The 58,913-nt window shown below is 36.9% G+C and overlaps 2 protein-coding genes across 4 annotated transcripts; both read left to right on the top strand.

The window, feature by feature from the left end:
* Positions 1-6,582: 6,582 nt before the first annotated feature.
* Positions 6,583-20,550, top strand: TMEM71 (transmembrane protein 71). 3 transcript variants are annotated; one of them, XM_062570637.1, is made up of 11 exons: positions 6,583-6,749; positions 8,365-8,446; positions 9,941-9,998; positions 11,097-11,309; positions 11,780-11,949; positions 12,422-12,601; positions 13,115-13,190; positions 13,526-13,575; positions 13,758-13,824; positions 15,293-15,319; positions 15,968-15,980. In XM_062570637.1, the coding sequence occupies exons 2-10, from the start codon at positions 8,407-8,409 to the stop codon at positions 15,297-15,299; spliced, it is 861 nt and encodes a 286-aa protein (XP_062426621.1). In that variant the 5' UTR covers positions 6,583-6,749; positions 8,365-8,406; the 3' UTR covers positions 15,300-15,319; positions 15,968-15,980. The 3 variants fall into 3 exon arrangements, with proteins under 3 accessions (XP_062426621.1, XP_062426619.1, XP_062426618.1); XM_062570635.1 differs by lacking the exon at positions 15,968-15,980 and adding an exon at positions 15,818-15,896; XM_062570634.1 differs by lacking the exon at positions 15,293-15,319 and having other exon boundaries at positions 15,818-20,550.
* On the top strand, positions 18,053-58,686 carry DNAAF11 (dynein axonemal assembly factor 11). The gene is made up of 12 exons (XM_062570633.1): positions 18,053-18,064; positions 26,342-26,509; positions 31,619-31,696; positions 33,806-33,978; positions 35,918-36,117; positions 37,178-37,357; positions 38,300-38,377; positions 41,081-41,146; positions 42,785-42,854; positions 43,787-43,882; positions 49,824-49,909; positions 58,503-58,686. The coding sequence occupies exons 1-12, from the start codon at positions 18,055-18,057 to the stop codon at positions 58,684-58,686; spliced, it is 1,389 nt and encodes a 462-aa protein (XP_062426617.1). The 5' UTR covers positions 18,053-18,054.
* The last annotated feature ends 227 nt before the right edge of the window (positions 58,687-58,913 follow it).

Genomic DNA, 58,913 nt, shown 5'->3' with positions numbered 1-58,913 from the left:
CATTTTTTGTTAAAATACCCACCTGGATATGGAAAAAGTGACCCTGTTGATCTCTCCAGGACCCGGAGGTCCAAATGCTTACACCCTTTTAGACGTGAGAACATTGCAAAGCAGAGAGATGTTGGAAGATAGATTTCATTCGTTATGCACCTCACAAAATGTTATGTTTAATCCTGTCGCAAAGCACATGTCTTTAGCATTGTGATTATTATACAGACCATAAATTGGAAACCAAACGGCACAGGAAATTTTATCTTGCCAGTCAGTGACTCACAGAAACTTGGAGGGGGAAGAGAGGAGTTCGTGATCAGCTGAACATGAGCTCATGGTGTGCTGTTGATGCTAAAAAGGCTAATGCAGTCTTTGCAAAGCACATGCACATGGACATACTGAGCTGGAGTACAGAGGTGACACTATGGCCGTACTTGGCATCAGTGCACTGTTATGAGAGAAACTTATAGTTCAGAAAGACCATCCGAAATCAGACAGGTTCAGAAAAGGTCTAGGAGAATGATGTAACAGCTAGGAAAACAGTGCTACGATAAGAGACCCAGACATCTGTTGGTTTATTTTGCCATTTCTTTTATTTGCAGCTGCTGAGATTAGTCCGTAAAAGAACAATTTTAACTGTCAGATACTGAGGCCACAGGGTGACAGTGAGCTAAATAAAACTTCGTCTTTGTTTTTACCCTTTATTGTAGCAGGGAAAATTTGAAGTGACTGCTGATGCTTGTATTTAAATGGTGCCTGCATGCCTACAGTGATTGCCTAGCAAACATTATGCAGCAGCACCTTTGCCCCTTTCTATCCATTTGTGTAGGAAGCTTAGTCATAGCCTGGCTTTATTCCTTCGTCATCTGTCATTTTCCTGCCACCTCCTATGTCCACTTTGATACCTTGTCTGGCAGCTCTTCAGTTACTGTGTCCTTCTCTTTGATTTCTCTGTCCTTCTCTTTCATCTCAGAAGCTCCCTCCTCTCTAGAAATCCCCCCCCCCATTTTGTGAAGTTTTCTACTATCTCAACAAAGACTTCCTCTCTTTTTCTTCTGAAGCCCTAAATTTTCCAGATGCTGGGAAATATCCCAAGGTGGCTGAGTTTGGGATTTTTTTCTGACCTTGTATGGGAAAAGAGAGTAACTAACAGTTATTGCCAGGGAAACTAAAGAAAATAGTAACCTAGAAGGTTTGGGACAACAACGCCAGTCTTTTCCAGTTTTGAAAGACTCTGAAGCTGGGAATTCTTTACCCAATTACAGTCTGGTTCTTTGCAGAATGCTGTTAATTCAAGAAATGATTTCTCCCAGAGAGCTGGCTGTTTGCTGCACAGGCATTGCAGCCGCAGCAGTGTATTTCACTGAACATTAGGTGACATGAAGAGTCATAGCTTGGCTCTATGCTAGCATACAGTATATAATAGCATACTAGCATGCTAGTATATAGCATTTAATACTAACACTATTATAAAGTTGAAGTAAGGTAGGATGAGGATGCTAGAAATGAGACCTACTGAGGCCAGGTTAGTAATGAAATCTGTGTTTTTACAGGTATGTCTAACCTGTGAAAACATCCCAAATACATGTAATCACATGGCTGGAAGGGAGCTGCTGCTTATTCTGGATGATGGCAGCTTTGCTCTGCTGTGTTAGTGCCCATCTAAGCTAAGCCCTCCTGTATATCCATTTGCTATCTGTTGTGGGCATACTCAACATTCACTATGCTATGAATATTCTTTTGCAAAGAATGTTGGACCTCCTGAAATTTAATTGTGTTTATGCCTTGGAAACCACTGTGAAATGTGTTGCTTACGTCTGCCTTACATATTGTAGCCATATGTTTTAGGCGGTGTTTTGGTTTTGGGGAGTTTTCTGTAGCTTGGAATACATAAGTAAATATTTTACTGAGTTTTTTTAAGGCCTTGATGAGAAAAGTACTGAAACAAAAACTGGTAATACCTGTTCTGATTGTACGTTGATTTCCTGGATTTTTTCCCTGCAAGACTGTAATTCAGCATATACTTTATGGTGGATCAACAGAGCACTTGATTCACAAACACATCCCACTGGTTAGTTTTTCAGTATTTCCCTTTTTTGAGAGCTGAGCTCAAAGTGAATAGGGGAATGGGACAGAAGGAATATCCTGGCAATAAAATGACTGTATTGAGTCACCATTTTGAACTCTTAGCAGCAGTATGTTTAGCTCACTTATGAGGATATCAAGAAGTATTATAAGAGGAGATTGAAAAACAGTTCCTGACAGACAGGTCACTGCAAAACATGCATGCTATTAAGTAGAGCTTTGCTACCTGCAGTCAGATTGCCGTTACGAACGTATAGAGGGGAACTGCATCTGGGAGTGAGGGAAAGCAAAACTCTAGAACTCCTATTTGTCCAAGCTGATGGAATCCAGCATTGAGAATAAAAATAAATCATACATGTAAAAAATACAAGTACTGGCAGACAATACAGCTCCCTTTTAAAACTAGTGTGATGCTTTCCTGTCTCCTTTGTGGTCCTGTAAAAGCCAAAGCGTGCACGGGGCGGAAGGGTGGTTGTCAACACAGAGATTAGCCCTGAGTGGCCAACCCTGCCCCTAAAATGTCTGCAAAGTGTCAGGCATATGTTTATGGGAGGAGTCAGTGGTTTCTTGATCGGGTTCTGTGCTGGCATCCCGTAGACAGGTTCCTGGAAGGCTGTCGTAGTTCTTCTTTCTGTCCTCAATTCCTTGCTAGGCCACATTTAAATCCTTGATCATTATGCAGTATTGGATAGCATCCAAGCTGTAAGTGCACAGTTTAGTGCAGTGTATCATGATTCTCCACTGGGTACCAAGGCTGACTGTGCCTTTTCCTGTCCCTAGCAGTTGATCTAATCCAGGACATCAGCATGAGTTCAGCTGGAAACATGACAAGTGAGCATGGCACAGGCATAGCAGAAAGTAAGAAATGCAACGAGTGCCAGAAAGGCTTGTGGACCTGCTGTGCAAGCTTAACAAAGTAGACTCTGCTTAAATACTGGCACAGAGGCAGAAAGTGACTCAGTCACTGTCAATCTACAGCAGTTATTTACATACAGAGAGTCTGACTGATGAGGGTGCTGTGTAAACTCACATGGAAGAATAGCATTTTGAAGAACCTTGTTAGAGTACCACTGCTAGCTGCTGTCTTCATTGATGCATTCAGTAGTGTGATTTATTGTAGAAATGACTGTGACCATCAGTGCTTTACCAACCAGTGTTGTCTCGTGAACCAGCGTACCAAAATCTTGCCAACTCTACATTGCCAGTATAGGTAAAAGGGTACTTTAGAATTACACGATGGCCAGAAGTCTTTACTGCACATCAGTACAAGAGCCTCCTCTGTCGGTCCATGTAGAACACATCACAGAACTGGCACAAAAATCAGCCAGTGTCTGAAATACAATACATCACTACCTCCAGTGGAACATTTATTTTCATTTGGGGACTTACAAAGTAGCAAGAAAACTTTTTAACAATAATTCAGGTTTTATCTGTCCACATGGAGTACCTAGTGGGTGCGCTAGAGATGTGCATGACCTGTTCATGCACAGTCTGTTCAGTTTTCAGGCACCAAGATGATGCTGCTATCCAGGTGGTGTGTCCAGTATTGCCTGAAGTGACATAGAAAACATGCTATGTAGGCAATTGAGTCTTAGTGTCTCCTGAATGCTTAGGTTGTTGATCATGTGCTGGATTTGTACCCTGTCCAAGGGACAGTGGTCGATCTCTCCATACTGTCCCACCAGATTTACTCCCTATCCTTTTCCTCCCAGTCTAGACATCCTGAGACTCTGCATGTACACTTGCTGCGGTCTTGATGACCTGCAAGTCTAGGTGCCAACACATGCCATTCATGTAGCCCTTTCCCCAGTACCCCCCTTTGTATTCATTCCCCATTCAGACCAACGATCAATGGATCAGTGTTTCTATTGCATTTTTCTACAATAAGATTTAACTAGAACACAGTTTGGCCAATAGGAAAATACTTACCACCGGCTCTCTCTTGGCCATTTCTAACACTTCAGAGTGTGAATTCATGAAATTTTGGAATACTTAATTAAACTAAGGCAGATAATACAACAAAGATGTTTTTTGTTGTTTGTTCCTCCTTCACTTGTTCCTGTTCACTGATGGTTAGTCTTCTTCACACGTCTTCTTGTTAGGAAGTTTACAAAGAGGGTCCACGATTTCTATTTGGGACTTAGACTTCTGCTTTGACAGATGGATTTGGAGTAACAGCATTTTCTTTTGTGTTCTTTGTTTGCTAAGATAGTTTTCAAAGGAGCTGCAGATTCTAATCGAAGCCCTTCTTTTCCCTAAGTATGCTTTCCTATTGCTCTTGTATATTGATGTGACATTGCACAAAATTTCTCTCAATTTTTTCCCACATCTAAATCAAGTTTATATACCTACCAGATTTCCTTCTGAAACCATATCAAAGAGCGAGGAGATGTGGCACAGACTGGCTATGGCTTTGCACAGATACGTATTATTATATATTGCAGGCCTGACTGATTTAGATCCTTTCTAAACAGCTTTTTTCCCATCTGTGCTAGTGTAACATGGCATTGTTGCAGGTAAGCTATTTTTCAGATTGAAGTAGAGTGCATGGGCCAGAAAGCTCAGAACTAATTCTAAGGTCTACAGGTTTATGCACTGTACTCTACCATGAAGAGAAGAGACAAGAGAAGCTTCCATATAAAAGAGTAAAAAGATATGTGGTAGTTTGTATTTCAGTTTCTCATTTCCTTCCTTTTGTGGGCTGAGCATGTTATGCATGTATCAGACATACAACTCCTGCACAGCCAGATTGCTGTTAGATATAATTTCCTAGAATTTGTAATCTTAAGGCAGAAGTGAGGCCTGGGGTGGAGCAGGCACTTTGAAGTGATGACTGAACACCAGCTGTATTTAAATCTTTGTCTATGTATAAATAGTGAAGTAGAACCTACCTGTAAAACTCTGCTATACCGGAAGCTCCATACAAAAATATCAACCATCTTCACATAATATCTGCTAAGGGAATGTAATTTCTTACACAGAAGATTTTGTGCATTTACCAATACACAAAGCTTATGCATCAACAATGATTGGAGCAGTGGTCTTCATATATGAATATTAGCTAGATAAAGTATGTTTCAACTATATAGTCAACCAAAGTTGACTATAGTCAAAGGCCAAAATACTTCCACACACACACAAAAAAAAAGAGCTTTATATAATATACATACATACATACATATATATATATATGTATATAAAGCTTTATATAATAGCCAGAGCTTCTATCTATTATGTAGAATATATTCTATAATACTATAGAGTAAGTGACCTAGTTTTAAATACCATTGGGAATGTATGTCCATTGTCTTTGTTTTGCTGTGCAGAGAAAGGGTAGCCTGGGAAGTCTTAAGACAGAGCTTATGCATCCATGGAAATACTGTTGACTACATTTCCTTGCTGGTATGCGAACATTTCATTCCACTAAATGAGAAGAAGGGATGTTAAAAATGGACATAGCCCTCTGTTTCCATTTTTGAGCAAAAGGACTTTAAATTGTTCGTTTTAGATTGACTCCCATACAGGAACTCTTTTGCAATTTCCTAATTGCCTAATGTCAATTTTTATTTCCTTTTCTGTTAGTGAGAATTTTACATTTATTTGTTATTAGTGGAGGTATTTTTCCTTTCTCCGAAAAGAAAGTTGTCATTATATCACACATTTATCTCTATATGCTGTTAGATTTATTTGCTGTTTTTCAGTGATACATCTAGACATCAAGAGAGGCACCTACTAGCTTATTTGATCAATTTGTCTGAAGATGAAGTATCACTTCTATTGTGTAGCTTCTATTGTGTACACTTCTATGTGTACAGTCAAATCATGTTGATGCTGGGACATCTTATTCAGACCATATAAAACTGGCTTTATTTAAGGTATTAAGTGTATTGAAGGTACGATTAATTGATACATTACACGGTGAGAAACATATGCAATTGAACAATGAATATGATTACAAATGACCTATTTTTTCTCCTTCTGAAGAACTTTATGTTAATTTTATCTTTATTATGATATATATTTGCAATAGTTTTTCGTTTTTTTTGAACCATGAAACTTAATGAATTCTGAACTCTCACCAAATGCTGCTTCTGCGTAATAGTGTTTTTGCAAATTATCTTGTCACTGCATGGATTTTTTGGTAGTTGGATGATTTTGCTACATCAAAGCTTTTCAGTCTTAAAAGTAAACTCATGCACTATTTTAGCTAGTATATGGACTGATTTGGATATTTCACTTTAAAGTATTCTGAGCGAGATGAAAAAGCGAAGCTGAAACAAAAATCTGTGTCACCTTCCTTTATGAGAAAAGGTACAGTCTTTGGTCTCCGTATCATAACTATAATGAATTGCTATTTATAGTTTTTGCGTTCTTCAAAACAATCTGCAACAGAGTTCATTGGACTAATCTTGCTCTTCAGTTTGCTCTTCAAAATGAATGCTTCTGATATGAGGCTACTTAACAGGAAGCATGACCTCATTCTGCCTCTATGCTTCTGATTGCACAGTCTGTTTTCAAAGGGAAACAAGGGACTTCATAGACCTGCCTTTCCGAAGACCCAGTGCTGTTCTGTTCCAGGAAGCTGCAGAAAGAGCACCCTGCACTTACATCCCAGAATTGTTGATGAGAAACTTTTTTGCACACGTTTGTTGATAGGGAAATGGATTTTCCAGGTTTGGAAGATTTTACACGTATTTATGTTTTAATACAGTGGTCAGCTAAGGAGGAACTAAGCTTTGGATTGATTTGCATTCTGCTGTCCAGGAAGCTTTGCATTTTTGTGAATGTTATTATCGCTACCTGCAGGGAGGGAAGACTAGAATACTCTTCAGAAAAGGAGTAATATATATGAAAAAATAAAAATGTTTCATGTAGACACTTATGTTTGGAAGGTATAAGAGAATGAAACTGGTTGCCTAGGCTTCTACTATTTTAAGTCAGCACTATATTTTGGTAGATAATACTGTAAATATTTACAACGTAAACATGCACATGAGATTATTGGCCACCAATTGGGGGCATCATTGGCTTAAAGATTAATTTGATATTAGAGAGAAAGGTGATTAAAATAGACTATTTTGTGCAGTGACTTTATGTTATGAGACTGAATTTTCTGGGTTTTCAAGTGTTCTGAAATTTCAGAATATGGAGTATTTTGCCTTAAGTTTTGATTTGACTTCTTGACATAAAATATTGCTGCATTTGTCTTAGATTTACTGTTAGTGAAATTTTTAAAGGCATTGGCTTTCTGTTGTGCCTTAGTTCAAAGGTTCTGTACTGATGTTCATTTTGTGGGTTGCGAATATAATTCTATTGCTTAACTGTACAGTGGTGGTTGAGATACTTTGTTTTGGCTTACTTATATTGTTACTGTATCTTCTCGCACTATTAATAGCTCAGAAATGTAACCAAATATTAAATTAAAGCAGAGAATTTTGCAGCATTGTCTGCAACATGATATTTACTTGCTTCCTCCAGTGTTCATGTTAATCTAATTATGATTTTCAAGAATCCTATTCACTAATGTACACACCAAAAATTTTGACAATATAGGACAGAGAAACAACCCATTGAACTGCCTGTTAAGTACATGACTGTTTATAGAAGCTTGACATTAGCATTACTTAAAGCAGTTTAAAAGCAATTCTGTGTAAGCTTATGTCAGAGAAAAATGTTGCACTGCAAAATACAACTACTCATAAACTGTTCTTCAAGAGAGAAACTCATCACCTCCCACTGGTATATTTACATATGTATGAGATCTCTCACTTTGTATCATAAACATGTATTCTTTTTTACCTTAAGTTTTACCTCACTGGAGGGCAGCAGATAAACACAAGTCCTGCAAAGACATTCTTCACTTGCAAATTTGTGACAATTCAAATTAGCAATGGAAATATTGTGGTTTGTTCTGTCACTTTGTTGCATGTATGTCAATACTTTCTAATGAAAGCAGTATCCATGTGTGAGCTATTTTCAAAAGTTACTCCTTTTCAATGGTTGCTCCTTTGTATTATCATAACTAAGAAATTTGAATGCAGTATAATTGTTATGGGTTTCAGCAGCTGGGAAGAAGTTTTACCCTCAGATTATTAAACAATTGTAATTAATTTAATTGATGCCGAAGCTCTTTCATTTTCAGACACATTCGCCCTGGAATCAGTATGGGTTTTACGTAAAGGAGAATATTCAGTGGACTATGGTATAACTAGAAATGTGAATTATAGATCCTGATAGAAACCAAACAAAATAAAGTAGACCTGTCTTTCTTTTTGAACTGTTTTACAGATACTCTGTAATCCCAGGGTGTATGAAACACTCCTTTTCAAGATGCATGGGATATCACATGTTGTGTCAACACCAGCAGCAAGTAAATTTATGCACATTTATTTAGGCTTTTGATGAAATCTGATGTAGTGAGGACTTGAGATGATTGACAAAATTTGAGATTTTTCCGCCTTTAGTTTATACCCAAATCTACTAACCACCTGTTGAGTTCTTGCTGTATTTTCTTTTAGAGTTCAGATGAATTTCTTTTATGGGTATAATATTTTTGCATCATTTAAAATCATAACTGTGTACATGATTTTACCTAAAATAAGAAGAATTCTTTCAGGAGCTAGTTGTATGCGTAACATCAGTCTACAACATGTCAGTCTTTGAAGTACATACAGCACTCTCTCACTTTTTCTACTTTTTGCTGTGTGAGATTTTTACTAGTGTTGTTTGATCTCATTACACCTCCATCATGAGTTTTCTTCTCTCCAGACTGTTTTTGCTAGTGCTTCCCTTTGGAAGCACTCACGTATCTCACAGCAAAGTGAAATACTTTTCCAAAATGCAGGAGAAACAGTATGTATGGAAGTAGGTAATAAGAGTGATCTGCAAAAAATACCCCGGAGAGTTTTACCTCCCTTCTTTGGCAACCTTGCCTGATCCCTAAACTGAGCCTGCCTATCCAGGCTATGACTGACAACTCCACTCCAAAGGAGGGTAAACAAGATCACTGAAGTGCAAACACTGATCTTTGTCTCTTTTCTTTGTCTCAGATTTTGATTAAATACTAGAAAAAAAAAAAAAAAAAAACGTAGACCAATCTCCTCTCATAGGTGAATTAATCCTTATTAATTCATTTACTAACAGTGTTGTAAGCATAATAATCAAAAGATACAGGAAAGGTAAGGTAATATAGAGAAAGATCGTATCTTTTATCATTCAGTATAAATACAGATATAGGCGGACAACTATTGCTTGCATTTCTTAAGACTGATTCTGTCAGATGCTGAACGTCTGCAGCACTTGACAGACTTGAATTTTGGTAATCCAGACAAATCCTGTTTCTCTGTTCTCGTGCCACGATATTATTGTCAAATCTTTACCGCTGTCCCTTCTCCCTATGCTTGTTGGGCCATGTCTGCAAATATCATCTGAAGAACATACTATAATGATAGTTGCAGCCCTTCCATTCCACCATATTACTCTTGCCAATGCATGTACTATTTCCAGCATGAACCAGATTTCTGGGAAAGTATCATTAAAATTACTGTAACTGTTACATGCCTGTGTCCCTAACTATTTTTGCCAAGGTAGTATGCTCTGCAGAGTACAAGTATTTGGTCATGGTTAGCTCTGATTCTGTGTTGTCCTTGTTGAGCTGCTATTAAACAATTTACTGTAAATGCTATATCTTTCATCTATTCTTTCCTCCTCCTTTTTTTTCCTTTAATCTCTCCCTTCCTTTCCTTTTTTAACTTTCTTTATACTTGTTATTTGCTTAAGGTATCTGTAAGTGAAGACCTGTCAACTGTTTGAGCTGTCAAGAGAAATGTAACAGCTTCTTGTTATTTGGCCTTTGCCTCTGCAGGTTCAAGGGTTTTTGATGGAGAACAAAGACTCAGCGCCTCAAAACATAGTTTTCCACGGTAGGGAGTAAGATTAGACTTAATTAATCTTATTTTTATTTTGTTGGAGATTTCATAAAGTCCCTTCTGGGTCACTTAGGACTACTGTAGTGCTGATAGTAATTTAATTACTGCTTTAAATGGAAGCTCAGAAGTACTGCAGTGGAGCTTCAGAAGCGCTGGCTTTGCAATTATGAGGTTTTGTAGTATCTCTATTCCACTTTCCTTCTTCTTCACTGAAAGTGTGGTATGCCTCTCTGACGTGCCGTATGGGGTACTGAAACCTGCTACTGAAACCTGTTTCAACCACTGAGTCAGTCCAGTGGCTTCCTGACTTCTATGGATGTCACTGTGTGCCCACTTGGAAATCAGAGTTAAGGAGAAAAAACTCAACATAAGTGCCTATCCAAGTTAAATAAAATTCCCATTGCAGAAAAAGTCTACAGTGTTTCAGATTCTTTCACCTCTGTCACTACTTACATCTATTTTAAATACCACATAATATATTTTTATGGGCTATGTTTGATTTCAAAATTAATTGCATTTCAGTGATGGATGTAGTTGTCACTGCATGTAGACTTTATCCCATATAGTTATAGCTGCATAGTTTCTAGGAGCTGTGAGAATTAAAAGTCATGTACCTTTAACTCTTCATTGTGTATAGCAAGAGGATAAAGAGCACATCAATCCTGCCTTGATTCAGAGGCACTCAGGTTTACACCATGCACAATGACTCAGAGGAGCACAAAACTGGAATAGCTTTGGTGACTCCATGGATGTGGAGGTCTGGCAGTACTCCTGTATGCAGCAGTACTGCCACAGCAGCACTCCATGTATTTCTCAGTTCAGGCTGGCTCCATGCATTCATGCAAAGCTCCACTTGGTATGAAGCCCTACTCCTATCTGGGAAATGTGAGGTACATGCACTCTAGTTGACTGAGAACCTCCTTAGGTCTAGAAGTAATAGCATTATCCATATATATTTTTTTTTAATTTATGTTAATACCAGCCACCAGTAATTGCGAGTTGATGGTATATGTAATTTATTATTACTAAATTGTGGTTTTGCTCTATCTAGATATTTGCTAAATTAGAAGGTTTTATGTCTCTCTTATTCAGTTGTGCTTGTGCCTTTCTGGATGATGAGAGTGGCGACGAGTGGTGTTCCATAAATCCTTTGACAGGCTCCCCTTTCACGTATCGCCGAAGCCCTCGGCTGCTTTCTAATGGTTATTACATTTTGACAGAAGACAGTTTTCTGTTTGATGAAGAAGGCAACATAACACTGACACCGTCACAAACAAGTGTTACATATAAGGAAAATTTAGTTCGGTAAGTGAACTATACACAGATTTTATTCAATGTTGGGAAGTGGCTCCACATCTCTAGACTCATCTAGAGATTCCTGTGTGGTTGCCCACATTTTATTTGGCATAAAATAATTTCTTAATTTTTCCTTTATTTATTTATTAGTTTTTCTTAACAGGAACATCTCAATTAATTTAGTTTAAATAGCACAGTGATTAAAGTCATTTGAATTTTGGCCATGTTACTGTTAAGAACATAGTTGCTGTTCTAGTTGGAGTTGTGTTTAATAGCTAGAAATAAGAGCTACAGCTCATTTTCCCAGTAAGGTGTTATGATGATAAGGTATAAGAAAAAAGGTGTGAAAGACAGGTTTGATCCTAGAAGCTTTAATCAGGAAAAATCTCAGATTTAATTTCTGCACACATTAGAGGTCTGTTTCCTGCTCAGTAAGACTGATTAACTCTGTCCCTTGATAATGTTTCTTTTCTTCCTAGCGTATTCAGGCGGAGGAAGAAAATCCGTCGCTCTCTTGCCAGCTTGTTCAATCTCAATGCCTCTAATTCATTGCTCAACACCACTGTCCTCAGCAATATGGATTCTTCCCATGGAGATGATTCTTGGACTGATGGATGCAGTAAAGTACAAGTCAGTCAGGGTGATATTGGTAAGTTCTGGCCAAGTACAAAGTAATTTAGCTAAAACATTATATTGTGTATTTAGTGGGAAGTGGGTATCTGTTTCTATAATTTTTGTATGGGATGTCTGCTCAGCTGTGAAGGTAAAGGGGTATGTGAAGGACAGAATTTTAATTGGTGAATTGAGCTAGTGGCATTCATGCCCAATGGGAATTTTTAGACTGAATTTGAATGCAAAGTCACCACCAGTGAGATTTATCCCAGTGTGATTAATAACTGGCACTTGCTATTTCTACCTGGCCATTTTTATAACTTCATCGTGTTACATTTTATCCAGTTTTGTATTTATTTTGCATGTTTTCTCCTGGGTATATTGAACCTGCCTATTCTCTACCCCAACAATTTGGAAACCTCCCTATGATTGAGTAATTTTTTTTTCTTAGCACAAATTGTCAAAGCCCTTCTTTTGTGCGTGCTAAGTTACATATGCACTTTTTGTAGGTGATTCAGATTTTTCTTCTGAATGTAATGGTCATGTATCACAAAGGCAAGCTCCATCAGCTAACGGAGCCTCTCTCACCAAAGACAAGGAGTTAATTCAGTCTGAGAAACCATTCTCTGCTGCACTATCTTGCCCCCAGTTTATGATAGATGACAGTGAAGATACCTTGAGCAGCACAGGTACGTTAAGTTCTTATCCTGATATGTATTCATACAGAGCATTCATGCAGAGCAGAATGTATTTCAAGAAATACAAATTTTAAATAACAGCTTAAAAATAATAAAATCTTAAAATGGATATTCATTTGTTTACTCCACTCCACTCACATTTTTTCCTCTCCGATTTTCAGTAATAAAATGGAAAAACAAAAAAGCAGAATAAGGAGTAAAATGGAGGAAAGGGCATGGGGACAAAACCTAAAAAAAATGCAGTTATTCAGAAAGGCTTATCTTATGAGAGCATTGGAGGGTATGGTCTTTCTGTGATCATAGTGGAAAAGGACTCCCAAGATTCACTGAGAGTATGAAAATTAGGTTTTCACTTTGAATAACCATAGGTGAATTTCTCTTAAAGTGAAGCTGAGCCTGGTCTCACAGGCTGAAGGTAATGTCTTGCAAGTACTTCCTGTTACATGTTTACTTTCGTGAAAATTCATGAGAATTATTTTCTTTATCTGCTTCTTTTTATTTTAGAATCTCGTACAGTGCGAAATATCCTCTCTCAAATGGCTGTACTGATCGTGTGTTTAATCATTTCAGTATGTGCAAGGTAATTTTTATTTCTTTTTTTATTGCTATTTATGTTAACACTTACTCCATTTCACCTGGTGAATAAAGCATAAATTAATGGTCACATTTGCAAAGCTAGATACGTCTTATTGTAAAAATATATTTGCACTTGGGAGTCCATGCAAACAAAGGCAAAAGATATTTAGTTCTAGGAGTTTATCCTCAATAGCCTAGATATTTTAAAGTTTCAAATTCCAGTTCAGGTGGTTCATCTGCAAGAAACATCTCTCCTCTTTCTACTCAGTCTTCACCTATATCAATCAAATATACATCCATTTCATTTTCTAAATTTTATGGGTATTGTTTTGTTCTCAGATATTTTCTCGGAGGATTGTCTATGACTTTGTTGCTGATAATATTGATTTGTAAGTATGGACTTTCTTTATACTTAACACAATACTTTACCAAGACACATCTGAGGATCAAACTCTGTCCTTAGATATATATCTACAGCTCTTACTGATGCTGCTAAGAGCAAAATGTGGGCATAGGGGAAAGAATGCATTTTCTTCAATCAGTTACAGATTTTTGCATTTAAACTTCACAGTTCTGTCAGAAGATACTGCTGTGTCGTCTTTCATCAGTCTTGTCACATCTTTCAAAACTAAGTTTGGGTAAGTAGCACTAATGTCATGCAATGGCTAGAGGAATTTTATGTTAAAAAGAGCAGGGAGAGATTCTTTCTGCTGTTTTCATATCATAAAATAAAAGGCGTGGTCTGAAGTTACTGATAAAGGATTTAGCTTTTCCTCTTACTTACTGGTATTTGTATAAATTTCCTGCTCATGTTGAAAAGCTACCTTTTTATAATTTGCAATAGCAGATATCTATTAGCAAAAAAGAAAGATAAGCCTAATTGCCATAAAATAGACAAGCAAAGGTAGACCAGGGCTAGTATCTTATTTTGAATCAAGAGGTATGCGTTTGAGCCTTGCGTGGTCTGTTCTCAGGCCACTAAGCTGTGCCTTTTTTGTTGGACTGGAAAAATCAGAAGCAGTAAAAGTTGCTAGCCCCATCTCCAAGGACATCTCCAGGCCACATTCAGGGACTACAGAACTGATATGACTTGGCCCAACTAACCCAACACACTATTAGTTTTAGGGCAGAGCTTTGGCCTTGGCTTATACTGTAGTCTGGTAAATGTCACAGAAAGTAATATTACATCAGTCTGAGTTGAACAAAGGTGATGATGTTGCTGCTCCAGCTGCTTTATTTCAAAGCTTTCCTTAGGAACTACAGCTTCTAAAGCCTTCTAGAGAAAAATACTTACACAGTAATGAAGTCTGAAGTGTATCTCTAGAGCAGCTCGTATATAGACCTCTGTGCTGCAAGCATGTATGTAGGTGTTGGATTTATGAATTGTCATTCCTTTGACTTTCTACTCAGCATAAAACTCTTCTGAGTGTGTAAACATTTAAAATTTTGAAGAGACTAAATCCATTTGGGGTTATCTGATTTTTTGTGTTGTGAAAGAGAAGCTCAAAAGGACATGGCTAATGTTTCTGAAACTGAGTCAGGGTTCAAGAGTTTGATGTATCCTGAGGGCAACAGGTCAAATCTGGCAGACTTCTTAAAATTTAAATTCAGTATTTTGGAAGTTAGAAATGACAAAGCAAAAGCTGGAAAGCCATATTGCAACGAGTCTCAGATTTTCAATATTCAGGGGTCTTATCATTAAACACTACACCTTAAATACTCAAGGATAGTATGTTTCACTTTGTTGCTATGTCATTAATCCCAGTAAAATCAATGGCACCAAGTTTGGATGGTGTTGCTAGCATATTGCAAACTCAGGCTCCAAAGTAAAGCTTTCTGATTTCCTCAATAGCTTTGTCTTCAGTCATAAATGAAGCAGTTGTTCACCAAAGGAAAACAAATACACTGTGAGAGGTTTTTGTCACTGGTGTACAGAGGCCACTTCTTTTGTTCTTGTCACAGGTGAGAAGTCACCTGCTCAAACAAGTAGTCGTAGAGTGTAAATGCATCTGGCAAACAAGACTCTACAGTTACAGATACACTGATTATAGCACAGTGTGGTCTTAATCAGAACATATAAAAATATATGCTATGGTTTTTTTCCAGGAAATAATTGGAAAGAAAGAATAATTGGTAAGTATATGTTTAAGTTGAGAAAGCTGAAGGATTTCATGCACTGTAGGGATTGTAGGATTTCATACATTGTAGTTTCACAACTCTCTATTGGGAAATAGAGCTCAAGCATGCCAGAAAGGTTCCTTGGAACTTCTATTTAAAAAAGTTTAGCTAGGGGACTCTTGCAAGCTTCCACTGTGAATTATTCCACTTTGCTGTCTAAAACTCCTCTTTGATTTCATTTGGATGAAATATTTTTTATTGTTTGATGACAGTTGCTAAAGAATGCAAGCTGTTAAACAACCACTACACTTTAGCCTAGAGAAAGCATGTTTTCAGTAACAGGTAAAGCAAGTCCTATTCTTTCAAAGTTTAAACAGAAAAGTAGGGCTAGGTGCTGAGCTGCTCTGATTTGGTACCACTCCACTGAATGAGTGAAGCAGCAACAACATGTATCAGTCCAGAGTACCTGGAAAACATTTGTAGATTCTTCTCTTTGCTATTTTTTTTCTTCAGTCAAGACTCACCTTCAGTCTCCAATCTCTGCTTATCAATCATTCTAAGCCTTGGAGCAGCTCAGGACCATAAAGCAAGACTGCTATTTCTTTGTAATGGAACTGGCCATCCCATTCCTGGCTCCCCTATTTCTCTTTTTACTTTGAAAAGATAAGAAGAAAAAAAAAATGGAGTCATGCACAGATTGGTATCCCTCATAATACGGATAAAACAGCTTTGTTCTTCAGTTCCCTGGATGAGTGCAGTTCAACTTCTGAGATGTAAAGGCAGCTGCATAGCTGCAGATGCAACCTGGAAATCCTTTGAGTTAGCCTGTAAGAAGAGGATGTTCATCCTGAGAACAAAGCATTTTAGAACTGTGTGCAGGCATTTGATCACTTCTCAGACTTACTAAAGCCTGTGATGAAAAATACATCTTACTCATCCAGTGTGCCAGACGGTGTTGCACCAGATGTGGCACTTCCTAAAGTCAGTGAGACTGTTTATATAAGGACAGCAGCACCAGAGCTGACTTGGATTTGGAAAGCCTGTATCAGTTTTAACCAAAGTAGGTATTACAGAATGGAATGCAGAACTCAGGATTGTGGCCTAGCAGGAACAAACTAAAATACAAGCTGGCACAGGATACTGTAAGACAGGACAGAGATTGTGGACAATTAGATCCCAAGCATTTCAAAATAAGCGTGTCTCTTGCCTTTTGTAGGCAGCTTAAAGGCAGAGTAGTTATTTCTGTATATTGCTATACCAGTTCACTAACGATTTTCATTTTTCCTTCTCCTCAAATATATTTTCCTCAGCTCTTCAACAACAAACTACTGTATACCAACTTATGGCCACCATTATATATGTTCCTGTGGGGAAAAAAAATAGAATTGTCAGTGTTCTTCCTTAAAAATACAATTATTTTTAGCTTTATTTGGGTCCCTGTCAAAGTATGGATGAGGCCATTCTTCTTGGTGACTGCAAGCAGTCATGCAAAGCAGTCCCTGTAGCCTCAGTCCATTGCATCAATAAGGTGCTATGTAGGAATGGGGTCCTACAAGCACTTTGATAGCAAACTGATGTTAAAAATTTTTGGCAATCCCAGCACAGGGCTATAAAGATGATCAGAGGGCTGGAGCACCTGCCCTGTGAGGAACGGCTGTGAGAGCTGGGCCTCTTCAGCCTGAAGAAGAGAAGCCTGAGGGGGGATCTTATCAATGTGTACAAGTACCTGAAGGGAGGGTGTCAAGGGGACGGGGACAAACTCTTTTCAGTTGTCCCGTGTGACAGGACAAGAGGCAATAGGCAGAAATGGAAGCACAGGAAGTTCCGCCTGACCGTGAGGGGGAATTTCTTCCCTGTGAGAGTGACGGAGCCCTGGCACAGGTTGCCCAGAGAGGTTGTGGAGTCTCCTTCTCTGGAGATCTTCAAGGCCCACATGGATGCAACCCTGCCTACCGTGCTCTAGGTGACCCTGCTTGAGCAGGGGGTAGGACTAGATGATCCCCAGAGGTCCCTTCCAACCTTACTGATTCTATGATTAATTCATCTTTTGATAAATAGCTGATATTTTCAAATACCTTCTGTATTATTTTTTTTGTAACAACATGCTATCAAAGGTAACGGATTTGGATAGAGTTGGAGCACATGTGGTAACATATTTCAGAAGCTTTACCGTATCATGTCTGTCATTGCCTTTTGGCCTTTATGCCAAACCTTTTGTAAAGAGAATAAAGGGTAAAAGAAACATAAGAAAAAGTAAAAGTTAATAGTGCCAAATTAATGCCAGGCCAGATTATTAGAGACCAGGGAGGCACTCTTCAGAAAACCAGGGAATGGGAGGTAGAAAAGCAATGATGAACCAATATTATCTGGATTCAGGTAAAAAAAGAGACCTGCAGCTATTAACTTCAGAAACACTGAGCCCTATTTTTTATCTTGGGTCTTTGCTACTGTGGAGACAAAATTAAACATAAATCCTGTGGGTAATCAAAAACAACTATCTTGTGACTCCAAGCTTTTATCATCTGCTTCTTAAAATATCTCCTTATATGCCAGTTTAGCTAGGACAGCATGGATTTCATCTTTCCATGCATCAAAATGATGATAATGTGTGAGTATGCTATTGCCTACCAAATCATTTTATAACTAATGCTATTTCTACTTGACCTGTGCTGTGCTAAAAGCGATGTTTGTACAGCCCCAGCTGGTAAATCAGATACGAAATATTGCCTGTGCAAGGGCCTAGTCTGCAGATGGGGTACAGTCAGACAGACTGACATAATGACAGGGACTTCAAGCTTCTGCAACGAATGCACACAAACTATAGGTTTTCATAGGAGAAGGAATCTAGAACAATAAAACTCTGCTGTCTGTGCATGTCTAACTCAGGCTCAAGCAGGTTATATATGTATTTCTAGGACCAGAAATCCCAAAAGTAAGAGAGTGAAGAAAAGAGTGCTTCCAATTAATTTAAAAAGCGTGTTTCTCTTTCGAACGGTAAATATAAGCCGGTTATATTTTGAAGCATCAAGAACTCAAGCAGGGTAATTTCACCCCAGTCACCAGTTTTGAATAGTAGCTTACTTTTGCCTAGTGCATTAAGCTGATCTCATATGAAGACAGGCCTTTCATTGTAACGTCTCCATATTTTATAGTTTCAATAAATAACAACAGTAACATGTCTTTTGTCATAAAACTTATGTAATTATAATAGTAGTTATAATATTCATACTCGTATTTACTTATAGTTACTACATTTGGGTAATTTTGTCAGTATTAAATATTTCTACTGCTTTGTTTACTAACTGTAGAATCCACTGAAAGTATGTATTTGTGTGATACTTATAAACACTTTGTGTTACCTACTTTATTGCCAGTTATGATAGGTCTTTTGCTAAATTCATTTTTTAAACTAAAGGAGTATAAAGATCATTAAAATAATTTCCTGGAAGAATAATTTGGAAATTGAAATCCCATAATGAGAGAAAAGTCTAAAACTACAATTATACTGCAGTCTCCTTTCAAAGTAAACTAATTAGTGCAGGTACATATCAAGTAAAGTAAAGGATGATTCAGCTTGCCAAAAATTTAATCTAAAATGAAGTGTTGTAATCTGTCTTTGAAAAAATATAAGTTGGAAATTAGAAGTATTCTAATCAGGAGAGGGGGGAAGTTCTGTGATAGCTTTGCAGTTGGGGTTGAATGGGTAAAAATGCCTAACTGGCTTTAAGATGCCAGAATATGCTCAGATCTGCCCTTAATTGATACTATTAATATATAATTAATTCATTAAGAAATCAGATTGGTTGGCTTTGACAATTCCCTTTCATATATTCCAGTGGACATAAAAGCAAAACTTGTATTGTTCTTCTGAAAAGGAGCACAATAATATGTTATATTCAGTCCTGTTGGATGAAAAATTGAACCCAATATCTGTCTGATGAAAAATCAAAGGCAACATTTTCAAACCTAAGTATTTAAATCCAGACTTTCAGAGGTAATCAATATATGCAGCTTCTGTTAACTGGAGAATAAAGCCTAGGATAATTTTAAACAGTAATTCTAGCAAAGAAAACCATTTATTGATTGTTGATTAACTGACGCATCTAGAAACAGAGGGATTTTTATATTTCCGTCCTCAGTGTTTAAACTCTGACCCAATTTTAATATTGCACCTGAGTTTAAAAAAGAATTAAAGAAGAATTTCAAGATAAAGAATTGTAACTCCCTAAACATTATCTCAATACCATTCATTACCATTATTTTTTATCGTTAGACTTTGTCTTACACTCTCCTATTTCTTGCTGAGTTCAGCTGAATTTCAGGGCCATTCTTGAGTATATATCATGTAGTACTTAACAGTGTAAATGTTCACATTAAATGAACAGAGGCAAGCACAATGTCTGATAATATTTATGGCATCCTGTAGCCTATAACGTTTCTAGTGTGTGAGCAAGTCTGTTTTGTATTTATCCTGAAAGCATTACACATAGAAAATCAAACTGTGGACTAAGATTTACTTTTTGAGTTAAATGTTATGGTATAAACAGCTCTGGTACAGAAAATAGCTATGGCCATTTAGCCCAGTTTTGTAGAATTTACTCCTTGGTGTACTTTTTGTGAATTAGCTGGAGTGTTTTGTAAATATGTTTCTATATTTTTGTACAGTTTGTCTTGCTGCTTTTTTCTTATTATCCTTAGCATTTACATAGCCATAAAGATGTTGTTCTTACTGTAGAGTGTTGTTAATAATGAATGCAATTATTAGGAATTGCATATATTCCAATAAATATGTTATTTGTCAGCTTATGTCCTGACCTGTAGGTTGTGTACTCCTTGGGAAAAGAGTTGTTGGTACATTGATATGAATGGGAAAGTTTAATTTTGCTATGGTTACTGAGTTCTACCACTGTAGAATATAGTGATAATAATAATAATATTTTAATTAAAAATTAATAGACATAGGGGCAGAATCTGAGTCGGTGTGAATCAGTTGGTTTTCATCAGCTAAGAATCTGACCTTAGCAACCAGCTAAGAATCTTTTAGCAACAAAGATTTGTCTGTGATTATCAAATACTATGGAGTGTGATCTTACCTGAGGATACCCTGATGCTGTGAGCATGTATTCAAAATACTTCTGATGCACTGTAATAATAATACTATAAAGCTTACTTTGTCATGAAATGGACTGATATTTTATATTGCACTGTTTTATTAATTTAACAAATAAACTTTCAATTTATTAAAATGGCAAAGTGAATTTATTTTGGGAGAGCATGCCAGATGGAACCATTTTTTCTTTTCCCTCAACTCCATTCTCCTACATTATTGCTGTCATGTACACTGCCATGTATTTGAAAATAAATGAATTCTGAAGTCTTCTGAGAAGTTGTGCAATATAGTATCTGCAAATTTTCTTTATGTGTATTGCACTGATGTCCTACAGGCTGAACACTGTTGTATTAGGTGTATAGTAAAAGATAATCCTCATGCTGAAGAGAATATAGTCTTAATAAGGACAGGAAACCAGTGCTATTATCCTATTTTAGCATATAGCATTGGCCCATGTATGTCAGGCGACACAGTAGCCAGCAAGCCAATGCTGTGTCCATTTACGCGGTCCTGGTAGGTTATATGGTAACAAGCTCATCCCCATCCCTACAAAGGAGCACAGCAGGGGTGTCCCTAAAACCCACCCAGAGCCATGAGCGCCGGCCACCCAGGGCTGTCCCAGGAGTGCGTCAGCCCCTGGACCGGGGACACCGCCGGTGAGTCACGGCGGCGGCTCCCCGTCACCTCGCAGACCGAGGGGTACTGCTGAGGGGTTCGGGGCGCATCGTGGGATGCTAAGGAACAGCGTTTGGGGACTGCACAAACTTGTTATGGGATGCTCAGGGTATGGACCAAACATGGAGAGAGGCAGGAACCGAGGTGGCTTGGGGAGAAACAAGCACGAGAAAAGAAAGGGATGAAGGGATAAGGGGCCCCGTGGATGTACCCAGGCTGCCGGGCTGGGCCTTGCCTGGCCGTCCCCTGCGCCTCGTCAGCACCGTCTGTCCTGTCCTCTCACTAAACTCCATTTCCAGCTATTTTCCTGGGCGAGGGACTGTTCTGCGTGCACAGGTGTGCGGGGAGGTCTGAGGGCCGGCAGCCGGAGCGGGATCCCGGGTCATGGGGCTCGTGGGCCTGGGTGCCAGAGCCCGGGCGAGCGAGGGTACGCATGGCAGCGTGCCATTGCCACTGATTAGCAAGCCGGAGCAGCCGGCGAGTAGGGGGAAGTGGCCTGGGAGCCAGGTCTGTGCACGCGTCTCTGAGGGGACTTTGTAATTTAATGCACGGTTGATTTTATTTTACTTTCTTCAGTGCTATCATATAGAATCCCTGCTAAAGGCTGGAAAAATGTACTTTTATATAAGGAAATAATTTAAGTATTTCTGTGTAATACAGCGTCGACACAGCATTTGAAATATGGGGGATAGCAAGAACAAGATTTTTTTCTCCTACTTTTTGAAATTGATTACCTTAAATACAAGCTATTATCTCAAATAAAAAATTAATAGTGTTGGTAAAACATGCAGCTGTAACAGTATTCATCCCAAAGGGCCTGCAATTTTTATAAAGTAAATTAATAGGAAGAGGAAGCATTTGCAGTGTTATCATTTTTTTTTTTTCTGTGGTTCTTGGGCCACAAGGTGGTGCCATCTAACCAACTGTGTAAACATGTTTGTCCTTCATGTGAACTTGCCACTTATGTGGTCGAATAGGCAAGGATAAATTAGGAATTTAAACTATGAGTGTATAAACTACTGCCTACTCCTTTATGTCTCATTATCTCCACAAAACTCTCCAGCTTTAAACCAGTGACACCTCCTGTCTCTTATCTGCAAAATGGCAATAAAATTAGAAAGTTGCAGAGTGACCAGGGGGACATTCATGTATTGCATTAGAGGCACATGATTTACTAAATGAATTCAAACATTTTTTTAAAAAATCCTACCTTATTTAAACCTACGTGTGAATTTACTCCAGTAGAAGATGAGCTTGAGGTTTGACCTTCAGACTAAGAAGACCTATGCTTAGCTAACTTAAGTCTGAAAAAGACTTTATCATTGTATGCTCAAACAGTATTTTTGAATACTTTTATCTGTGTTCAGCTGGACTGGTGATCACCAGATAAGGGTTAGATGAAAAAACTGTAAAGCTCGTTAGTGATGTCTTTAAATGTTTAGTCCCAAATACTACCCAATGTCCCATCTCCCATCCAGCTTCTTTCAGGTTTAGGGTGTCACAACTTTACCAGTCGGGAACTAGTTTAATCAAGTATGTGAAGCCATGATACTTCGTTATATCGTCTGCAAAATAGCAACCGTTGGACATGACAATTTATGAGCTGCCAACTAACAGCGGTAGTAACAGCTGGCGCTCTTATTCTGTAGCTTTACTAGGTAAATGTAGAGTTACACTGCGGTAAATCAGGCAGGTGAGAGCCGCCGGCAGACGGTAGGGAGGTGTAGTAACCACGCGCCCGGCAGGACATATGCCCGTTTGCCCTGATCCGCGGAGCAAGGCCCGTCCGTGGTGAGAGCCCTTCGGAGGCGAGGACGCGCGCGGCGGCAGGAGGCCGGCTCAGCGAGCCCGTGTGGTTCTGTACGACCTAAAAACGCGCGCTTTTGGCCCAAAATATGACAGGCAGAGTAGGCGGTAAGTCAGCAGGAGGAGCACGAGGAAAGTGTGTTACAGACGGGCCAGAGGAGGAGATGCTTCACGTGTGGTGGAGCCAAATGAAAGGGTCCGAAGCAGGGCAACGTGGTGGGACCCCCGCTCACTCCGGAATTATAAAATAAGCCGGTTTTCTCCCTGCGCAGGCGAGAGGAAGAGCCCCGGCGGGGAGGATGGGGGAACCTCTCCCCTCGCCGCCACAGAGATGGTGAAGGGGGGGGGGAGGGGAATCTTCCCGCCCGCCCTCCCGCCGCGTTGCCATGGCAGCGCGGCGCGTCCCGTAATGGCGGCGGCGGCGGCGCGGCGCTGAAGCGGCCATGGTGCGCAGTGAGTGTCGCGGGCAGCCGCCGCCGCCCCTCCTTCCTTCCCGCCTGCGCCCCTGCCCCGGGGACGGACCCCTTGGTGGTGGTGGTGGGGGGGGGTCCCTTGCCAAGGGAGCCGCTTCAGGGGACCGTTGGGTTGGGCCTGGAGCTGCGAGTGTCGTCCCAGCCCTCCATTCAATTATAAATATCCAGCACTCTGTGGAAATTCGTTATTCTTATCATTATTATTATCATTATTGTTGTTATTATTAGGGAGACATAGCTGAAGCAGATGTTTCATCAGTAACACAAGAAAAATTCAAAAAAACACAAATGCAAATACTATATATATATATATATATATATATATATATATATATATATATAAAGCCCTTGAGTGAAGTTAAAATCCATCTGTTTGGCATTTAAATTGACTGCTATTTACGAAACTGCGATTTTTAGAGGTGAAATAGTAGGGCCCCAAAGGCCGGGGGCTCACAGGCGCCAGGCGGGAGAGCAGCTCCGGAGGAAGGCCCCTGCTCCGCGGCGCAGTCTCCTTCACTGTCTGCCAGGGGCGCGGGGCCCTTCCTTGCCGGCCTAAGGAACTGCTGCTAATAAACGTCTCACAACCCACTTTCATACTGAGAGGTGGCTCGTGAGCCAAAAGTTAGTTTTTCACACATCGCATCTCAAGATCTTTGAAAACAGAAGGTACCAGCCCTACGAATTAAAGATGAATCCTCATTAATTTTTTCTGCTAGTGATAATATTCCTTGTTGCTATGCCTGATTTGGCCTGAACGCCTATCCAGAAAGGGTAACTTTATTATAGTGTCAGTGAAAAAAATTTGTATTTTACCATTGACTTGGAAATTCTTTTTTCGCTTTTATTTCAAAGTTACTGCTTTGTTTTGCAGACATCCTGTGGTATGTTTCCCTCAGTCCTCTTAACTAGTACTAAACAGTATACAAAGAGTCAAATATCCATTCAGATCCCTACAGCTGGTCTCCAGAATAGCTCTCTAAAGTGCCACTGTAGCTTCGAGAGCAAAGGATTGCCTTTGCTTTGCAAGCCATCCTGGAAATGAAAGTGGACATTTTTGTATAAGCATTGCAACAATCACTGCAAACTTCTTTTTGACAGCAAAAGGAAATCTGACTCTGTCCAGAGGAGTTTGGATGAAGGGTATACAGCATAATATCTCACAGATATATGTGCATGTGTGTGTGCAGACTATGAAACAGTGATGTTTTCTTGCTTAAACTGTTTTTGCTGTTTGCACTGGAAATACTAATCTGCCACTAAACACATTAGTGAGCAGGCCATTCGTTCTGTAATTTACAACAGATTTGCGAAGTACATTGTTAGAAATGCTGATGTTTTTCGTATTTTCTCTGAAGACTAAAATATTTAGTCATGATTATTGCCACTTTCCTATTTTCTCTGTTCATTTATTCAAATTAGATCAATAGGATGTTAACAGAAAGATGGTTATTTAGATGCACTACTACTTCTCCCCAAAACGCTTATCTCTCCCAGTATGTTGGCTTTATGTGCAGGCGAGTGTCCCTCTTAGATCATTTTCAATATAGTGACGTTTACCCAAAGTACAGTAAGAGCTCATTCTTCGGAGGGATCTCTGTAATGAAAATAGTAAGCTGAAAATAAGTAATATAAGCAATGTCAGACTTTCCCCAGAGATAAGGCAGCTCTCAGCAACGTTCATCCTACCACTGTGTGGTTAAGGGAGTTTCTCTAGTCCTGTATGCAGGTCATGATCACTGTTAGAAAATTCTGTAAGTCATGTGTCAGTTGGAAATCTGTCAAACAGAACTAAGTGACTTTTTAGCAAGGGGGGATCTAGCCCTGGTCATCTGTGCGTAATAAATTATGTAAATCAACCTGTTTCAGCCCTTTCCCAAAGGCTGTAGATAGAGGAGCTACATTGACACATGAATTTTGGCTGTATTGTTCAATAGAATTTCCAGCTTTTAATAGATCAGTTGATGTGCACATGTGCTGCCATTTCAGGACCAATAATAAAAACAGGCAAATTGACAAAACCTCCCTGAGATAAATAAGCCAAGAAAGAACATTTTTTATTTAATTGCATGGCAGGGACAATTTGTTCTCATATATCTCTATATTTATATGTGCTTTTCATTTTATTTTTTTTCAGAATATTTTTGAAAGGTTAATCTTCTTTAGGTAATAGCATCTAGTACAAGACTAAGCACTATTTCTCACAGATTTGTTTTACCTTCCTTATACTGAAGATCTTCATTGTTTGAAAGATTTCCTAGCATTAAATATTACTACATGAAAATTCTGAACCAAGATCTTTGGTGATTTTTGGCCACTAAAACTATTTTGCTTGCTGCTCATGAGTTCATAGTACCTAAGAAATATTTAGGATTAAATTTTATCCTAACACAGACAGTTATAAGCACGAATCAGTTGTGGCTTTGCCTCAGACAAGAAAAAAAAGTATCAATTTTCAGCATTCATCCTGCTTATTTCTGTGCACACGGTGGTGGTAGAAGAATATGATGACACACAGTAGTTATTTTATTTTTATTTTTTTACAGCTATCTGTGATGTGAACATCTGGCACTATGAAATAAAAGGCCATAAAGCACTCCATTCCTTGTCTACATTAATTAATCTGCAACCTGAAATATACTGAAAATAGTGAATGCTGGATTAATTTTTGCAAGGGCTGTATTATACTCTTGTAAGACTCAGCAGTTTTCATTTAGATTTTTGAATTTTACAAGTGGCCTCGGGCTGTTTAACAAATTAGGTATACTGTGGCAAATGGGCTAAAGTAGTTGGCACTTACTGCCTCATGTAGCAGGTTTTAATTTTATTGGTGTTTGTTCTGAATACCTATTTATTATGTTGGGACAAAAAAATCTAAATGATTTCATAAGGTGTTCTTAAGTCAGATGTTCTCAAGTCTTAAGGAAAAATAACTAAAAGAAAATCTTTTCCAGCGACATCTAATATTTCTTTCAGTCACTGAAGATCTTGTTAGAAGACGTGCGGAACATAACAACTGTGAGATTTTTTCACTGGAAGAAATCTCTTTACATCAGCAAGAAATAGAAAAACTAGAATATCTTGACAAATGGTGTCGAGATTTAAAAATTCTCTATCTTCAAAATAATCTAATTCCAAAAATTGGTAAGTATTTTCTGGGTATGTTTCTTTTAAAATGTAATTACATACATAATTCTAAAATCAGAAAAAAAAGCTGTTTAGTTATATTTAAAGGACATGCAGAGAGGAAAACTGCAGAAAATTTCTTTGTGGGTCTGTTCCTACAAGATTTTGAGCATCTTTGTTCCGTTATTTTAATAGATTGCTAGGAAGCTCAAAAATTTCCAAGAAAAATTTTAAGTGAAAAAGATTCTCCTGAGGTACAAGTCACTAAAATATGAGTCTGGAAGACATTTTACAGATGTATTAAGATTAATTTAAATTAATTTAAATAAAAAAGATAAGCATTTAATTCTTACCATGAACTGTAATATCAGAGCACTAGCTTTCCATATGCTCATTTTTCAATTCTGTTTTTGTACATATGGATTTTTTTTGTTAACACTAGAATAATTTCATTCGAATAAAGCAATTGCCTTTGTGCATAAAGATAACTTCTGTGTCAGTGGTCCTCCTGTACTACTGGAGAAGCTATAACTTCATACGGCCAGTGTTTTGTGGTGTCATAGAATAGGCTCAAGTGTTTGCTAGGTGCTGCGCAGAAAGATACAAAGGAAGACCTTGGTCTGGAAAAGCTTAGTCTCTGCAAGTAGTGTGCAGATCAAGAAGGGAAATTCAGAAGTGCTCCGGAAAAATGTTAGCATATCCTTTTAGAGTTCCTTAAGAGGAAGAAAAAGATAAAATTTTAGGGTGAGATTCAAGACTCATTGTCAAAGACTTTAAGGTCCTCTTGGTCCTGCCCTACCCTAATGAAGCTTGTCAGGAAATTTGAAGGGAGTAGCTGTATTGGTAACATCTGCGTTTCTTACAGTGGACGAATATTTCCCAGATAGAACAAAATTTTTGAAACTGTTTTTTACTGCTCTATCCCATCAGAAGAAGACTAAAAGGTGGATTGAAGTAGACTGAGGTAGATTGAGGTGGATTGAGAACTAGGTGAAAGGCAGAGCTCAGAGGGTTGTGATCGGTGGCACGGAGTCTACTTGGAGGCCGGTGGCTAGTGGCGTCTCCCAGGGCTCAGTGCTGGGTCCCATCCTGTTCAACTTATTCATCAAGGACCTGGATGAGGGGATGGAGTGTCTCCTCAGCAAGTTTACTGTGATACCAAGCTGGGAGGAGTGGCTGATACACCTGAAGGTTGTGCTGCCATTCAGAGAGACCTGGACAGGCTGGAGAGCTGGGCAGAGAGGAACCTCCTGAGGTTCAACAAGGGCAAGTGCCGAGTCCTGCACCTAGGGAGAAATAACCCTAGGCAGCAGGACAAGCTGGGGGCTGACCTTGTGGAGAGCAGCTCTGCAGAGAAGGACATGGGAGTGCTGGTAGATGACAAGTTGACCATGAGCCAGCAATGTGCCCTTGTGGCCAAGAAGGCCAATGGTCTCCTGGGGTGCATTGGAAAGAGTGTTGCCAGCAGGTCGAGGGAGGGGGTGATCCTGCCCCTCTCCTCAGCCCTGGGGAGGCCTCATCTGGAGTCCTGTGTCCAGTTCTGGGCTCCCCAGTATAAGAGGGACATGGAGCTACTGGAGAGCTACGAGGATTATCCGAGGGCTGGAGTATCTGCCCTACGAGGAACGACTGCGAGAGCTGGGTCTGTTTAGCCTGGGGAAGAGAAGACTGAGGGGGGATCTTATCAATGTGTACAAGCACCTGAAGGGAGGGTGTCAAGGGGATGGGGACAAACTCTTTTCAGTTGTCCCGTGTGACAGGACAAGAGGCAATAGGCAGAAATGGAAGCACAGGAAGTTCTGCCTGAGCGTGAGGGGGAATTTCTTCAATGTGAGAGTGACGGAGCACTGGACCAGGTTGCCCAGAGTGGTTGTGGAGTCTCCTTCTCTGGAGATCTTCAAGGCCCACGTGGATGCAACCTTGTCTAACGTGCTCTAGGTGCCCCTGCTGAGCGGAGAGGTTGGACTAGATGATCTCCAGGGGTCCCTTCCAACCTTACTGATTCTATGATTCTATGAAAATGAATTCTTTTTCTCTCTTTTGCTATGTCCTTTAGACACAAGACTTCATGTCATTCTTTGATAACCCTCTTATTTCATTCCTTTGGATTAGTGTGATATATCACACTAGTTTTCAGATTAATGCTTTTTGGGCACAAGATATTTTTGGCAATCTTATTTTCAAGAGATTCACTCTTATGTTACTGTAATCTAACTGTAGGAGTTGGAAGAGCATATAACTTCCATCTTCCATATGTTTCTGTATAATAACTACTTTCCAAGATAACACTTCCGTAACACAAAAATTAAAAAATAGCACTATATGAGTGCTGATGAAAAGGTTTGCTGTTGGGGATTAGCTTGCAAAGTATTGAGATTAGGAAGTAGTTCTTCCTAGTGGCTACCAACCTTTCTGTGTGGTGCACACAGCAAATGTCAGGTCCAGAAACACTTCAAAATACCGTAGTTGTATGGTTTGTTTCAGATCTGCTAGGATGTCTCTCTCTTGTCTCTTAAAGGGGACAGGATGCAGTCGTAAAGATCGGACTTGCCTACTGATCAGATAATAAATTGTAAGCAATCCATGTGCACAGAAGGTATAGTTGCTCAGCTGCTATGACTGCATGGATGAGGCCTTGTTTTCTTTTCTATAAACAGCAGGAAAAGGGGAAAAATGCAAGATACCGTTGGGTTTAACACTACCTCTTTCATATCATCATGTGTACAGACGCTGCCATCATAGAAATACCCTAAAAAAAATGAACAGCCAGCCTAATATAAATGAGTCCTTGCTGAGAAATTAATTTCATTATGCCTTAGTGAATTATGAAAAATATATAATTCCAAGGTCTTAGTAAACTAGGTGATAGGATTCATATAATCTAACTTTAGATATATATGTCTAAGGCAGTTACTGTAGCCTCCTGCTATAACCAGTGGAGAGGAAAGGGCATATTTTTGAGAATGGTTTGGTTCACTGGTTTTAGACATCCAATTTAAGGTAAGATAGATTGGACCTTGAAGAGCCTGTTTTTCTTTATTGATTATAGAAGAGTTTAGATGACTAACTCGGCTATAGACAGGATCTGAGTTGGTTAGATGAATCTCCCTGTTTTAATTTCTTTGCTTGTCTCAGCAGGGACAGTATGTGCAGTGATTAATCAGTGCAGTTTGTGAATTAGAATATGAGATAAACTTTGTGATTTTGTTAGGTGGGGTTTTTAGTCGGAAGATCTTTAGAGATTTTCACCTGTCACAAGTTATACGATGCGTCTTGTGTCCAATTAGTATCTCAGATGGGTCTTGTATCTCAAATAGTATTTGCATTTTTCACTCACTTTTGGAACTGGTGTGGTGAAGTTAGTTGCTGCCAAGTTCCTTCTATACCTCCTTTGTACAGTTGAAAAGGAGTAAATGGTATCTGTTGTGACAGAACATGCGGCAGTTTGCTGACCTCCTCATTTCAATTGCTCATGGTGAAAATTGTACATTTCAGATCCAGATTGGGGTGTTTAGGGGGTTACCTTTGAAAAACATTCAAAAAGAGAGAAGGATATACAGAATGTTCCTGTCCTTGACTGGCACCTGTCTACTGTCTTACATTTGGCAGAAACAGCAGCCCAGTGGATGTACTGGGTTAAATGTGTCCTTGCTGGTACTCTGGTTTTATCACCATGACACTAAAGAGATTTATATTTGTATTTATATGATATGTATATATAGAGAGATATTTACTTATATTTAAAAAGACAAACTTCACCCCCCACACACTTTGCTCATCTATTTCTGTCAAATTGTCTTAATCTGTCAGGGATGGTTCTTGGATACATTCTCTGCTAAATTTTCTCCTTGTCTCAAACAATGTAAAACTTTTCCTCGTGCCCCATGTACCATTCCATTTTAACTGCCTTTCTGTCCGGCACATTTTTTTCTAGGATTAAACCATACTTTCTACTTCTGTTCTCCTCTGAGAGCAAACATCAAATGGTATCTCTTTCTCTCCTACAATGGTTTCCATTTAGCATATAGCATCCTAAAGCTTTAAAACTACATTGTGGGAGGAAGTGCTGCAGGGAAGAAAAGTGTCGCTTACGTGAACACAGTATTACCAAAATGTCACTGTAACATCAGCCCTGAGGAATCAAAGAGATAGACCAGTAATACTTGTTTTCTAAAATGCTAGTGTGTTCCTCAGGGTGGTTTTTCAGGTTTGTGGCAGAAAAGCAGATTGGTTTAAGTTATTGTTTTGTTCGCAATTACTTTTAACAGAATTGTCTTTTCTTGTGTCATTGGTGTGCTTCAATGATGCTAGTGAAAACACAAAAGATGGAGGAGATCCCATAATTGTGGGCCAACCCACTCCTGCTCCTCAGTTAATTGTATATTTAAGATGATCCTAGCTGAAAATGACATTACCTGATTTTTTATTTTCTTAAAACTTTTCTAATATCAGATATTTAAATAAATCCTAAAGTTATCAAAAAAACTGAATTGCCACAAAAATATCAGCTGAAAAGGCAGTTTCCTAAACTAGATTCTTATTATAATATAGTCATACTGTTTTACAGATAACAAATTTTAGACACAATGAGTCTGTGTTGTGTAAAGGCTTTATTTAAAACAACTTTAATTCTGCCAAGTATCATACAATGTGGATGTATTCCTTAAGTTTCTGGTATTAGTGCTATAGACAAAAGAACTTTAAAAACTAAGTATATACTAAGGAAGCCATTTTTTTGTATCAAAGTGAATGTAAAACAATATAATTTATAAAACTTGACTAAAATATGGTCTGATATCTCTGAATTTCATGATGAATGGAAAGTTTCACCATGCTTTTGAGCAGTCCTCTGGTATCTGTACACTTACATTTTGGATTTCTGATAAAAAATGTGTTAATAGCCTTCTTTGTTCTTTTTATTTTTTATTTTAATTTGCATTTTTCAGAAAACTTCCCCTTTTCATCTTGATAGTAATATTTAAGAATATGCATCTGGTAGTCTAATACATATTCTGGTTTGTGCATCACATTTTTTGCTTTATTGTTTGCTAGAAGCAAAGAAAGGCAAGTAAAATCATTGTCCTTCCAATCAAGAGAACTGATATAACAGATGTATATTTGTTACAGAAAATGTGGGCAAATTAAAGAAGCTTGAATATTTAAATATAGCTTTGAACAACATTGAAAGAATTGAAAATCTGGAAGGTAAGATTTTTAAACAAAATATTTTGTCTTATCATTTTGAAATACATGAATTGCGACCTAATGTAGGAGGATGGAAGTTATCAGATACACCTACTAGTAATGATACTTAGTTAATGCTCAGAAGGAGTCTTTAAATTTAGTGTACAGTGTTTCAGTTGTGCTGCTTTCTGGCAAATCCTTCCAATGTTGAAATTTTGTGATTGCAGTTTCTTGAAGTTATTTTAATTTTTACTCTTTGCATATTCGCCCACCACTGTTGCCATCTATGACATCTCTATTTGTTAATACCTAAAATAATAGAAATTTCAAAATTATTCCTGAACCCCATACAGAATTAGTATTTCCACACCCTAAAGATAAGTATAGTCTCTGATACACGTTAATTAGAATACTGTAATTTTTTTTTTAATGCTGTGTAAACTGTAAAAAGTGTTTCTCTTGTAATGTTTCTTGACTGTGCGCAGATTGCATTAGCAGTCCGGAGTGTTTTTGTGGAGTTTTTCAGATTATTATTTTCTCTGTTATTACGTGAGGTCTTGTCTATTTTATCTCTATTTAACCCTTTATCCCATCAATATAATAACATGTACAAAGATCTAGCATTTCCCATGATCAAATTCTAAGGTTTAAAGCCATCTGTAAACACATGTTGTATTATCTGAATCATTTCTGACTTGAGTTCTTTTTCCTTCTTGACCTTGCTTAGGCTAGTTGCTATAATTTTTTCAAATGTCCACATCGGTGAGGGAACAATGAGAAAAAAGAACTTTTTTTTTCTTTCTTTCTTTCTTTTTTTTTTTTTTTTTTTTTTTTTTTTTTAACATTTAGCAAACTGGTTGAAGAAGATAGATTAAACCATATGGAAAAAATAACAAAACAGGTTAAACATGAGTCTTTAAAAGCTGAAGATATAGGCAGTACATTACATTTATTGAGCAACTTGCATTAGTTCTCATGCCAGTAAATTTTAAGTTCTTCTATCAGGCTGCACATTTATTACTGTAATTTGTAATTTACTTAGAAGTCAAAACCTTTGGGAGAACATCTTGCAACAAATTGGATTATTTAAACCCCCTAGTAAATCATTTTGAATTGTTTATTCTCTTTCAGCTCCATTACGCATAAAATACTTGCCAAATAGACCTGCAAAGAAAAAGATGTGGCTACAGTGATGAGTACAATAGTTAAGCTCGTGCTTAGCTGAACGTTTTTATTCTTAAAATAAAGGTTATTCTTGGATAGAGTCTGATAAAAGGAGAGTCTGAGAAATTTTTTTAAGTATTTTTCAGATAATTTAGCTTTGGTCCTAAAAAAAAAAAAAAGAAAGAAAAGCCCCAATACTCCCCAAACTTGCATAATTATTGTAGTCAAGAAAGACAATGAATGATGGAGGAAACTTTCTGGGGATTTGAAGTTCCCCACTGACAGTTCATTCTTGTAGTTCATCTTTCAATAACCTGATTTTCCATTTTATTGGATAAGCTGGAGTTTATGTTTAAAATGATTGGTTATAAATCACATGTTCTTGCCATTTAAACAGTGATAAAACATTCATGACAATGGTTGAGTTCTTGAAGTATAAAACATTTGGAGTGAATTTACAGAAAACATAATTTCAGTGCCTGAATGATGTTAGCTAAGATTAACTCTGTTGAAACAGTTAAACACTCATTTAGCCACATGGGAAAGATGCAGTTGAGGAAGGGAACCCTCCTCAGACTGAAGTTAACTTATTTATAAATGAAATGTTTAATAGTTGATCTAGTGTACAATCACTAACCACAAGGTTTTGATAGAGATAAAATTAATCATAAGTTTTCATATTTTGTACTTTAGGCACATTTTTCCTCTATATAAAAACTGTGATGTCAAAAAGTCATAGCTGTGAATCACTCTCCCACTTCTAGCTTGGAAAAGATACATACTGATACTATGAAGTTAGTTTACACAAGACAAATGCAGGCAACAGTGTTATTGCCAATCGAATCTGTGGGTGCCTGTGTGTGTGCATGTGCGTGTGTGTGTGCATGCATGTATATGTATGCGTATGTTTATGTATGTATGGTATATATATTTATATTATGCACAGAATGAATAACGATTTTTCAGGCTGTGAAGAGCTGAAGAAACTTGACCTGACAGCAAATTTTATTGGTGAACTCTCCAGTGTTGAAGTTCTAAAATATAACATACATCTGAAGGAACTGTTTCTAGTGGGGAACCCATGTACAGAATTTGAAGGTTATAGACAATTTGTGGTCGCAACTCTTCATCAACTGAAAGTAAGATTTTTAAAACTATATTTTATTTATGTCTAAATCAGTAACGAGTAATCATAAATGATGCATTTTCCTTTAATGATAGCATAGGCCTCATCTCGAGTCCTGTGTCCAGTTCTGGGCTCCCCAGGACAACAGAGACATGGAACTACTGGAGAGAGTCCGGTGTAGCGCTACGAGGATGCTCAGAGGGCTGGAGCACCTGCCCTATGAGGAACGGCTGTGAGAGCTGGGCCTCTTCAGCCTGGGCAAGAGAAGACTGAGGGGGAATCTGATCAATGTGTACAAGCACCTGAAGGGAGGGTGTCAAGGGGACGGGGACAAACTCTTTTCAGTTGCCCCATGTGACAGGACAAGAGGCAATGGGCAGAAATGGAAGCACAGGAAGTTCTGCCTGAGCGTGAGGGGGAATTTCTTCCCTGTGAGAGTGAGGGAGCACTGGCACAGGTTGCCCAGAGAGGTTGTGGAGTCTCCTCTGGAGATCTTCAAAGTCTGCCTGGATGCAACCCTGCCCACCATGCTCTAGGTGACCCTGCTTGAGCAGGGGGTTGGACTAGCTGATCTCCAGAGGTCCCTTCCAACCTTACTGATTCTATGATTCTATGATTGACTAAACATACTCATACAAAAAACAAAGTAAATGCATTAGGGAAGAATATTAAGACAACTTTGCTTACTGTCTACAGGATATTACACAATACTGTTCACAGAATATTTATGACCTTTTGCTCATATATTTTTTTTTAATTCAAAATGTATTTTTAAATTATTTTCATGACTGCAGAAAGTTACCAGTTTATTGGTACTGTACCTTTAAATGTTTTGTGAAAACAAATACAAGGATAGAAGTTGATGGTAAAAAAAAAGCACTAGATTACAGTGCTTGTAAATAGATACTTTGAGAATGAGGTTTTGTAAAAAGAGTGAGCTGAGCTAATGACTTCCTGAAATATGGTCTCAGATTTTTCCTGGAGGAGCACTGGCACTTAGCAAACTTCTTACAGCGTAGATTCAATTCACTTTGTTAGCAGTACACTAACACAGCAAAATAATTTTCTAATAGTTTTGTAAGTGGAATCAAGGTGAGATGAACACCAGAAATGGCTCAAGGAACACCAGGAATGGCTCAGAGAAGGCAAAGGAATCACCCCATTTAGCAGCAGCAGGCCATTAATTGACCCAACTGTTTTATGAAACCTGAACAACCATATGAACTGTGATATAGTTGTTATGAAAGATAACATATCTAAGCAAATCTTCCCACATAAGACCATTAATTTAAAGGAAAAGAATCATTTTATCTTGTATATACTGGGAGGTTTTTACACAAAAATAAAAAAGACAATAGGACTTTTGCAGAATATATGCTAAGAAGGGCATCATTATCTTGAGTAAGCTCTTTCTACTATGCATGTTTGGGAACTTTGGGATATTTCCTGAAAAATCAAATAACTTTCAAATTTTTTTTTCCTGAAAAAGACAGCCTATTAATAAATATATGTGGTGTTCTCAATAGTGTGTTACAAAAATTGATTGAATTTAAATAATGCTGCCAGGATGAGCAATGAAATAGTCACAGTATTTTTGAAGATGTGAAGGTTTAGGGAAAAGTGTAAATGGCAAGAAGAGAGGTCTAAATGGCAAGAGGCATGGAGAGAGGTTAGTCTACTACTTAGTCTAATTAGACAAACTGAAGTTGTTATAAAATGCGAAAAAACAGTTTTCAGGCACACAATATTATCTTTAGGTCTTAGTAGCAATGTAATATTCTCAATTTTTTTCTAATACAAGTAGAGCTACACTGTGGATTACTTTTGAAAGGCATATTTTAGTTTTCTAAAGAAAGTCATCTGTCAAAAGCAAGCTAATGTTTAATGGATTTATTGATTTGAATACATATAAAGTTTCTCATTTACCTCTTTTTTTTTTCCTCACTGGGAAGTGTCTGGATAGTAAAGAAATAGAACGTTCTGAGAGGATTCGAGCAGTTCAAAACTATCCACAAGTGAAGCAGAAAATCAGAGAACAGGAAAAAGCTTACCTTCTCAAAAGAGCCAGAGAGAAAGAAGATGCTCAAAGAAGGATGCAAGAAAGGAAGGACAAAAAAGAAAAACAAACAGAATCTAAGCTTGGAATTGACAGGTAAACAGTAATCAACAATATTTTAAAAAAGATACCTTTCTTATAACATTTTTTTCTCCTCATGCATTTTTATCTCCAATGAAAAATATAACTAACTACAGACTTACAGACAGTACAACAGAATTTTTGTCCCAGAATTACAAGCTAACTTTTACCAAAGTAGTACGATTGATAGTTTCCTCCAGTAGGAGAGCTGGAAATTGCTATGTAAAGCAATGCATATTTTCCAGTGGTTCCGGAGAAAGCCATGGTTCACCTGTAATTTCTATTGCTTTAGCATTATTAGGTCTAAAGAGTGAAACAGGATATTACAGATCCTTTGAGGCTATGGGATTTTGATTCCTACATTTCTTTTACCTAGTATTATTAAAATTAACTAGACAGTACAAGAATTTATATCTGGGGTCATCTTTCACTGCAGTTGCCATTCATCTTATTTTTAGTCCAGTAGAGTCTAAGTTTCATAGAGATGGTTATGGAATTTACTATCATAAATTACAAACGTATCATAAATTTAGATTTAACCCTGTATAGATACAGAATTTCTGAAGATTGCTGGGGCTTATGGCTAAAGGAAAAGAGGTTCAGGTTCTGAAAACAACACTTGAGGAAATGCCTAAGTAAAAAGTTGCTATCCTATAAACTTCTGTTCTGCTGCTGCCTACAGTTGGGAATACTTAATCATCACAGGGACTGCAGGTTTTCTTTCACCTTGTAATTGTGAAGGCATCTGAAAATTCTGCCCCTGAAATTCTTCTGATGAAATATCTTTAGGCTTTCAAAGCATCACTGTAGTGTCATTTCTTAGTTGAGTTAATGAAATACATTCCATCTAAATATTTCCATTAGCAGTAAAGTTCCTTGTAGGATTTTTTTTTTTTTTTTGATCAATGAAAGAAGACCAGAGTCTTCTATTGTAAATCTCTCAGATACTGTTACAGATCAAGAGAAATTACACAGCTATATACATTGAGGTAAAAACAAATATTCTTCCAAGAATTCATTAGCAGCTATTATTCCATCATTTTATTAGAATAATATTCCATGTGATCTTGTATAGCCCAGACTACCTACGTGACAATGAAAACCATCGGTCGGAAATAGAGCAGCAAACATGGGAAGAAGTTGCAGATGAAGAAGACAGAAGATTTTGGGAGGAGCCTACACCGTATACGCCAGAATCTAGATTAGAAACTCACAGATATATTGAAGAAAAAAGGAGAGCTAAAGATAATATCAGGTATATATTTTTGATATATTCTTTGACTTGAAGAAGTGGAATTTTGAAAGGAAAAGGGAAGAGGTAAACACCTATTTCGCAATGAATATCACTGAGAACTAGCAGCTTGATTCCCTGTTACCTTTGAAAATGTGCTTATAAAATAGAAATAGACTGTTCCTTTTGTTTTATTCCATTTTCTAAAATATATGTATGATACCTGTTATTTTGTTTTCCTTCAAATAAATTTTTTTAAATATAACTTTTCTTCAACTACATTTTATGGGCTTTAGAAATGTCCCTGTTCTGTCAGCTAACTAAGAAGTTTCTTGCAGTTTAATGCTTAATCTTGTTAAAAGCATTTATCAGGAGTGCAGATTGTATTATATAAAAGCCCTAAAGGCCAGTCTACATTTTTTTTCCCCTATGGAAGTGGCATTTCAGGCACTATTTCTATGTATCTTACAATTTTTTTCACATATTTTATCAAAGATATCTATCCTGAGTAATAAGACTCTTCATATTATCTATTGGTACAGTGAAGCTGAAGGCGCTTGGCCCCGGTAATGCTTTACATTTTTTTAAGGTTGCCACTAGTTTTGCTGATCACTGAGAATCAATACATTCATACATTTTATTGCTACTGAGCTTAAGTCATTTCCATAAACAAAGTAGTATGCCCCTCTCTCCTTCCCTCAGTTCCTTCCTTCCTTCCTTCCCTCCTTCTTCCCTTCCTCCCTTTCTTCTTCTCTTTATAAAGTATTTGCTCATCTTTAGATGATGCTTTTAATGTACAATTAGACATTTCATGTTACCTTTCTGTTTTTGAAATAACTTGTATCTTTAAAATCAAATATCAGGTAATACTTAGTTAGTCTATTGTCATCCTCTTCTTTCTTTTTTGCTGTTCAACATAGAAGATGAGAATGTGCCAAAATATTTTTTTCTTTCTGCTTTTTTAAGGGAGTCAAAAAAGAAAGAGAAGCCACTTCGGACTTTGGTCACCACAGAAGGAAAAGCTCTGAATGTAAATGAGCCTAAGTATGTAAGGAAAACAATGCTATGAAGAAGTAAACCAATACTAATGTCTTTGTATTTGTTTTGGTCAAATATTTCAAGATATAAGACAATACAAAATTAGGAGGACTGACAAATTCTAATGTGCAGTATTATATTCCTACTGAGAAGTGATTGAACTGAAATTACATTCACAGGCTAGAGAAAGAATTAGTTTTCAGTAATTAAACTGTTGAAGGGTATTTAATTTACTATCTTCACCTCTGATAGTTGAAGAACTTGTGTTTTGTCAAAGACATAATGTATTTTACTCTTTTCCCTTCTATGGTAAGGTTCTCTTTCTTTGAGCATCTTGCTAATAGCAGAAAAAGTTTAACTGAAGTCTGACTGTTAAAGATAAATGTGTATGAGTAGCCACTTTAAATGTGGAAAAATATGTCCAAGTACTATTTCTGGACAAAACCATTCTGTCCTCTGATGATAATTAGAGACCTGGCAGAATTCAGCATGGTATGTAATTCCCTTGTTTTGTGTGAGATCCTTTCTTTGACACTGTGAATGGGGTCTGTAACAAGGGTAGCTAGTGCTATGGGAAAATCTCTCAAGTTTTATTGTTGACAAAGGCACTAGGACATTCAGGTGTTTTAGAAAGAGTTTCCAGAGACATCAGCCATATGTTATCATTGGTTTCATTGGAACCATGCTTTCTTTTTCTAACGGAAAACAGCAGACCGAGTGCAGACCTTGCTTCCTTCTAGTGGCTTCCCAAACAGCCTCCTACAGGAGGCTGTGATCCAACAGTGGGCTATGAAAGGAGATATATCCTGTTTCCTGTCCTCTGAATAGGTTTTTCCATCTTAAGATTGACTTAGCTGCAAAAACTGAAGCTAAAAACATGTTTTAAATTAGTATGAGGAACACTTTTGAAATCTTGGAATTTTATAAATCCATATAAATTTAAGGGCTTCAAAGACTAGCATTATAAAATTAATGCATATTTTTGTTGGTGTAGGTAAAATTAAAGATAGTGACTGGAGAGCTTGTGTTTATTCCAACTATACCAAAATATGTTTACCATTGTATTTAAGTACATTTTTTGCAAAAATGTGTTGACAGAAAGACAAAAAAGGATAATTTTCTAGTTCAAAGACAAGCATAGAATAGATTGAATTGTGTTGATAGGATTTAATTGTGATTCTAAAAAGCAAAGACATTTAGAATAAAGCTGTACTTGTTTCTTTGGAAGAAATATGATCCCACAGAGTTCATTGTTCATATCACTACTGTTCATTTCACTTGGGTCTTCTGGATTAGAATTTACTCTGTGGATTGTCTAAGTAAAGCCAGATGAGCCAATTTATACTGATATGGCTGCAACAAGAATATCACAGCTCTTTAATTCAGTGCAGTCAGGCAGTATATTAGAGACATGAATTAAGAGTTGCTACTCGGTGGATGACACTCTCCAAAATTTTTGCTTTATAGCCAAGGTCTAGTAAAGCAATGTCCAAACCACCTAATGTTCTTTTTGTAAATTAGCAAGAGGGATAACTGCCTGGTATTCAGAAAAGAAGGCTACTTCTCTTCCTTGTTTCTAGCTAAGCTTCCCTCAAGAAAATGTTACAATTCTCTTCTCATTTTTACCCTTCATGTTTTAGTGAATTCTCTTCAAAATCTGTATTGTTGTAAGAGAAAGCATGAATGGGAAACAAAGCTGTTTTCTATTCTTCTTTGCAATTTTCCATTAAGAAATACTCATAAAATGAAAGCTCCATAAGCCTTCCTGCAGGCTCAGTATATCAGAATACAATAGAGCAAAGAATAAAAAGTATATATAGCAAATATTTATATTGATGAGAAACTTTTGCCAAACTTAACATCTCAACTTTTTTCTGTTTTTTGAACCCAAATCTAAGTATTTTAATATTCTTTAATATACCAGATAAATTAAACTAAATTGAACCTAATCCTAAAGTAACCCTAAGGATCTAATCTCTAAGTGGTTTTTAGTCTGAGATTTTCTCTGCTTTTGGGCGTTTGAGTGCTTGAGCAGACTTTGTAAGTCTTTATAGACTTTATCTCCTTACAGATAGTAATAGATGTGATTTTCAATTTATAGTTGGTAAGATTCTTTCACAATTTTAAGAACTCAGCCAGCAGATCCTAAACATGTATTTAACATGATCTACAGTCTCATTTTAAAAAAATGTTTTAAAGTTTATAGAAACAAGGATGTTGCGCAAACCACTCTTTACTTTGGAAATATATAGGCATACATTTATTATGCTATGAACAGTTTAGTTGCCATGAACAAATACGCAGATTTTTTTACAAATTATAAGGTTAGAATTACTGAGTTCTAGGATCTTCGTGCTTTTTCTGACAGCATTAATACAACTGACAGATTTCAGCAGCAGGTGTCTCTCTTTCTGCATTGACAGACTGATTTTAATTTAACTCACCTTCAGCAGTATTTTTATTTCTGTTTCTTGGGGATTGAGTGGGGAGAATAGAAAACTAATGTCAGACTGACCCTGGTTCAAATGCCAGTAGTTTTTCTGTTTGTGCAGTAGAATTGCAGCTGTTTCTAAAATGATAATACGGCATATTGTCTAAATGGTATTTATATTAATCCAAAATTACTAACAGTTTAATTTGAAGTATGCAATAATGTTCGTTTATACACTTTACTTTTATTTATCCTGGAGGTGTTTCTTGTCTTACTAGGCTTCATTTCTCTTTGGAAGATGATGAAGAAAACAACCAATTCATCTTAGATCTTGCAGTTTACAGGTCAGAATTATTATTTATTTTTTTCCTCTTCATTTTTGCTGATCTTAAGTTCTGGTAGATAATATTTCAAATATAAGCCTCTTTATGCATTGGGACTTTGCAAGAGGAAAACAAATAATACAGGATGTAACAGAACCAATCTGGAAATCTTTGCCAAAGAAATGGGACTGTATAGACCAAGGACCCTTCAGACTGTTCTGTTTCCCCGAGTGAGCCTAGTGTTTAACAGTTCTTTCCTGAGTTGGTATTTTCTGCAATCCATATGCAGATTACCTCTGCACTTGTCCATTTTCACTTCACAGAATCACAGAGTCTCTGAATGGTTGAGGTTGAAAGAGACCTCTGGAGATCATCTAGTCCAATCCCCCTGATCCAGCAGGGTAACCTAGAGCATGTTAGACAAGATCGCGTCCATTTATGTAAAATTCCTTCCATTCTTCACTGGCAGATTAGGATTTTAGGGAATGGGGTATTATGCCAATTCCCTGCCCCTAAAAGAAGTGCTGCCGTACAGTTCATGATGTTCTGGTTAAATTCTTCTCATCCTCAAGGCAAGATGGCCTTGGCAATAGTGCCTACTGGGAAGAGTCCATGGCTCATCTATTTCCCAAACCATGCCAAGGCCTTGTCCGGAAAAAAATCTGATGAACCAAGCCAAAATGTGACAAGGGATCCAGCTAATTATTTGAAGGTATAGTACTCCTAAGCAGTACTGTGGCTTTGTGGTAAGTGGTAGCATGCCCAAGGACTGGTTAGAAACCAACTAGCTTATTTACCCCTAATAGGAACTTGTAATAATAAAGCTTCAACTGGTTTTCTAGCACAGAAGTGTTCCTTATGCCAGGGCTTGCTCCATTAGAGCTCATTAATTTGCCTCAAAATAGACCTTCTCTATTGTTTATGAATTATAAGAGTCAGGTTTGGAGCCTCAGAAAATCTATTCAGTGCAATAAAATATTGGATATGGTATAATATTCTGTGCTCTTTTGTAAGAAATACAAACTAAAAAGTCAGAAAAATTCACCTGAGAAGTAATATTTTAATGGAAAGGAAATAGAGAATACATATATTATGCTTTCACTAGGAGATCCCAGAACAAGAATGTATGTATTGCATGATGAAGAACAGATGTTAGAGTAGAATTACGGGTCACTAACTTTATTTAACAGTATTGAAATGTAAATATACTGATTTTGTAGGAAATAAAAAGTATTTCTCTTCAGGGTTTTGCTGTAAATTCAGTGTGAAAAAGGGAATAGTAGGGTACTTTTGCAATTTTAAATTGAAAATTGATGAGCTTTCCTATGAAGTAAAGCGTTAAGCTAACAGAAATACACAACTCACTTTCGATGAGGGTTTTGAATTCTTGGAGTTATATACTAGCTGTACTGAAGTAACAGTGTGGTAAATTTGACAGAATTTAGATATTATTTTGTTTGACAAATCTGCAAACACATAGGAGGAGTATGTCCTTCTCTCAAAAACTTTAAATCCTAATAATATTTCATATAACTTAATAACTGAAGTAGCAGTTTGTAATTTACAATCATCAAAGCATAATGAAACATATAGTCCAAACTGCTTATTTGTTGGACTGTATTGTAGATTATATTTATTTATTTATGTTTCATTCTGAAGACATTTGGACACTTCTCTGCTTGATGTTGATGTCCAGCCAACTTACATACGAGTACTGGTGAAGGGAAAGGTTAGTGTTTTCTTCCTATGAGTTATGCTTATAGTACTATTGTTATTTATTTTTATTGTTTACTTCTGACCTCTTACAGACTGTGTTCCACAGAATCAGTAGAGGCAACTTTAGGTTCACAAGAACTTATTTTTGTTCATTGAAGTTTGATGGCATTTTTTTAACTGACTTCAGCAGACTTTATATCTGACTTTCAGCGATTACTAGTTATGTGCACTGGTACAGAAAAAAAGCACTTTCATAGTTGCATTATTTTGGACCACACAGATACTGTGGAAGTGATAACCAGAAAGGGTGCAAAAGCTGAAATAAAATTTGGTTCTCTCTTTCTCACCTTTTCTCTTCTTTTTTTTCCCCTAACAGTGTACATAATTCACTTATGATGAGAGCTTACTAGTTACCCTAGGCTAGAGTTTAGCAATTTTATAATCTGAAATTTATAGCTGACAGAAAGAAATGGATGTATATTCTTTTGAAAGGACCTTTAAGGTATCATTCTGTTTTATTTCTCTTCTCAAAAGTTTTAATTTTATGTTCATTAAAAAAAATCAAAATACTTGTATAGTAACTCAAAATCTAAATTAACTGCATAAAAAAAACCTTCAAAATTACTTTACATCTAAAATAGACTGGGTAGTCATTCTCAATTAATTGCTAATATAAGTCAAGAATTATTTTATAACCTTCTTTAGAAATGTAACTTAAGGAATGAAAGCAATTCAAGCATATACATGTACTGTACTTGTAAGTAAAAGCTGTTTAACATGCTAATCATTTATTAGGATTAGCAATAATATATTTAAAGTGGGAGGATTTAAACCTATACTGCGCTAAATATCAAACTATATGACAGTGATGTTTCTGCATATGTTCTGTCCAGGTCAGAAGGAGATTTTCAATATGTTACACTTCAATCTCTAATTTTCTCTTAGCCATTTCAGCTTGTGCTCCCTGAGGAAGTGAAGCCAGATAGTAGCTCTGCTAGAAGATCACAAACAACTGGGCATTTAGTTGTCAGCATGCCAAAGGTCTGTAAAATAATTTAAAGAAGCATCGTGCAAAGGTACTTAATGTATTGGGGGTAGCATCTGGCTAGCTAAAGGGATTTGGGCTAAACCTTCTCATCAGAATTTATTTCCCAAAGAAAGAACTTTCTATACAGACAGTTAAATCACTGAACCAAAACCTAAAATTAAGGATTCCCTTAAAGTAACATTATGAAAGTCAAAATTAAAATAACTGTTAATATTTTGTTTATTTTCAACAAAACCAGCTTTTTATATATGTAAATATTTCCTGTTAAACATGCAGTATTGTGGGGCCATGTAAGAAGATGGATTTTTAAAATAACTGAAAATAAGCAACTTTACTTTCTTTTCCCACTTGTGTGAAATAAATAAAAACAAATCTATTTTTCAAAATATATGTATGACATACATATGTATGAAGAGTGTATTTTGGTTTGAGTACAGGGATGATACACTACTCTCAAGTCTGAGGTGGTCAGAACAAGACTTGCTTAATTCATTTCCCCTTCATGCCCTCCCTGCCTGGGAGTGATTCACTGACTAGTGCACCCGGTCAGAGTGAGAGGGCTGCGGCAACCTGGTGCTTCAACGGACGCATGCTGCAGAGCAGACTGCAATCCTTTAAAAAGTCTCGATAGAACTCATATTCCCCTAATATTTCTAACTCTCTGCCCTTTCATGTCACCTGTACCCTGAGGTATGTGCATCAGATGTTTGCATATATGGAGTCATGCTGATCAGGATTCAAGTCAATTGAGAGTTCTGCTGGCAAGTAAGAGCAAACAGGCTTAAAGTGATTTTTGTATCACCTCTTTTCCCTGCTCAGTTCTTGCAGCATAAGTGAGAGCAAACTGAGACAAGGTTTGCCAAACATGTAACTTTATATGCCTATGCTGCCTTTATTTCTTCTCCAATGCATGTGTTCCTAGGATTTTAGAAAATGTAAGAAGTACTCTGCGTATGTAAATGATATTTTACTTTCATGGGATGACATAATGAGAAGGTGATGGAGAGTCAAAGGCAGAATCATATCCTATTCATTCCCACATGTCTTCCCAAAATTTAGAGAATAGAGAAGGGGAGACCAGTAAGGAGGACTGTTCAAGGCGGGGGGGAGGTCAACTTACCTTACTGTAGTACCCAGTGAGAGAGGTAATGAGTGGATAGCCGGGAGCTAGTGGAAGTTTTATGGGTGTTAGATATTAAATACAGGGAAGATGTAGTAGTGTGGAGCCAAGGGATAGGGATGAGTGGTGAATCTGAGTTGCAGAGGCATCAACAAATTTGGGGCAGCATAGGCGGTATGCTGACAGAAATGGGAAAGCATTTAAGTTGGGATTAGATATTGTCCGTTGCAGGACTATATTCTTTGACCTGTGGGAAGAGCAGAGGTGGGCTGAAGTTCTTGGGGCAAACATAGGGAGCTGGAAATTTTAGGAAGGGAGAGGTCTCGCAATGAGGATGGAGTATATAGTGGAGTTCTGGGAGATGTGAAAGAAGTTAGTCAACTTGCCCAATCATACTTCTTTATCAAACTTCAGCATCATGCTCTTCTGCCATTATGCTTTTGGAGGGTTGGGCTACTCTTAAGGCTTCTAGGACTAGGTAGTCTCTTTTGTCTTTCAGAAATAGGGTAGCCCTGCCAAAAGATAGTTGTAGGAAAAATGAAATTCTTGGTGCTCTAGTCTTACTCTTCTAGCCTCAGAATTTTCTCTGATATGTAGGAGCAGTGGGACATGGTACTACATATGGATTTGCCGTGGTATACATCAATCACAGCATTTTCTTTTGAAAGGAATATAAATCAACAATGTGATTATTTCCTCTTAATATTGTGATTGAGAATTGCCCTTACCCCATTATTAACATTATTATATTATTAATTATACATTAATTATAATTAACATTGTAATGTTATTAATGTAAACGATGTATTCCTTCTGTGATACCTACATCTACATATTTTAACTATCGTGAGGGCCTGGAAGCTGTTTCATCTCTGAAGGTCATAATTCAAAGATACTTGTGAGACCTGAGAAGAAAGAAGCTCTGCAGAAAAGTCTGTTGATGCTCTGAGTTTTGCATTGGCTTGTTTCAAAACTACCTGAGTAACTGGGACACAGAGATGTATGTATGCTCTACTATCTTTGTTGTCAATGGATCCAATCTTCCTGGATCTGCTGACAAAAAATGCATATATCTTATCTTGCAGCAATCCACTTAGTAGGTACAGAGACAGAATCTGTTCCCTTTCTCCGGGACTGAAAAGAGTGCACAACCTATATTTTTGAGATACGCATCATTTTCAGACTTTGTTTATCATAGCAGATGTATTAATAAGAGGTATTCTAGGAAGCTAAGTGTAATGATTAAAGATTCGCAACAACTGGAAGGCCAATAGGTATTGTTCTTCCAGAACATTATGGCCAACATTATCATTAGTATGTGAGAGTGCTAATTTGATATTCTCAACTCAGTATTCATTCCTTTTAGCTAGATGATAGAAAAGCGGAGTTCATGCAAGTTCTTTCAGTATGTATCAGTGATAAGACAAGCCTAATGACTCCATTCCACTATGTTTAATCTTTCTGTTCCTGATAAACAGTTATTCTCAAAATAAAGTTGTTTATAACTAGAAAAATGGCCTATCTCATTCCTTAGGTAACTGAAATTTTAAGAATATTGTTACCTTAAAAATAGACTCCCACGTTAGGCTTCCTGCAGTACTATGAAAAAACCTCTTTCTTATCAGTAATAGACCAAAAACTAACTAAATTCAATAAGAATGTTTTTTTTTACTTCCTTTAGCGAGTTTCCGATTAGGTTGCTAAACCTTTCAAAATTCATCTTCCAATCTACTTCTAGTTTCCTATTCTTTAAAATGAGAAACAAAATCTCTTTTCTTTCCTGTGTGATGACTTTGCTATACTATAGATGTTGAAGATAGTAAATTCCACGTGAAATAAAAGAAAGCATTTCATTTTCACTTTTTTTCCAGAAACATTTTTCATAAATATAATACTTAGTGCCCAGCAGATCATTGCAGAAATAGCTGTCTTGTTAAGGCAGTCTCTACCAGTGTTTCTTGGAAGGTCACAGAATCACAGAATCAGTAAGGTTGGAAGGGACCTCTGGAGATCAGCTAGTCCAACCTCCCTGCTCAGCAGGGTCACCTACAGCATGGTGGACAGGGTTGCATCCAGGCAGGCCTTGAAGATCTCCAGAGAAGGAGACTCCACAACCTCTCTGGGCAACCTGGTCCAGTGCTCCGTCACTCTCACAGGGAAGAAATTCCCCCTCACGGTCAGGAGGAACTTCCTGTGCTTCAGTTTTTGCCCATTGCCTCTTGTCCTGTCACATGGGACAGCTGAAAAGAGTTTGTCTCTGTCCCTCTGAAACCCTTCCTTCAGGTACTTGTACACATTGATCAGATCCCCCCTCAGTCTTCTCTTCCCCAGGCTGAAGAGGCCCAGCTCTCGCAGCCGTTCCTCACAGGGCAGGTGCTCCAGCCCTCTGATCATCCTTCATAGCCCTACGCTGGACCCTCTCCAGTAGCTCCATGTCTCTCTTGTCCTGGGGAGCCCAGAACTGGACGCAATCCAGTCTGGAAAATGCACACAAAGGATTCAACATTTAGTGAAATGAAATAGTGTAACTTTTCAAGTGCAATGTTTACACTATAATAATCATAATCACCTCTGTAGAGATTTCGCATGACTAAATTGCTGATCGCAATTACATTGCACATGCTTCAGTTTCTGGGAAAAATGTTTGGGACATGAAGCTTTTCAAACTTTGACCCTCTGTGCTCTGGCAGTGCTATATTTGCAGATGATGCAGGGAAAAAAATGATACTTTCTTTAATAGAATTTGGCCAAAATCAGCATAATAAATGATTTTTTAAAATGTTATCAGTCAATTACACCAATGGCATTTTAATTAATCTTTGTGAAATGGCATTAAAAACAATATTTTTAGGAAACATGGCATTTATTTAGGATTCTGAGACATTCTGTGCCATGTTTTACAAGGTTAAATAAAATATAAATCATCAAAATAAAACTTTACTTTCATTATTTTTGTTAATCAAAGAGCAGAATTTAGATATTTTGATTTCTACTTTATTATATAGAGCCACAAGTGAATTCTAACAGTTTTTAATATCTTAGGTTCTCAGAAGCATTAGCAACTTAAAAATCAATGAAAGTTAGATTCTATAAACATTTTCAAAATTGCGAGTTATACAAGTCAACATATGGTTTATTTGACAGAATTTCATTATATAATTTTCACTTATCTAGGTATGAAAATTTGGTAATATTTCATTACCATCAAAGACATGTTGAGACATACAGCTGTGGAACCCTAGAAATCTATTCATCCCTCATAATAAATGTTTTAGAGAAACCCTTTTACTCAGTTGTATTCACCCTGTAGAAGAAGAAATCCACTATAGGAAAAAATCGCAGACTGAAAAGATGACTCAGCTTAAAAATACTGTTTTCACAAATTCTTTCTGTTTTCTCAAATATATTTCAACTTTTGTTTAAAAAATCAATTTCTAGAATTCTCTGGATGACGTTCTTAAAAAGACTGTCCTTTCTATTTTCCAGTTAATCCAAATAGTTATAGTTTTATAGAATTAATGTCAGAAATCTTTCTTATATTCATGTATTCTGTCTTCTTGTATATTACAGGCCTTAAATTTTATTCAGTTATTTTTGTACTGAGCCCAAAGTCTTATGGTTGGCCACAGTTGAGGCTATGGAAGTTCTGTTTTTGAGAGATGAATAGTCAACCACTGTCCTGGTGAAGCTCACATATCATTGTTGCATATGGGGACGTGTTTCAAAGACAAGAAAAATATGAAAATATCACTCCAAATTTCTCTTGGGTCGCAGCAGGAGGACATCTTTTGAGCCAAAGAGATTTTGAGTCAAATGATTTTGGATAATTGATAATACATGTTCTGGTAGGCAAATCCTAATCATTGCCTAAGTCCCAAGATTGCTTCTGGTCAAGGAGCACTTTCTGTGCAGAATCACCAAATTCCAATAGAACAGACTTTACTTCAATCAAGTATATACAAAATCTGATGGGACCAACTCCTTGAAAAAGCATTTGAGAAATGAACTACAGAAACCTCTTGCATGTTTTGGAACTAGAAAATTTATATTTACAAGTGTGTTGGAAGAGAATATCTCTAAATCAGTTGTACCAGAAAACAGTGAATAAAATGGACTATTAGGTACAGTTCCTGTCCTCCTCCTTCCTTTCAAATACTTCTTAATGGATACTTCTCCCATGATATTGCCAAGAGGGAAACAGATACGCTTTTGCCGCAGGAGTGGCAAATATACCTTTACCTTTATCAGCCAAGGTCTTGGACATATATTTTTGTGAGAAAGGGAATTCATTTGGACTTTAAACTTTAGATTTTGTTTTAGCAAAGGAGCTGAGGGAGGTTGTGGTCACTCAGGTCTTTTGTAAGGAATGAAAGAGGTTCATATTGCTGCACAGACTAACAGATTATTTTCTTTAAGAAAATGAACGAGCACAGGGATGCCAGAAATGAAATACAAGTGTGAACAAGTTAGCTACTGAGGGAATCAGTGAAGTGCATTATTACATGGTACTAAAAAAGACAACATATATTTATATACTTGTGTGTATATGTATGTATATATATACACATGTGCTCTGTATATATTTAAATATAATTTCACTGAGATCATTTGGTTAAAATTGTCTTATGCATGTGTTTCATACTGAGTGAGGAAGCACCAGAAAGTGTTAAAATCTTTACAGGATAAATGCCACAAGATTTTTTTTTTTTTTTTAACATCCTGTTTATTTTCTATTTTTGAGAGATTATTTAAATGCTTATGAGACTAAATCTCAACTTCTTTGCAAGAACTGTGGCTGTGTATTTTTATTTCAGGCTAAAGAAATAATCCTGGCTAAGCAAAAAGCATCAACTTCAATTAAAACTTCTGACAGTAATACACTGCAAAAAAATGCAAGAAGGTAATTCCATTTTTCCTTTCCTGTTAGTTTTATTCTTTTGTACGTTAGTTATTCACTTGCCAGAAGTATGCTGCCTATTGAGTAAGTTATTGTTGAAAGTATGAAAATATTGATCTGTATAGAGTAAAGCTACGTATAAAAGCTTTGGACTAATAGCCTGTCAGGTACTGTTTATAAAGTTATCTACTCCAATAGCAGAGCCAAAAAAGCACTTATTTCTGCAATTGGTTTTGCACCATCAACACTCTCAGATTATTAAACTAGCATACACTAAATCCAAATCATCTACTGTGAATTGCCTCTGCAGAGCTCCTTACTGTGTTGCCTAAGTCTTTATTTAGAAAGCAACAATTTTGAACCTCTTTCATGGAGTAGTCACTGCTAAGGTATACTAATTGAGCCATTGCACTAATAAATAGGATCAAAAAGCAGTTTGGCAAGGTTATATAACATAGATCCATCCTATTAAATGAAGTGTAAGCTCTAGCTTTTGGAATCTTTCAGCCACTGACTGCCAGAGGCAAGCAAGTCTTAAGGATGCGCTATTTGTTAGCAAGTGTTATAGGCCATTGCTACAGACAGGCACTAGGGCAGATGGGCACATGATCTGAGTAGGTACAGATACTATGACGTATATTCTAAAGTTTTTCCTTTTTTTCTTGCTGTAAGCGATGTCATTCATACCAGAATAAGCTATAGTAACAGTAAAGTTTGTTAAGCATTAATATTTGAAAGGCTGTATTTTTTTCCTTGTTTGGTTTCATTATGGTGCATATTGGTGGAAAAGCTAAATAGTCAGTAAAAATTAGCATTATGGATCATGCAGGTTCTTCTTGGTCTCATGATTTAGGACCATTAGTCAAGTGGCTCTGCAAGAGTCGCTTTTGTCATTATTTCTGTTTTTTTTTTTTTTTAATTTCTTACTTTTAAAAAAGATCAATTATGTCTTCTTTTCTTGAATGGCCTGCATGATGATCAGGTGATAGAATCTGTGAAGATATTGCTAATAACACAAAAGCATTGCACCTTTCCTTAGGCAGCAGTGATTATGACAGTGCCCCTTCTTGATTATTGAGGATTTCTAATATATTTTAAAAGGTCCAAGCCAAAGTAGTGGATACATACTTTCCAAAAGCAATGGCTCTTTCCAGCAGAAATACAGCTGAAGGCTTAGAAATGTTTAAAGGAATCAATTAACAGAAATGTCTCAGTTTTTCTCCAAAGGAAAACTAGATCTTCCTTCTTCAGATACTAGACAAAATCTCTCTTCTGAACAGATTCTACCAAACAGTAAAAGCTCTGTCAAATGGTAGCTGAGGGATATATATTGTCTTAGTACCCTCTCTGAGCCTTCAGTTTTGACTACACAGTAAATAATTAAACAGAAGTAACAATGGAGACAAGTCCCCTTTCCTGCTAGCTAATGAACTAAAGCTACTCCATTGCATAGCAGAAGGACAAGTTATTGTGTTTGACTTCAGTACAGTTTTGAGTAATTATGAATTTGCTTACTGAAGTTTTTGAAGCAAAAATACAAATTTTACTGTTAAATGTTAGAGGAATATACAACACAAATGTTGACTTATTTAGCTGGAAAGTCACTGACTAGCCAGATGTTAAAATTTGTTGAATAGTTGTCTCTTAGATTACAGAAGAACTTTCATTACAGTGATTTCACTTGACAGCTCCAGATATCTTAGCTAAATCTCCATCAGACATAATCTACTAAACTATTATTCAGTGCTTTAAATATCTTTGAACTCTTGTTAGCTAGATTGCATGATGATGCTATCATTACTTCTGCCACGTAAAAGAGATTTCTTCGGTGATTGTCTTCAAAATTGTATTTCAGATTTTCAAAGAGACAAGGAATTCGACATACTGATTTACAAAGCCTCTATTAATATAGAAGCTGCTAATGCCATTGTCTTTAATGTACGTGTCCTCACAACTCATCTGTGAGGTATCAAAATTGAGGTTGTCACAGTTTCACAGGCAAAACTCAAATATAGGAAGGAATTGACTTTTCAGTCATACTAGAAATTTTAAAAGTAGCAATTACATGAAGTTGATAATACTTATCTTATACCCTAAGCATCAAACTATTCTTCCTTTATCATGTTGGAAAAGAGAAAAAAAATTAAATTAAACTTAAACTGTCTAAATGTAAATTTACACACGCTTGAATTCTGCCAGTAAAGAAAGGGGCAAAATATAAGAGATTCCTTATTCCTTGTTTTTTATTGTAATTCTTCTTATGCAGAGGTAGAGAAATACAGCACAAGTGTCTTGTGAGTTCATTTAATGAGACACAGAACTAAAAATAATCAGCAGGTTCTGATCTGTACAGGGCTGTTGCAATGAATGATTGAATATGTAAAGCAGAAGTAGTTAAAGCATTGCAAACCTTACTGTTATGTCTTTCTACTCTTAGCTAAGATTGCACTGTTTAACTAAGCTAGCAGCAACTATAGACAATACAGCATAACCCATTAAGTTAGAAATGTGGTTTACCTTCCATTAGAATAACTTCTTAGTGGCAGAGTGTAATTTATGGCTTTTTTGTTTTTTTCTTAATTTTCTAAATTCTTAAGAGGGGGAAAAATCTTATGTTACTGGAACATCCACCTGTATATCTGCTAGTACATCCACAACTCAAACAGGTTATCCGATTTCAGGCAGATTTGACTAGTTGGGAGAGACATCAAATATATAAAATTTCTGTAGCTTTCATTGAACTCAAGACCAGGAAAAAATGGATATTTTTAATCCTTTTATTAGATTTTAATTCTAACCTTTGTCTAAGAAGCACTTCATCGTAAGGCTCATTGATAGAACTTCTTTTATGGGTTATGATTTCACAATGATGTACAAGAATTAATTTACTTACCTTGGAGAATTATTTCTTATTCTTAGTTCAGCTCTTTTTCATTTATTGACAAGCCCCCCCCCCAAAAAAAGGCTGATTATTTCAAAAACTCTATGCAAGTCTCTCACTGAAGATCTAATAGTGTCATTGGAGATAAGACCTTCTGAGAAGCCCTGATTTACTGAGTGACCCTGAGCTTGCTTCATTTTGGTGGAGAGGATGTAAAAAACAAATCTGTTGGAGAAAACCATAGATGTAAGGGTAGGAATCTTTTTTTGTGTATGAGGAGTCGTAATTTGACTGCTTGAAAGAATCCTTGCAAAGTGGAGAACTGCTCCCATCTCTGTCCATGGACTTAATGGCTGAGGATCTCTCTCCCAGTCTTAGATTTTCTACAAGTAATGAAAAGGGATAGAAATATGACTAGCTGGAAAGGAGAGAACGTGATATTGCAAAGGTACAAGCAGTAGAACAAAATGAATAATGTCTCAAGACTGGGAATGTGAGATAAGGTGAAATCAGTACTTGAGTGGAGGCGTAGACAAACACAGCTGAAGGAATGTTAAGAGGATTTACCTGATCGTTCAAAACCCCAATTCACCATCACTTCTACTCCTAAACCAAACATGGACATTTTAATTTGAAGAAAGCTTAGTGTATCTGGAATTTGGCCTGCACAAGAGATGGATAAATATGTGGAAGGACCACAAATGCCAAATCCATTATGTGCCCTACTGACATATAATGTGATGTCTCTATAAAGACATGGCAGTATATTGCAAAACTGGAGAGTTGAACAGCATTACAGAAATATCTTTTCAGGTTATATAGTTTGTTAACTGTTATGCAGACATGAACTTTCGGCATGCATTTTATGTTGTCTGAGAAGGGAGTTCAACTGACCTCGTAATCAGGAAGTGGAGTCAGGTATGACTAAGCAACATATTAAAAAGGCTTTATACTCAATTAAGCTTAAAGTATAGTTTCATTTGCATTCTGAAAAAAGCCCAGAGCTAATCCAGGTAGAGGGAATACATCTCTATCATTTGATTAATGAGGAAGATGAAAGGTGGGGCATCTAAGGAATGATTTGAAAATTCATTTGCACACACAAAGATCTGGTAGTCCACGAGGATTTAAAATAAGGAGCGCTGTTCTGGAAGGTAGCATTCTCAAGAATACTGTTGAGTTAACCTTTGATTAATACAATTTAAAGTAATCTTGAATAGCCTGTACCTGAAAAGGACAAAAGTTCAAGGGTAGGTATACTTTAAAGTTTCTTTGCAACTTTCCATAACTTTGTAATCAAAATCTTGATACCTTGCTAGAATAAGGTATGTTTTCAATGTAAGCTTTCCTAATATCTAAACTGGACTCAACTGTGACTGACAAATTAACAATGCTTTTAATTTTTCTGAGATAATGAAATAGTGATAATAAGTTGGTATTATAGACAAACCCAGAAACTCGAGGTAAATTCAGGAATTGTGGGAGTTGAAGGTTGTTTCTTGCCAACAGCCACAGTCAGTTTTAACTTTAGTATCTTTAAGTGACTGTGAAAAAGAAGGCAAGGGGCAAACTTGAAAATAGGTAACTCAAAAAAAAAAAAAAATCCATATCAACAAAGCGTATATACAGAAGCTATAAAGGGGAATTAATGTCAAAGCCTCTAACATCATAAAATTGCTTCTGAGAAGCTGCAGGTTGGTTTTGCTGGTGTTGCTTAATATTGATATTATCACAGCCCTAGTGATGTCATTTGGGACAGTGGTCCATTACAGTAGGCACAACAGACATAGAGCAGAAGTTATCTTTTCTATTACCTGCAAATTGTGCCTTTTTCATTTCCTGTTCAGAAACAATATAATTTTCTTGCTCTAATCCCTGTGATATGCAAGGTTTCTGCTGTCCACAGAATTCTGATCATGATCAGTTTATGAAAGTGTGTGTGTGCTCTGATTTCCTGCAAAGATAAGGCACTAAACTGAGGACCAGAGAAGTTCCTTCCCATCTGGTGTTCTTACGTACCACCTTTCTAATAAACGGTGCTTTGACCTCCGAAATTTACAGTCAGGAATATAAGTTACTCAAAAGATGATGAGTTTAGAAGTTTATTTTGGTTAGACTTGAAACCTTCACATTGACAAAGCAGGGGGGAGGTCTAGATGATCTAATAAGATTCCTTCAGGTTTTGTTTTCTGAAAAAAAGTTAAATCTAGAGTTCTAGTTCAGTGTATTCACCTCAGTAGTGCCAAACATGAGTCTCACAGTAGAAATGAAAACTTGGAAGTTACAGGTCTAAAACTTCCACTCATCTTTAAAATGTCATGAATTTTTTTTTCCAGTCAAACTTTTCAGTTTTCAGATGACAAATTCATATGGTAGCTATCATGTATATTACTTAGTGAATTCCCAGATTTGCATTTCAGATCATTATCCTATTTAATATCATCTCAGCAGAGATGAACTGCAGAAGCTGTATGAGTACAGTTGAAAATGTCACAGTAATTATAATTTTCTTTGTAACTTTTATGCTCTTGGAGGTTGGTATTGCACATGTTCTTAGTCTGATGATTATGATTATGAGAAGTATTTGTCTTTTAGAACAGGATGGCCTGGACATCAACAGCATTTTGTTTATCAGAACTTTTTGCTATTGATTTGTCAGTTCTTCTTGACTGTAGTCTAGTCCTCAAAAATTGAAGTTAGTTCCACCAATTGCTGCACACTTATTTCTTCCCAAGATTCACTGATTCTGAAGACTCTGAATTTCTACTGAAAAGTTGAGGAACTTATTGCCATTTTTTTGTTGTGCAGTCTTTTTATTTTCTTTTAAAAGTCATTGCTAAACTATGTAAAACTATAAATAGCCTTTCTAAGAAAAAAGATATGATTTATATGTCAAAGCTGCAATGACCTCAGTATAACTGAGTGTTAACATCAGCTAAAAATTTGTATCATCATAGTACCATGAGGCTATATGGTAAGTTTGAATACCAAAGAGCTACTCCTTCTACCAGAAAGGAACTGCTTGCTTTCATGTATGGAACACAACTTGACCCTACTTCTGTGGGGCAGTGTGTTGTTATATAAGGGTAGTATATATTTCTACTCTGCTGTACTAGTTTTCCATTATTATGGGGTTTGTTAAGAACTCTGTATCAGTCGCACAATTTTAGAGCTCTAAACAGTATCAAAAGCAGCATGAACTCCTAAAAACCCATCTGAACAGTATACATTCAACTCTGATGTCAAAAGCTATGATTTACCTATCTCCTTCCTTTTCTTCTCCAAGAAAATCTCAGCCTAGAAAAGAAACTAGTCCCAAATTTTTTGCAGGCCTTTTCAGAAAGATCTCATTTGTCTCATGCTGTATTAGCATATCCAAAAATGATAATCCAAAAATGCAGTCTTCCACAAGTAGTCGAATTAGAAACAAATATAGAATATTTGATTCTCTGTATATAAGTACATGACAATAACATTTTCTTTTTGGATACCCAAATCCCATTACTTGATTCTCAGTCTTGCCTGTTGTCAGTCGCTAATAGACATTTGTAGATAACATGCACTGATTAAATTTTGAGAATGACTGATGTGTATAATCTTTTCATAGCTTATTGACATGGCCTGTTACTAATGACACTCACTTTTAATTAGTTTCTCATGTATTTAAGCATATTCTTCTAGTAAGCAATAAGCTATTCAAATTCCATAAAGTTTATTGTATTTTCATGAATAGTAATTTGTAAAATTTCATAGCTGTTGAACAAATGCAATATATCACTGCTAATTAAAATACATCAAATCAAGGAAGATCTTTTCTACCGTGTGACTGAAGCACATACTAAGGCTAATGCTAATTAATTTTCATATTTATGCTTTTTTAGCTTTTTCTGAGGTGCTTCAGAGTGATAAATTGACACATCACAGAAGCAGAGATAAGATTCTGGACAGAGTGTGTTCTTTTTGGAGTCTTCTCAATAACTATTAATAAAGTGATTCAAGGTCACAGCACATGTCACAAATTACACAAGAAACAAAAGCATGTACTGCCTCTTGGGAATGAGCATTTTCTAGAATGTTGCTACAAAATGAATCCACTTTTATTTCATGAAGCTGTCTAGTAAAACAACCATATGAATTGAAGAACATTCAGGGTAAAGAAGTAGGAAAAGTTGTATCGCATCTGTGTTCATTACCCCTAAAATTCTCCTCTGAGTAGTTTTTGTTTGTTTGTGCCATTTTGGGGAGAAGGTTATCCAGATTATTAAAATAGGAGGCTTCTCCAGTTGTCTTCTGCTCAGCAAAATGAGCAAATAATTCCCCCAGCACAAGAAAAATCTAGTGGCATAAGGCTGACAGAGGTGTGTAGACTGATTACCACCTCTTCTGCCAGTCACATTTCCCTCAGCATTTCCCTCAACATTTGTTCCTCTGCATTTCTCCCCCACTGGGACAGAGTCATGCACACAGATGTGCTCTGGGATGTCTGTTCAGGCCCCATAGGGTTTTGATGGAGCAATGCTCCTTTTGGCAGCTCCCTGGCAAAACTCTCTCTTTGTTCTGACAACTAAAGATAGTGCACTCCCAGATGTTCTCCTCAGTAAATATTCTATTCAGCTAAAAACTTTTAATACAGTTTATTTACATATTTACATCAAAGAAATACATTTTTTTCATCCTATGGCTTTGCTGCTCTTTCCTTTATTCTAGTCCTATTGAACCTTTCTGATTCCTGGGCAAGCATGTAGTTTTCTCACATCTTTGAAGAATGATGTGCTTAGTGCCTTTTGCAAAGCTGAGCTTAAAACTTTGACCCAATGTAGCACACAGTATAAAAGAAAAATTACTACTGGGATGTACTAATCATGTTGGAATTTGCAGAAATTAGAATATCATTATACAATTACATATCCATTTTTCCATTTTTCCTATAAACAGTTACAAATTACTTGAAAATGGATGAGCTTTTTCCATGCAAGTGTTTTAGCTCCCCTGTTATAAAAAATGGAGGCTTTACATACTGCAAGACAGAAAGTATAGGAATATTTAAAATTTCTCATTGTGATTCAATATATGTTGCCTTATTGAGTGAACTGTACACATGTTTAAGTGCAATTGAATATCCATAATATGGTTTGAATCAGGAAATTCTGTTATAATTCTGACCTTGCTAATAATTTAATTCAAAATTTGCTCATCATATAAACCTTGTTAGGCTTCATTTTGCCAAAACGTAAGAATTAGCTGATATAAGCAAATAAATCAATTGTATTTTCTCACTAAATAAGATGTATTTCTGCTTTTGAAGGTTTAATCTGTCATGTAGTGCTTAATAAACATGTCCTATAGAGGTACTGAGCTAAAATTGAGCAACACAAAGAAAGGAAATACAGTTAAGCTCAAAACCTGTCTTACATCAGATGCCAACCATTTATAATATGATGTCAGCAATCACCTTGTTCTGAATTAAAACAAATCATAGATGCCAAAAAATTAACTTTCAGTATTGTTAGGCTAAGGTTTCTTTTCTACAAAATCTTAAAATGAGTTTACACTGACTTTCTAGTAACAGTCAATTTACAATTAAAATCTTTAAGTCCTTCTTTAATTGTACTCAGCAACAAATCTCATGTTGAAGTCAACAGCCTGCAAAATAGTGTTATTATATTTAACACTGAAATTAAGAATTTGCCGTTTATTTCCCTCTTGTTACAGAAGTGGACAAGTTGAGAAGTTAGAAGTGGATCCCAGTAAATATTCATTCCCTGATGTGACAAAGATAATCCAAGAAAAGGAACAAATTGGACAGGGACCTATTAGGTTACAACCAGGAAAGATTACAGAGGCTCAGAAGAGTTATGCTGATGTTGAAAATAATGAAGATGTTCCACCATTAATTTGAAATGTTCTCAAATTAGGCCTGTGTGCTTGAGCTGTTTTCATGATTCTATATGTAATGTAAGTATAATGTAGCTAAAGTTGGAGAATATTGCTACAGTTCTTGTCATAAACTTTGTTAATCTTGTGTTTTATGCTGCTTTTTCTTTTAATATATTGCTTCTATAAATTCTTTTTTTCTAGACTGTTTACTTAGTAAGTCTCAGAATAGGGCTCTATAAGTCAGATACT

Source organism: Rhea pennata, chromosome 2 (genome assembly GCF_028389875.1).
Source record: "Rhea pennata isolate bPtePen1 chromosome 2, bPtePen1.pri, whole genome shotgun sequence".
Classification (NCBI taxonomy): domain Eukaryota; kingdom Metazoa; phylum Chordata; class Aves; order Rheiformes; family Rheidae; genus Rhea; species Rhea pennata.
Note: the sequence above shows the minus strand (reverse complement) of the source record. Positions and strands in the feature narration are given on the sequence as shown.

Bases quoted from the DNA above. Each gene is read 5' to 3' on its own strand.
- TMEM71 (XM_062570634.1), top strand. From the start codon at position 8,407: ATGCATGGGATATCACATGTTGTGTCAACACCAGCAGCAA. The intron at 8,447-9,940 runs GTAAATTTATGC...TTGCCTCTGCAG, and splicing joins TGTGTCAACACCAGCAGCAA to GTTCAAGGGTTTTTGATGGA. The intron at 9,999-11,096 runs GTAGGGAGTAAG...TCTCTTATTCAG, and splicing joins TCAAAACATAGTTTTCCACG to TTGTGCTTGTGCCTTTCTGG.
- DNAAF11 (XM_062570633.1), top strand. The intron at 36,118-37,177 runs GTAAACAGTAAT...GATCTTGTATAG, and splicing joins TCTAAGCTTGGAATTGACAG to CCCAGACTACCTACGTGACA. The intron at 41,147-42,784 runs GTCAGAATTATT...TTCATTCTGAAG, and splicing joins TTAGATCTTGCAGTTTACAG to ACATTTGGACACTTCTCTGC.